This window comes from Hyperoodon ampullatus (genome assembly GCF_949752795.1).
Source record: "Hyperoodon ampullatus genome assembly, chromosome: 8".
NCBI lineage: Eukaryota > Metazoa > Chordata > Mammalia > Artiodactyla > Ziphiidae > Hyperoodon > Hyperoodon ampullatus.
Genome location: NC_136921.1, coordinates 29,521,474 through 29,593,562, shown reverse-complemented (window position 1 = coordinate 29,593,562; position 72,089 = coordinate 29,521,474). Strand labels below are relative to the sequence as shown.

Genomic DNA, 72,089 nt, shown 5'->3' with positions numbered 1-72,089 from the left:
TGAGACATTTGAAACACAGATAAGAATAGCCATTTGTTTCTCTTCTCACCCAGCATGCCCCTCTTTCCTTAGTATATACAAAGTCTTGTCTTGCGTCCTGTTTGTTTTATTTTATTTTGTTTTGCATTCTTCTCTTTTCTTAGTTCTGCCAGTCCTGTCCCTGTAAAGATATGTTTTGTTACTTTACCTAGTTTTGTTCACCTGTCTCCTAGGTTACCAATAAGAAGGGGGGGAGGGGAAGATTTATCATTCATACTTTGGTGTTAATTCCAGCAGATAAGTAGAAGACAGTATTTTACATATCCAGTGATGAAAAATTACCTTTATGTATTTAATCAATTCTTAAGGCTAGTTACATGAATCTCAACTTAACAATAGTACCCCTTGTTAAACTTTTAAATGCCTGAGTTGCTTTTTCTCAGGGTTGAGGTAAAGTAATAAAAGTTTACCATAAATGAGATGGGCTGTTTGAACAAATTCTTCCTGGCTGGATTAATCTAGACTCTGAATAGTCTATCAACAGTCAAGGTTTGGAGAGTAAGAGGTCTGAGGGATCGATGGTAAGTTTTTTCTAAAGGAGAGAAGTAAAGACATTTAGTTGGAGAAGAGAGAATTAAGTGAGAAGTTAAAATAACTAAGTAATGACCTTGGTGTCAGAGTAGAGGGTGGGTCTGAGAGTTTATTTATACCAATGGTAATAGAAAATGTCTTTCCCAAAGATTAGTGAGTCTTCTTGGAAACTAAGATTTCTTTCTTCAATTTTAACTCTTTTCCTAATGAGCTGGTTATCTGCATGTGAGTTTCTGGTTATAATTTTATGACAGCATAGATGTAACTAAAAATGTTTATTATCTAAACAAAGCTGAATAACAATTTTGAGAGTTGTTATCCCTATTTGTGTAAGCGATTAGCAGTAGGAGGCTCAGAAATATCTTGTTTTTCCTCACTGAAGTGAAAATTATTGCTTGTTCTGAACTCTGTACTCTTAAAGGGGTATCATTTCCTTAAAAGTGTCAGTAGCAGCTTTATTGTTTGCTGTTACAGTTTTACTTCCTGCCATTTATCAATCTAGTAATTTATTCAGTGAATGTTTATTGACCATTAGCTTTTTATAGTTGGTGGAATAATCACAAGAAAATTTATTCATTTAGGTATTTTTATAGATATTAAATGAAGTATTGTTCTAGTTGCTATAAACAGTAAAGCCTGAGTATGTGGCTTTACTGCCCTCATGGAACTCACAGTATAGTGGAGGTGACAAAAGTATAAGAAAGAATGATGTATATGTGGCAGAGTATCAGTTTTCACTATCTTGAAGGACTATTGAGTTTAGAAGAGAAGGCGTTCAGTGAGGAAATGTTTTGTGAGAAAGATAGTATTCAAATTGCATATGGAAGAACTTGGAAGGTAGAAGTAAAGGAGAGTATATTGTAAGCAGTGGCATGGACAACAAAAATGAAGACATGGGAGTAGAGTGAACTTGATATGTTCACAGGCTGGTGAGGTGGAGAAAGTGTCACGTTAACTATAAATCCACACTACGAGAAACCCTGAGTGTGAGGCAGGAAGCTTTAAGTTATTCATGTAAGAGGAGGAACGACATAAACAGAGGAATGGTGTGATATTTGGGGCTAAAATGTAGATATCCTGACTCTTAATCCTTTCTCCTTCATGATAGATTATTTTGCAGTTTAAAAATTGGACATCATGGGCTTACCTGGTGGCTCAATGGTTGAGAGTCCGCCTGCCGATGCTAGGGGGCACGGATTCGTGCCCCGGTCCGGGAAGATCCCACATGCCGCGGAGCGGCTGGGCCTGTGAGCCATGGCCGCTGAGCCTGCGCGTCTGGAGCCTGTGCTCCGCAACGGGAGAGGCCACAACAGTGAGAGGCCCGCGTACAGCAAAAAAAAAAAAAAAAAAAAAAAAAAAAATTGGACATCATTGATTCATTTTTAGCAGCATTGTTGAACTACAATTGACGTACCATACAATCTACCCATTTCCAGTGTACAGTTCTATAGTTATTTAGCATGTTCACAAGGTTGTGCATCTGTCACCACAGTCAGTTTTAGGACATTTTTGTTACCCAAAAAAGAAACTCTGCATCCCTTAACCATGACGCCTCAATCTCTCCATACCCCGAGCCCTAGGCAACTACTAATGCACTTTCTGTCTCTAGATTTGCCTATTCTGAACATTGCATATCAGTGGACTCTATTGTGATGAGCTTCTTTTATTTAGCATCATAATACTTTCAGGGTTCATCCATGTTGAATCTGTCAGGACTTCATTCCTTTTTATTGCTAAATAATACTCCATTTTATGGATATGCAGTATTTTATTCATGAATTCATGGATATTTGGACTTTTGGGCTATTGTGAATAATGCTGCCATGAACATTCATTTATTGCACATGTTTTCATTTCTCTTAGGTTTATACCTAGGAGTGGAATTGCTGGATTATATAGTAACTATGTTTAACTATTTGAGGAACTGCCAGACTGTTTGCCAGACCTATGGTTGTATCTTTTTACATTCTCACCAGCAATATATAAGGGTTCTGATTTCGCTGTATCCTCACCAAGACTTGTTTTTATTTTTCATTGTAGCCATTTAGTGGGTGTGAAGTAGTATCTCATTGTGGTTTAGATTTGCATTTGCCTAATGACTAATGCTGTCTGGCATCTTTTTGTGTACTTATTGGCCATTTATGTATCTTGGAAGAAGTGTCTGTTCAGATCCTTTGCTCATTTTTAAATTGGGTTATTTGTCTTATTGAGTTGTAATAGTTCTTTATTCTAGATACAAGCTTCTTACCAGATATATGATTTATAAAATTTTCTTTCATTCTGTGGATTGTCTTCAATTTCTTGGCACGAAAGTTTTTAATTTTGACAATTTCCAGTTCTGTTTTTTTTTCTTTCGTTGCTTGTGCTTTTTGGTGTCATATCTTGGACATCATAAATTCTTATTTAATTATAACAGACATTTTCTAAATATCTCTGAAAGCCCAGGCAAACACCACTATTTAATGAAAAATAACTAAATCTACTAATGCATATTTGGAGTTACACCCCACCTGCTCTGGTCTTCTCTTTTATCCTGTGTCCAGATCCCTTAGTTGAGTGACTGAGCAAAAGAAGCAAAGATAAAAATCAAGAAATAACAACTTTGGGCTTCCCTGGTGGCGCAGTGGTTGAGAGTCCGCCTGCCGATGCAGGGGACACGTGTTCGTGTCCTGGTCCGGGAAGATCCCACATGCCGCGGGGTGGCTAGGCCCGTGAGCTATGGCCGCTGAGCCTGCATGGCTGGAGCCTGTGCTCCGCAACGGGAGAGACCACAACAGTGAGAGGCCCGGGTACTGCAAAAAAAAAAAAAAAAAAAAAAAGAACAACTTTGAGTGAAACATTTTAATTCAATATACTATATTTTGCATATTATTTGTTATGAGAGAATTTATTACGTTTGTGTGGGTGTAGTATATTACTCATAAATTCTGCTATTTTGGGGGGAATTCACACTTAGCAAACTTACCATGCAGGCAGTAGTAACTCCTTCATTTTTTGCAGATGACTAAACTGAGCTATGGAGAATTTAAATTTACATACTGGTAGAGCCTTTCCCCTGGGCAAGAAATAACAGTAAAGCATAGTCTTCATCACTCTGAATATTAACAGCATTATCTCTTTGTGGAGAAAGTTTCCAAGGTCCTAGCTTTATTGATGATTACTAGAAATTTTTGTTCCTCAACAATAGTTAAGTTTTGGTTTATAAAAGTTCACTTGAAGGAAGTATTGTAGTCAAGGTCTTGAAAAAATATATTGATTTCATTATCTTATTAATTAGGTCAGCATCAACAGAAAGATTACCATAAATAGCCAGCTCTTGCTTTCCTTTTTTCCATAATTCATTGTTTTCCTATCATTTCAAAACAGAAGTTTATGGTTTAAAGTCATTGTTAACTAAATACTTGTTTGGAGGGACTTTATAGGTAAACTGATGGTAGGGATTAGTTTATACTTGCCTAGCTCTTTTATGTGTATATAATACTTATTTCGTCTCTTACTATTAGCTTGTGAGCTCTTTGAGAGAAAGGTTCTTGTCTGCTTTAAACTATAGTCCTCATAGTTTTTGGCAGAACACTTATTATGTAATGTGCACAGAAAACTTATTTATAATGAATGAGTCCCTCTTGGAGGGTCACAGATTTAAAAGGCAAGATTAAAACCAATCCCCTTTTAGATTTGCACAGGTTAAAGGAAGCAGACAGAAATGCTTATTAGACAATTAAAACAGTGAAATTACAGATTTATTTTTTAAAAGCCAAGGAAATTAGTTTTGTTTTTCATAGCTTAAAAAGAAAGTTTTCTCCTTTGAGTTTTAGTTAATTCTGATGCTTTACTAATACTTCCCACCTCTGAAACATGAAAAATAGCATGAGATTGTATTAAAGTGATTACCAGAAATCACTGCCTGATTGGTAAACAAGTACATTTACCTGGAATGCTGGACTTGATTCAGCATTGATTCTTTCAGGATTAGAGATAAAGATACCTAAACCTGAAGTGAGTCTTTATCAAAACTGTACGTAAAGTCTTTGCTCTTGTCTGCATGTCATTTTTCAACTTTGTAGATTAACCATGGCTAATTTTTAAGATATAGTTCAATATACCCTTGGTGCTTTGAGTGCTTGGGATTTTTCTGGTAAGCAAGACATAATTAAAATGATTAGCATGTTGCTTAATAGTTCATGCAGTTTGCTGTCAAATATTTGTTCACTTTTTATAGTATTCGAGGCTAGGTGGTATAGCCCTAAACAGACTTGTGAAGTTCTTACAAATCTCTTAACATCTTTAGTTCTCCATCTGTGAAGTCACAGCTAAAACCAGAATTCCTGTCTTATGACTCCCACCATATAACATGTGCTGTCTCACTTCAGGAAAACTGATTTTCACTCTTTGATGTCTAATTTGTAAATAATTCACCAAGAACAGCATTTTAAAATTTAGCTCAAAACAGAACTGTTAAAATAATAAACGTTAACTTTATAAACTTATTTTTGAAAACACTAATTAGACATTCATTTTCCATTTCAATGTAAGTGATTTTCACATAGTCCCTGGGGTTTTATTGAGTAAATGGAATAGTAGGCTATAAATTTTTAACTTCAAGGCATAACTTTTGTAGGTCCTTACAGTATTAGCCTTGAGCTGGTTTATGAAGCAGAACTTAAAATTTGAAGACAGTTTCACTCTTTAGTCAACACGGAAATTGCTTTTCTAAAAGTAACTGTATGTAGGAGGTGCATAATGCCTTTTTCCTTTTAAAAAAAAAATCAGCTTCAAAAATCTATTTAGTAGAACTTCATATATAGAAATTTATATAGGGTCACTTCTTTGAAAGGCTCAAGGTGTGAAAATGGTATCAGATGTGTGTTTGCAAAGAAAGGAGAATAGGAAGAGTTGGGATAAAATGTTATTATCTAAAATAATGCATAGTCATAGTTGCTGCTTTGCTAAGCAACACTGTTTGTCTCTTGGTGACCAGATACGTGAAGGCTTGTTTCAGAGCCATGAGTAGTCTTACCTGAAGGAAAACAAGGCAAATACATTTTGCCAGTACTTAAAAAAATAAGTAACTTTGATTTGAGAAATCAGTAAAGCTTTCTTACTGAAAGATACTGTAGAATTAGTCGCACTAGGATATGAGGATGGCTATATCATAAATCATGCAATACATTTCTATAAATCAGATAATACATTCCTAATTCACTTCTGTTAAGTACTTCCTTTGAGGACAGTATCTTTCTTGTAGAGCATGCTACACATTTTAAAATAACTTATTAAAAATAGCATTTAAATGCTCTGGTAATCACAAAACTGCAATAAATCATAACATACAAATGTTGAACTTAATTAAAGCAGCTTCTCTGAGTTCAGTCCAATAAACAAATCAGGGAAATAGTTTTATTAAATAACATTGAAAAGATTCCCCATTGTTGTATGCCTTCTTTTTAGGTAGTGGTAGTTGAGTACTGGCATTTACTATTAATACAAAGAATTTATTAAAACATACAAATTTTCAAGCTTTTATTTTTGTCTCATAAATGATTAAATCTCACCAAATTCAGGTCACACAGAATTAATTTCATATACAACTTACCTTGCCTTCCTCTAATATCTAGACTGTAGGCTAAAGTATGGATTTGTATTCCAGTTAAGGGAGAAAGACCTTAGTAGGAGCACAGAGGAAACTGTTTCCGAAAATTATGTCAGAATTTACTTAGCTTGATAAAGATACCAGTTTATTTTAGTTTATCACATTGGCTGTTCTCTTCCCCTAAAAATGTATGTATATAACCTTATTTTGCTAGGGTGTGATCAGTCTAATCTAATAAGGTTCTTATAGTTGAAGTTGATAATGTGTGTTGAGAGGGGAGTGTGAATGTGTACATATATACGTACCTACACACATGTATATGCACACATGCAGCATTTGAATATGCTATTTTTCTAGCTGGTTTCAGTGAAAGTATGGTGTATTTAATAGCAAAAGACTATTATTAGCATCAGAAACCTGGACCATTAAATTTCCAGTATTGATTGCGTGCATCTCAGTTCTGCTAGGTAGGACATACGAGATAAAGATAAATGAAGTATTTCAAGATTAACAACCAAAAAACATACAGGGGAAAAAAAAGTAGAGGAAAAGAGGCAGTGCAACATAGTCATTGAGTCCTGGAAAGCTAGAGTCCTTTATGTAGCAGCTGAACATTTTGCCAACTCTCTTTAGTAAATTAATCATAACACTTGTAGAATATTAATCAAGACATGTTGAAGGTGCAAGAATGTGCTAGCAAGGCTTTCAAGCAGTTGTAAAATACTAAAAACAGGTAAAAAAATAACTGTAGAAAGTATTGTACATCACCCCTAGATGCTTTTAGGTATACTTCTGCAAAATGTTTTTAGTAGTATATCTGCCTATGACAACATACTAGTCATTTAGTTTTAAAATCGTGTGCCCAAATGTGACTTTTGCTGTGATTACCCTGGAGACGTTAGACTTCTGCTTATGTGATTTCCTTAAATCCCTGGACTTCCAGATTGACGAAAGAGTTCAGGAGGAGTCGCCCACTTGCTAGGTGCAGGGGAAGTTTTTCTTCTCACTTATAATTAAGGTCATTTGCATTTTAAAAACCACAGCATACGTTCATATGTTCTATTAATTATGAATATATTATTTCTTCTTCACAGTCAAAATTCACAGTTCATTTCTCTGAATACTTACCTCATCCTAAACTGGATTAAATTTGTCATAGATTTAAGGGATTAAAAAGTAAACTAAGTTGTAAGGGAGATGGATTTATTTTTCATAAACTGAAGTAGAATGTTTAGGATCATAAGGACTTGGGCACTTCTTAAAGGTCAAAATATTTTAGGAAAAAGAACAAAGTGAAGATTTACAGCATTCTTTCCTTTTGCTTAATGGTTGTTAGCAAAAGTGATGATATGGGCTTTGCTTTCTTTTTTGATGAACTTCAGTTGACTTGACTTGATAGAGGCAGAAAATACAGAATTAGTGCTGCCAGCAATTTATCCCTGATTTGGTATAGTTCTGTACAGGTGCTGGGTAAGTGAATTTAAATGCTACCTTATCAATGAGGGCTTTACTGGTCTGCTTTTATAATACTGAAAATCCCTCCAATATCCTTCCCAGCTTTATTTTTTACCCAACACTTCTTACCTTCTGATTTGTTACACATTTTATTTGTTTACTTTCTCTCTGCTATTTCCACACATTAGAATATAAACTCCACAATGACAAAGTTCTTTAAAAATTTATTTCTTCATCCCCAGTAACTTGAACAGTTCCTGACATATACATGCTCAGATATGATACTGTAATACAAGTATAATGTATATAATATAAATTGTTAAAATTGAAGATAGTGTTGGTTTTGGAAAAGTGAGTTATTCACTTGTGGTGAATTACCTCAGGATATATTGCTATACAAAGTAGAAGTAAAATACATTGCAACATAAAAATTCTAAACCCAATGACTTACTTTAAGAGACATCATTCTCATATTCTCATTTTGCCCTAGTGGTTGCTGATTGGCTTGGAATGACCATTCTTTCTTTATCTTTTATCCTTGCTTCTATGCAAGATCAGGCACCAGCCACTGACTCACCCATTTCTCTAAAGGCCTACTATAATTTAAGCCTTTGCTTATACCACTTTTCTTATCAGAAAATAAATCCCCAAATTTATCAATACTGTATTTGTCTCTAGTGTTTCTTTGGCATTCCAGCACTCTCGACTATTGCAGCATACCCTCCTTTTAAATATCATGGAAGCAGTCATTTGACACTTTATTGGGATGTTTATCTAAACTATATTTTAAACTTTTAAATATCTTTTTAACTTTTAAATATTTTTAAACTTTTAAACATCTAAATGTTAGCTAATGGTACCTTTATAAAGGTACAAAAGTGATACAGTCTTAGATAAATTCCTTGAAGCTTTCTAGGATGGAAAGAAAAAGCTGCTTTATCCTCTTTGAAAATTAAGAAAAGGGACTATTAAACTGTTTGATAAATTTTATATATTGTAATATATGTGAATAGTAATTTTTTTTATATTTGCCCAAGATTGAGAGGCTAGGTGACCTATTCTTAGTCTGTTTTCTTTACTATGAACCATGTACTAAAAGGAAATAATATATTATTTTATTAATTGGTCTGCATAATTATGTGTGTGTGTGCATACATCTTGTGTTGTCAGTTCCTAAGATCAGAGCACTTAAAATTGGGAGAGATCTTTTAATTCATCTCTCTTGTTTTCAGATGAGGAAACTGGAACACAAAAAGCTTAACTTGTCCAAAGACCACTTGGTGACAGATCCAGCTTTCCACCAAATGTTAGGCTCTTTCCCAACTACTTAGAACAGCATTCTTTGTTTTGCTCAAGATTGGGCGCATAATGCTGCAGGATCACTCCCTTTTTATTTTTCGTGTTATGAGTAACTCTGAAGACCATTGTAGCAAAATGGCATGTATCTTTTTTTTTGGCTGCTGTTGGGTCTTCGTTGCTGTGCATGCTTTCTCTAGTTTCAGCGAGCAGGGGCTCCTCTTCGTTGTGGTGCACGGGCTTCTCACGCGGTGGCTTCTCTTTGTTGCAGAGCATGGGCTCTCGGTGCACAGGCTTCAGTAGTTGTGACACATGGGCTCAGTAGTTGTGGCTTGCGCGCTCTAGAGCGCAGGCTCAATAGTTGTGGCGCATGGGCTTAGCTGCTCCACAGCATGTGGGATCTTCCCGGACCAGGGTTCAAACCCATGTCACCTGCATTAGCAGGCAGATTCTTAACCACTGTGCCACCAGGGAAGTCCCAAAATGGCATATGTCTTTGTGAATTTATTTTTTAAATTTTGTTTTTTTTAGGAGTGACACTATTTTGAAATTTGCTTTAAGTTCATAGTTTTCAAAGAATTATGTAAATTTTTAGGGACAAATTCATGAAAATACCTAAATCTTAAATATCAATCCCAAATACATTTTAGAATTCAGAATTATTGGAAGAACTCTTAAGAATTCTTGACAAAACTGTCAAGACTAGATTTTTCATGATTTCTAAGATTCATTGTTTCTAATGTTCCAGGTCCAATATTTGTACAACATTCCCTCTGAGTTCATATGTACCTGGTCTTTTTTAAATTTTACAGTAGTATTCAGTCTTTCTTTGTTTTTGCACTCTCAGAAAGCATTCATTTGTGTAATGAATTAGGAATCTCCTTTCTTGAGTAATTTTGGAAACCTACATATTGGGTCTAGTAACTAATCCTGTGTCTGAAATACTGCTCTGCTGGCTAAGACTGCTCCTGGGTTAATAGAAAAATTGAAGACTGTACACATCATACCATAGCATCTCTTCTCTCTCCACCTGAAGATACAAACAAAAAAAGAGTACAAGCTTTCAAAGTCATAATTAATGTGCTCGCGTTAAATGCTAGTTTAGTTGGAGACTGCTATTTCAGTACCCTCAAGGTGAAAACCAAAAGAATAGTTTCTGTTTTAGTTGAGTCGTTTGAATTTCTTACCTAAAACAAATTGTTTTTCTGTAAGTAATTCTCACCTGTACTTTGAGGAAGGCCTGAATTATCTGATGAAAGACAGTAATTGTACTGTTGCCCAAGTGGTTGATACCTACTCAAACCAATTAAGAAGGCCGTCCCCCACCTTGAAAAAGGATTGGTAGTCTACCTGAATGAAATGATAATAAAACACTGGCAGTTTATTTACATGGGGGATGCTAACCATCGGAAATACCACACTTTGTTTTTAGAAGAAAGTCAAAAATCAGTAAAAAGAATATTATCTAGTTGGGGAGGGAAGAAGGATGCAAATCACATTCCTATTTTGAATGTGTCCTTGTAGCTGTAATTACTTATGTTAGCTAATGGTTTTATTGTTTTATTATTATAGAGTCATAAATATTTTATTTTTTGAAACAAAAAGATGTAATGATACCCTATACCTTATATGTCAAAAAAAAAAAAAAAAGAATTAAGTAGCCCTGACATACTGAAAAGCAAACAAAAACAAAAGAAACACGATCTGTGCTTTGGATTACTTTCAATCAAATGGTGGAGTGAAACTATATGGATGACAGCGTAGGTTAAAAAAAAATGTGGCTTCGACTAAAGTCTTTCAAAAATGGTTGCATATCCTCTCTCTACAAAGGAAGTATTATGATGATAAATTTGTATTTATCTTCTCATTATCATTAAATTGATGACTTAGGGAGAAGATAGAGAAAAGTTTGCAGGTTTCTGCTCTTATTTAGCTTGACTCAGTACTGTCCTCAAATGGATTCATTTACTTATTTTATTGTTACTAAGATTAGGTTTTTTGCTTTTATGTGCCATTTTCTTCCAGAGCAAAAGTATGGACAGTATTTAGTATACATAAACTATTTTGCTGTTGATGTTGCTTTCTGTTATTTTTGATGTCTTTCTTAAATTTTTTAGTTTAAAAGAGCACAGGTTTTAAGTGTACAATTCAATGAATTGTCACAGAGGGTAATAAAGTTATTTGATAAATTTTTTAAATAGTTATTTTTACTCTTTGGAAATGTAGGGTAAACAGTTTAGGTGAATCTTAAACAAAAATACTAATTTCGTATAAAAAGTATCAGATTAAAAAAATTTTAGCAGATATCTCAAAATCATGACTGAAGTAAAGCTTTTGGTTCAGAGTTTCAAAATGTTATCCGTCATTTCTAGTATTAAAATTTCTTTAATCATGCAAGTAATCCTGAATCCATGCTTATGGAAAGAAAGAAAAATAAAAGTAAAGTACTAAAATATGTAAAAAGTAAAAGGTGAAAATCATCCTATACCATTCTATCAAATCTCTCTTCAGAGCTACCACTTATTATGATTCAGTTATAAATTCCCATACCTTTTTCATGCATACACCTTTACAACAATTTGTTTTACTTGTTTTTAACATAAATGGGCTTCTACTTTATAGTATATTCATAACTTGCCATTTCACTCAGTCTGTCTTGGAAAGCTTTATGTGTCATTACATTATAGATTTCATTATTTTTTATTGCTTTAATTTTTTAATGGTCCTCCTTAATGATGGATACTTGTTTCCAGTTTTCTGCTATTATAAAAAAAATTCCATCCTTGAAAAAACATATATCTTTGTGAACTAGCCAATAATAAGAGTTTCGTACTGAATTAGTAGTTTCTCTGTATTCTAGATGTTATTGTGTTGATTTTGTAGCAGATATTTTATGTAGCAGATATTTTCTCCTTGTGTACTTGTCTTGGTGGCTTTTGTCATATTAATGTTTTAAATAATTATGTAGTCAAGTCTGCTGATCTTTTCCTTTGTCATCTGTTTTGTGGCTTCTGTATCTCTACATTATTTATATTCATTTCTACAGAGAGATTTTCATTTTTAACTGTCACTTGTAAAAACACTTTCTTTTTATAGAATCCTGTGAATGATGGCAAAATGTTAGCATGTGATACATTCTGATGGCATGTAATAATCACATAAGGATCAGTGACTATTTTGATGTCAGAGTTATGAAATAAATGTAATAAATTCTGGAAAATCATTGGAGTTCTTGTGTTGTTTATGGAATCACCATAGGTAGTCCTCACTATTAAATTTATTTTTGACAGGTAATATGCTAGGCACTGAATAATAACAGTAGTACACAAATAAGAAGTAATCCCTTTTATTGTGACTCCTTTAGACACAGTTGCTTTCCCAGTTATATCTGCTATATATAATCAATTTCCCTAACCTCAAGGTAGCAGCTACTGCTGCTAGGAATTTCTCTTCACTTTTGCTGTCATCCAGTGCCAGATCTAAGAAATATAGTAAACTCTTAGCAAAGCAGGTTCCAAAAAGTAAGAAAGATCAGCCTTGATTAACTTATCCAGAATTTTGCAGTTAAAATTGTAAAAGGTGTTTTATTGTGTGTGTGTGTGTGTGTGCATACATATGTGTAATGTTGCACCTATATATAGGGTAAGGAGTCAGAACACAAAGTAACCTTTTCAGTGTTTGAGGTCTGACTCTGTGTCTCTTAATCCCACCTTTCTACCTTGATACCCCATAACTTGGGCTGTTGAAACTTGGGCTATTTTGTCCTACCACCAATAATTTCCCGAGGAAGTAGCTTATAATTCTTCTGTTTCTTCCCTATAATAGGAGGGAATACCCATATAGGCGGTACCTTGAAGCCAGTATCTCATAGACCCTGTCATCAACTCACTTCTACTCTCTACCCTCCCTCCTTACCTCATTGATACATTTTTGAAAAAATTATAATTTTGCCGCTGCCCTTCCTCCCCTTGTTAGTTGGGAAGATTCACGGAAGAGAGGAATCCCGTCTTCTATAGTAGATGGAGTAATTGGGAAGAAATGGCAAAGGAAAAAGTTTTTTCTTTTTTGCAAAGACTAGAACTTTTATAGCTCAGCATATTTGGACAAGTCTGACAATAATTCAACTACATTATAGTTTAACTAGATTTCTGAGTGCATCTGCTAACCTAACCACCACATATACTTATTTACAACTTGAAAATTGCCTTTAAAACCACAAAAGCACAAAGCACTGTAGTGCTTGTAACACTCTTCCATATTATTGTAGGTAACTAAATGACCATGGAATCTGGAGCAGAGAACCAGCAGAGTGGAGATGCAGCTGTAACAGAAGCTGAAAGCCAGCAAATGACAGTTCAAGCCCAGCCACAGATTGCCACATTAGCCCAGGTATAAAATACATGGAGAGATTCCAAGTCGTCTCTTCTAAGAGGAATATGTTTTAAACAAGAGAACTTAGTTTCTATTACAGAGATATACATAAAATGAGCAGAAACATTCTTAGAATATCAAAATTCCTATTTATTTAGTATTAGCCTAATTTTAGAAATGGTAGTATTGATTCAGTAACATAACAGAAAAATGTATTGTTAAACACTAACACACTATTTGTAGTGACATGATTCAGAAATAATTATATTTAAACTGATGGGTAGATTGTCTCTTAAACAAAGGAAGAAAACCTAGTATGATAACTGCTTTTTTTCATGTCATACAGATTTATTTGGGAGCATGGGAATGCAGATAATCTGAAAGGCTAAATTTACCATGTGCTTAAACTAAAAAATAGGATAAGCAAATAAATTGACACATAAGTAAATTTCAAGGATGATAGTAGTTTTTGTCCCTGTATATTTTAAATATGATTCATGATTCTTTCATTTTGTCTTTGTCTTAAGCATTCTAAGGTTATATTCTCATTTTTGTTCTTGTGCATTTTTTCTCAGATGTTTTATTAACAATTGTTGGCATACATATGAGTGAGAAAGGTGGTTAATATAAAAACCAAATAGCAAACAATAACCTGCTAGGTAAGAAAATGTGATATTGCCTCTTTCAGATGAAAGCTCCCAAAAGAAAATAATCCTAGCCAAGGCTCTGGTATGTTGAGCTTCAGCTTCCCAAAGAGTTTAAAACCTCTCCTAGAGGAGTCATGAGCAAGAATGGGTCTTGGGATACAGAGGGCTAACCACAGGTGGTTACCACACTGAGCTAAAATATGGGCCAAATACTAGACCTCCAGCAGGAAAGTAGTCAGAAGCGGTGGGCTGCTTTGTGTTTTCTCCTAAGATCACCTGGACCCACCTCCAGCCCTCAGGTATAAGGCAAAGCAGAATACATTTAGGGATGAAGTAAAAGTACTTAAGATGAAGCAGGTGCAGGAATAAAGGTAAGAGCATCAGGACTTCATTAGCACATGGTCAAGGCAAATGTGCACAGATAAGAATCTGGGCTCATCCAAACATTCAGCCCTCTGGTAAAAAGAAGATATAATACCAGCAGGGATCTTGGTGGTGACAACCTTCAACATATCTATCTCTTGGGACATCATTTTCTGGTCTGGTTATCCTCCACGTCCACTATATAATGTCATCCTGGAAATTCCTTTCTTCCTACTGTCTTTCTCTTGTGGAGTTTTTGTTTCCAGTGGTCCCTTGAGCAAGTCTGACTAGGTAAAGAAATCATTTTTCTTTCAAATTTTGAAGGCATTGATCCACAGTCAACTTCTAGTGTTGCTGTTTGAAAAGACTAAATCCATTTCTTACTTTGTATCTCTGTTATCTTGTAAAAATCTCTGCAGTGCTTCAGTATTTCATCATCAAGGCCTTGGTTTGTATCAGTTTTCATCCATTGTGCAGTTGTATTCAGTGGGCTTTTTTTTTTTAGTGGAATCTCGGGTCTTCAGTTCTGGGCAATTTCTTTATTTGGTTGATGCTTTTTTTTTCTTCTTTTTTCTCTCTAGGATTCTTTTGATCCAGATATTATACCTATAGGACTGTTTCTCTGATTTTCTCATCTTTTCTCTCCTGTTTTCTGTCTCTTTGTCTTTCTGGGAGATTTTCTCAACTTCACATTTCAACCCATCTGTCAGATTTTTTTTATTTCTGCTGTCATGTTTCCAAGAGTTCCCTTTGTTTCTGAATAGTCCTTTTGTGTTTTAATAGCATGCTCTTTATGTTTCACAAAGGCAGTATTTTCTCTTACCTCTGATAATATTAAGTTTTAAGTTTTCTTCTCTCCACGTAGATTTTCTTCTATGTACCTTTTCTCCCTTCTATCTGTTTTGGTCACCATCTTTCCTATCAGAAGATTTCCTTGAATATTTCATAACTCGAGGTTTTCTGCCTACATTTAAAAGTAGGGAACCAAAAACCTGTATTGGAAGTTCTGTGGATCTGTTTGGGGCCTAACATCTATGAGTTGTGAGCTTCACGGTAAGATGATTGTGGCATCCTACTGTCATTATCTCTTAAGTCTTTTCTTCTCCCTTCAGTGTTGGTCAGGTTGGCAGAGAAAAGGTTTACTAACCTGCTTATAGGTAAAGACCTTTGAGCCAGACGAGGGAAGAGGACTGGGACTTAGTACCCCACCTCAGCAGTGCCTGGTGTCAGGCAGTCAAGAAACCTTCTATCCAGAAAATAAACCTCCATTTTTCTGTCAGCATAGGGTATAGATTAGTTATTCTTCCACAGAGAGTTGAAGAGAGGATCCAATTGCTTTTCAAAGACCTTCAATCAGCCTTCCTTATTTTCAGCCTCTCCTTTCACTCTACCTTCTGGGCTGCCTTAGATCCTGAGCCTCTTAAGGACTTTGTGGCAGAAATCAGTCTGTCCCTGCCTCCACCTCATGAGTTGGCCTTCTGAGGTTTTCCAAATTCATTACCATTCATCCATTTCCAGCCTCCAAAACTCTTACTGTTATCTCCTTTCCCATTCTTCTCTGCTGGTGTGATTATGCCTATAAAAACAAAAGCAGTGTCATGAAGCTTAATTGGAAATTCAAGAAAGAACAAAATTATATGCACATGTTCAATTTGCATATAATCACTGATAAGTGGAATGACATGATATTTGAGTTTTAGGAAAGCTAGTGTCTGTTCCCATTTATATTTTTTGTTGTTGTTCTTTTTAATAACTAATTACAGAGTGTTTTGCACTTGCTCATCCAAGTTCTTAACACATATATTATACATTTTTGACATTATTTCTCGCAATTCTGATACCAGTTATTTTTTGGATGTCAGTCTTTAATACTAGAAATATATAATAAAATTGTCAAGTCCAAGACCATTGTGATTTGATCAATGAACAGTAAAAAACAAATTCAGCCTAACTAGTAAAGGAAGAAAATCAACCTAAAACAATAATGAAATGCCTCATTTTACGTTTAGAATTTACAGATTTTTTTTTTAAGTGGAAAAAAAACAATGTTGGTTTTGAGTATGGGAATGTTAACTTTTATGGATGGTTTTAAGTAAAGAGTTGGGTAAAAGGATGATCGTTGCAATTTTGTTGTAAAATAACTTTCTTGTAATAGGCAAATTTGAAAACCTAAATATTCAATAATAATTTTTGTATATTCAATAATTTAATATTAAGTTAATGATTTGATTATTGTTTAATCAATTATTACTAATAATTTAATTCCAATAATTTGTTGGGATTTATTAAACAGATTATGTAATTTTTACCATTATACCATTCTTTACCATTAAAGACTACTATTAATTGTATGAAGAGATATTTAGAATGGATTTGAAAGATAAAGTAGATTCTGTGATAGTGTTAATGAAAATTGAGTGTATATATGCATCTTTTAAAACACCTATATCTACAGCAAAAATATTAAGTGATTAGCTCTGAGTGGTAAGAATATAAGCAATTTTTCCTTTTTTGGTGTATCTGTATTTTATAAACTTACAATGAGAGTAGCCATTATGTAGAATAATTAGGGTAGAAAAGGGCTTATTTGTTGAGTGAGCTTGTTATATTTACCCTAGAGAATACTCAGAGAAGAGGACGTACTAATTGCTTCAAATATTAGAAGAGCTTTCCATGAGATGGGATACTCTAAATAAATTATGGTTTTGGTTCTCAAACTTTGGCGAAGGTGAAAGTGTCCTTGGGTTCATCAAGATTCTGACTTTATAAACAGGTACCCTATGTAACTCTAATGGAGGTCGTCCATGGACCACATTTTGAGAACGAGGTAAAACTCAGTAAGATGTATAGTAGCCAGAAAAACGATTGATAAGGAAGGCCTTCCTAACTGTCCAAAGGAGAAGCTCATGGTTTTAGCCTCTACCTTCAGTAGGTATCTCCTCAAAGCTTCATAGTCAAATATTTAACTGCCTGCTAAACATCTCTACAAATTCAGATATCATATCAATTCCATCATCTTCCACCACTGCCCCAACCACCCATAAGCTTCTTGTGTTCTCTCTCTTTATGGCATAGTCTACTAATTCTCACCCAAACATGAAATGTGTGGGTCGTCTTTGATTTCTGTCTCACCTCCTTCAATCAGTCATTCATAAAGCCCTTTCTGGTTTGCCTCCTGAATTTTCATTAAATCACTTCTCTCATTCCCATCCCTACCACAACTTACGCCTAATTTCTGGCTTTTATCATCTCACCCTTACTACTATATATAGACTTTCTCAGTTGGTCTCACCTCCACTTTTTTTTTCCTCTGAGATAAGTGTCTTTCACACTGCCACTAAAGTAAAGTGACCTGTCTGAAATGCAAGCCTCACCATGATATTCAGGAGTTCAGAAGCCCTTCAGTGCTTTTCCCAATCTCACGGTAAAATGCAAGTTCTTTAGCATAACATATGTAAGATTTTTCATGACTAGCCCATCTGGCCTCTGCCTACCTCTGTTATTCCATCTTTCCACACTTCCTACATCATATAGTAACACACTTATGTGCTCCAGTAGTACTGGCTGCTGGTCATCCCTCTTTGCCATTTACAGACACTGCTGTTTCTCTTTGCTTTTGCCGTTGCTACCCTCTGCCTGGAATTCTGTGCCTCCCCCTGCAAATCATAATAATGTGCCTTACTTGTATTCTTTATTTCAAATTCACATGCTTCCCTGGTAGCCTCCCCTCCTCTTGGGTGGGGCAGGGTAGCTTTCCTCAGTGTGTCCATTCTTCTCTTTGCAAACCTCACTACTTCACTGAATTATATTTATTTGTGTTCTTTTCCCCATTCCTTCATACACATGCCTTAATAATTTCTTTAAGGGCAGGGACCTATGTCTTTCTCATTTCTGTAGTTTCAGTTCTAACATTGTTTCTGACACACATATCCCCAATAACTGTTTACCAAATGAACAAATAAAATTGCTACCCCCAAACGCATTCAAGCACAGGAACAGTAAATACCATCTGATAGACATGTATGACTTAAGAACCCTTTTAACCTGGGTATTGAGTCATTAAATTTGCCTTCTTTGTGCCTCAGGAGAAAACTGGTTTCTCATATTTTCAGTTCTGCTCCCTTATTTCTTCAAGAGGAAAATAAATCCTTGAAATATCAATTATTATCAGTTCAGTGGGTGGGGTGGGGATAGAAATTTTCAGTTTATAATATCTATTAACACTTTCTCATTAATGAAAGGCATACTTGTAATTAGTTTACAAGAGAAAAATATGCTGTATACTGTAAGATACGTATTTGTCCTAGATTTAGTAGCTAAGTTTTGCCCAAGTTTCGGAACAATTATGTTTTAGAACATGGGTTATTTAACACATGATAGTCGAAGACTTACGTTTCTTCAAAGCTAGCATATCTCTTGACCTTGGGTAAGTGACTTAATCTCTTTGAGCACTTCATATTTCTGTCTCTAAAATGGAGATAACCCTTATTCTAACCAGTCTGATTTCTTCGAAGGGCAAAATGAGAAACTGAATATGAAAGCAGGTGGGAAAATGTAAGGCACTATACAAATAAAGTGGTATTTAGTGTTCAAAGGAAGTCTGTGTTATATATTTTGATATTACATTAAAATAGTTTTTTGGGTTTTGTCATTTGGGAGGAGTTTAAAAGTAGGGGGCATGGGAAGCATTTGTAGTCTTCAAAAAGAATATTAAGTTTAATGATTAGTTTCTTTCACACCAATGGAATACTTAACCTAGCAGGAGGGTCATCCTTTTGCTGCCAAAAAGTTGTTTCTTACTAAACATGAGTACTCCCCAGGAGGTATCTGTGATGGTAATTTTTTTCCATGTTCAACACCATAGGTATCTATGCCAGCAGCTCATGCAACATCATCTGCTCCCACCGTAACTTTAGTACAGCTACCCAATGGGCAGACAGTTCAAGTCCATGGAGTTATTCAGGCGGCCCAGCCATCAGTTATTCAGTCTCCACAAGTCCAGACAGTTCAGGTATGTGTATAAAAAGTTCTGCATCTACTTTCATAACTGTTGTTTATAGTCATATCTCTCTCCTTTCATTATGAAAATAGGAACATATCTAGTTCAGAGTTTATTTTACTTTACAGTAATTATGGAATATGCTGCATCTGTATAATCACCTTAAGTATAGGAACATATATACACAAGAACAGACATATAAGAAAAAACTTTTTCTTAAACTAAGAAAGGAAAAGAATTGAATGGGAAAAATCATAAAGTATATGGGATAAAGTGGAAATGTTGGGAGAGACTGTAAGGCTGATGTACCTCAGGGAAAATTAAGATACAAAAATAATAACTTTGTAATTATTTTCTAAACATGCAATTGGAAAAAATAACCCTTGTCAAAAATTAATAACCTTACCTAAGATATTATTTGAATGTAGAGAAAACCAGCTATGTTTAGGATTCTAAGTTAGAGTATATAACTTTTAAATGATATATTCAGAAAGTGCACTTTAAGAATCAGGGATTTTTTTCCATGCATGTTATCTTATTCTTTGGAAAGATTGTTCCTTTGGTTTGGATCCAAAGGGAATAAAGGCGTGTAAACCTCTACTTAACTGTAGGGAATCTAGGGCAGTATACATCTTTTCGATGAGCTTGTTGGGGAAAAAAAAAGACTTGAACGTTCATTCAAGTAGGCCATAACCCCAGCCTCCCATTTCATATTTTTTGCTTCACAGTCTTCCTGTAAGGACTTAAAAAGACTTTTCTCCGGAACTCAGGTGAGTCCTAGGTCCTAGATTTGGAGAGAACTATTTTTAGAAAGGAAGGTGAGAAATTATTCTTTATATCTTTGTCCCTCTCTATAAACATAGAACTCAAGGTTTGAATAAAAATTTTAAGAGATCTTCTAGGTCTAGGCCAAACTTGTTACCTACCCAGCCCTTAGTCTGCGGCTTAATTTCCCTATATAATATCCTCCTCTCCTCCTCCAAATGGCAGTCCAGCTTTACTTGAACACTTTCAGAGAAAGGAAGCTCTATCTCCAGAGGTAACTGATTTATAATTGGGGGTAATTGCTAAAATACTCTTCCCTGTGGTGAACCAGAATATCTTTCTAAAACTACCTAGTGGTCCGAATTCTATTCTCAGAAACTAGTTAAACAAATTTAACTCCTTTTTCTATTGGGCTGCTTCCTTTTCCCCATCTTCTACATCCTTCCCATTTAAAAAAAAAATGTTCAGACTAAGTAAATGCCTGTTTTTCTTCAGCCATTTATATATGACATAGCTTTGATTCCTCTTCACCATCCTTGTTGTCTTCTTGTGGGTGAGAACTGTTGTGTTTTCCTTGAGTTTAGTAGCCAGATTGATTGATACTTGGAGAGGGGAGAAGTCCAGATTTTGTCAGCCATATCATACTATTGAGTCATTGAGCCACTGTTACCCCACCTCTGCTCCATTCTGTCCCTGTGCCTTTGGTTTGCTTGGACATTTAAGGCAGGGCGGTGGGGAGGGGGGTGGAGAAAGAAATAAAGAATATTTTGGTAAAAAATCATCAAGTTCTCTGCATTTCCATACTGAAAGATATTGGGAATGGAATTTGTTGTTACTGAGTAGGAGACAGTATAGTCCAGGTAAAGACTGAAGAATTTGATTTTTCTATGGAACCACACTGACTGAACAATAGTCTCCTATCCTGTGCCTCAGTTTTTATTTCATTGAATGCTTCCTAACTGTTGTTCATACTATGTATGCCATTACTAATTCCCTGCTCTTGTCTTCCTCTTGATAATAGTGGAAAGAACCTGACCTGCTAGTCAGGAGACCTAGATTCCAGACCTCACATTAACCTTTACTTTTTCTTTTTCACTTACAGTGGGAGGTCTTTCTATAAAGAACACACAAAAATTTTCACAAAATTTGCTAAGATTACAAACATTGGTTTTAATATATGATGCTTAATTGTTGATTATATTCTTAATTTTAGTCTTTACTTTGTGGTAAGAATAATAATAATAATTTGGACCTGGGGTTATATGACCATTAACTTTATAGAAATGTGTATTCATCTTTTCAAAAATACATTTTTCCATCAAAGTGAGCTGTGCTTATAATTAAAAGCCTGAATTCTACAAACAGAAACATAAACAGTATTTTTTTCTTTAGAGGCCCTAAACCATAGAGAAGCTATTAAACTTTAATGGTAATGTCAGCTGGTTAACAGTGATTAGCATTAATAAGTAGGAAGTGGTTTATATCAGAAGAGGTGATCAAACAAGGAGAGAGGTGATTCCTCAAACTTCTCGATGGGAGAATATTAGTATTCTAGAACAGCATTTCCAAAATATACAAGGTACATTTCTCTTGATGTGAGAATAAGACTTCTGTTTATCTTTTTTCATCTCAGAGTATTAGAAACTAAACTGTACTAATATTTCATGTATGGCTTGACATTGGTGCCCTAACGTTATCCTTATGTATATGTATACATCAAATCTCACAGATTATGTAAGAATTCCCACAAAAATAATGGGACTAGCACAAATGTATAGAAGTTAACAGTGGCATCCTCACTTTTCATTTGTCAGTTTTGGATGCATTTTTAATACATTCATTTCTTCAGTAAGTTTTTATTGATCACATGCTATGTGCCAGTCACTGTTCTAGGTGCTATGAAAGACAGCAGTGAACAAATAATACTTCTCTATTCTCTTGAAGACCACATTTGAGGGAAGAGAGACAATGAAAAAATAAAATGGGTCAGGTGAGGATTAAGTGCTGGGAAGATGATTAAAGCAGGAGAAAGGGATAGAGAATGATGTGGAGGGAAGGGTGTTTTATTTTATGTAGGGTGGTCAGGGAACACGATGAGCAGTGAAACTATAAACTAGTGAAGGAGGCTAAGCCATACAAATAATGAAAGCAAGTCCAAAGGCTCAGAAGTGAGAGTATGCTTTATGTACCAAAGAATAGCAAGAAGAAGTGGCCTGAATAGAGTGAGCAAGAGGGATAGCGGTTGGAGATGAACTTTCTGATACAGTCTTTACAGTACTTCATGATGTGATGGGAACAACAATAAAAATCTTTTGTGCAAGATAGAGATTCAGTGGTTATCATATAGCAAAGTACTTGAGTTGCTTAACATAAGGATGAGTTACTTGTTTGCTTTTTACATAAGACAAGTATTCCAAAGTTTCCGATCTTTTTAACAATGGCAAGCAAGGGATGACTTGCAAGGGATATGTTACCTAACATATTTTTGAAAAAAACAAATTCCTTTAAACTATCCTTTCTGAGAGAAAGTGGCATTTTAACAATGCATGAGAGAATAACTGCATTTTGAAAGAAACTTGTGCTGTGGACAGAGTATTTTGAATATAGAAGTTTGGAAATGTTCCCATACTTTTTTTTTTTTTTAACCTGCAAACAGTAAATTTGTCACCTAAAAACTCAAATCTATACACTTCAAAACTCTGGAAATAGAGTTTCTAAACTATTCAGAAGTCTTCTAGAGTTTCAGTAGGTGTTGAACTTATTTGTTAAAATATAAAACCTTTTATTAGCGTATAATAACTGACCAAGAGCCAGGGAGATGAAAATATACTAGTAAATCTCATCAAAAGTTTGTGTAATTGACAGATGAAAATGAAAAATGATTGTTTTAAACAATAGCAGATGTTAAATCACATTTCAGAAAGTCCAAGCTTAGAATCAGATTTTTGAGTCACTGTTATAAAATATTAAATGATTTTTAATTAATCATATTAAAGCACATCATTCTCACTGTTATGAAATATTAAATGATTTATCTTTAAGAAATTTACAGATGTATTTTAATATTTACACTTATCCTAACTCTTGTAAAAATTAATTTGTTTTATGATATAGGTAACACTTAAAACTTGCAAATAAATATATATGCTTATATAAAATTTTCTTATTTATAAGGGAGATCTGCAGATCAAAAGAGTTTGGAGATTATTGCTTTAGACTTTTATTAAACTTCTTGATCTAGTGAGTAAAAAACTGTACCTAAACCTGAGTCTGAACTCTACCCAAGAAAAGTGCTTAAGTTTCCAGGGGATCATGTATAGTTTGAGAAAACATCTAATACAACCATTTTTAAAATTTTGTTCTAGTCACTGTATATTTTATTTTGAAATTTCAAATAGCATCAAAATAGGACTTTGGGGCTTCCCTGGTGGCGCAGTGGTTGAGGGTCCGCCTGCCGATGCAGGGGACACGGGTTCGTGCCCTGGTCCGGGAGGATCCCACATGCCGCGGAGTGGCTGGGCCCGTGAGCCATGGCTGCTGAGCCTGCGCGTCCGGAGCCTGTGCTCCGCAGCGGGAGAGGCCACAGCAGTGAGAGGCCCGCGTACCGCAAAAAAAAAAAGGACTTTTTTCCCCCCCTTATAAACAGGAGATATGGGTTTTTAACAAACTAAGAGAAAGTAGAGAAATACAGGTCTAAAACTTTACATGTACAGGTGGTGGTTTGGCTTTTTGAAAATTTCTTAACATATAAGTGGCCATGGTTAAAGACCTATTTAAGGAGCTCAGGAAGGGGTTAATAAGAGGTGACAGGAGGTGAGGACCAGAGGAAGGGGCTCTATTGTTGAAATGTGATGGTAGACTGTGATACTTACGATTGGGATATAATTTTTCATGTGGTTATTTTTAATAACCTAGTAAATATATATTAAGCTATTATTTATTATCAAAGGATTTTTGACATGATTTTTAATGGTCTTAGAAATGTGGGTTCAGTGGTTTTGGAGTTTTCTTGTTTTTTCATTTGTTTTTGGTTTTGGGGGTGTGGGGTTGGGGTTTTTTTAGCTTTTTGGTAGATAGTCCATAAGAGTTGACTTCCTAATTCTAAGTTCTCTCTGGATAGTATTCCCCCAAAGAGGAAATGTTACATTCATTATGTAGTATTGAATAGTTCTGAATTCCCTTTACATTTAAAAAGGTGCAGTACATATCACTGATATGTGGAATCTTAATAATACAAGAAACTAGTGAATATAACAAAAAAGAAAAAGACTCACAGATACAGAGAACAAACTGGTGGTTACCTGTGGGAAGGGGCAATATAGGAGTAGGGGACTAAGAGGTACAAACTATTATGTATAAAATAAGCTACAAGAATATATTGTTCAACACAGGGAATATAGCCAATATTTTATAATAACTAAGTGGAATATAGCCTTTAAAAATTGAGACTCACTGTACTGTACACCTGTAACATAATATTGTACAACAATCATACTTCAATTTTTTTTAAGTTGCAGTCACGACAGAGTGATAAGTTAATTCCTTTTGTATGAATTGACAAATTCTTTCAGATCAGAGGAATGGGGGGCTTTTTGTTCTACTGGGAGCAACAGATCCATTGAGTTTGGGGGAAAAATTAAGGGCCATATATTTAATAAGCAATGATAATTTATTTCATTTTAAAATTGTCCTATGGGTGGTTTATGTAGAGTGTTTTAAAATTGTTGTTTTAATGCTTTCAACTTGGGAAAGTGTGCCTAAGTCATTATGTATCCTTAAAAGAAGGTTGTAAGAATGAGGGTTAAGCAAAAAAAAGGCAGAGAGAACAATAGAGAAACTAAGGTTCTGAGAAGCATTAATGAGGGTAAACACTTGTCAGGATACTGTCCACTTTGAGTTCAGTCTTCTTGTTATTCCTCGAAATTCTGACTCTCTGCTAAGGCTGTTTCACAACTCATCACTCTACATCTATGAGAAAGTCTGTGCAGAGACTATGCTGAGTGGGCTAGTTAACAGCAGCTACAGATTAGTAGGAAATTGTTCTGGGTGCTCCTTTGGCAGTAACTATAGCATTATTACCCTGTAGAGAATCACAGACTAAATTCAGCATTGTCCATCTTTTTATCTGTCATTTCTGGATTCATTCAGTGTTACCTGTTAATTTTTAGGTCTATAAGACTATACCGCTTATACTTTAAAGTGTTTGGAGGGGCACATACATTACTTTATTATAGACATATTTTGTAAAGCATTACTAGATTTAGCAAATTTCATTTTAAAGTGAGTGTCTATCACAAAGCTCTGTGAAAATGAGTACCTGCTGTCCAGAACCCTTAGGCTCAGACCACATACTTGATTTCTCAAGTTCCTCTAAACGTGTTCATTCTTATTGCCATTGCCATAAATTTTGTTGGGGGAGCTAACCTACACTGACCCTTTTGCCTTGGCTAAATCTAGTTCTCACTCTGACAGCATCATGCTCACCTAGTTCAGGAAAGAGCAGGAGGCTCCTGCTAATTAGACTAGAGAAACTTGGCAGTATAAATTTGACAGACAAGCTTGCCTAGATGAGTGAACTTCTAGTCTAAAAATGGTCTAAAGACGTTCCTGGGTTGCTGCTTCTGACAAAACTGGTTTGAGATTGGAACCAACAGGATTTTGATGCTGGTAAGGATGTCTAGAACTGAGATGTCAAGTGTGACAGTGACTCCACTACTTCGTAGCTTTGTGACTTGGGTGAGTTACTTAAACTCTTTGTGCCTCAGTTCTTCCATCTGTAAAGTGGACATAATAATTGTACTTATCTAGCATGTAATGTTCCTGTAAGTATTAGTGAGTACTAAGTAATGTAATATATGTATATGCTTTAGCATAGCACCTGGCACATAGTAAATTCTCAATAAATGCTAGTTGCTCTTATTATCCCATGTAAAATCTGTATTCAACTTACCTTTATTACTTCTCGATCCAAGGATACTTTTCCAGAAATGCACAGGTCTTTACCTTGAAGTTTTGCTTAATAAAAATTGTAGAATGCCAACTTTGAAACGTGTCTATATGTAGCAGAGGGCTTCTTCCAAAATTGCTAGGAACAACCATCTGGAACATAGTTGAAGGACCACCGATCTTACTTGTACAATTGTAAATATATTCAAAACTATTTACCCAGTAGTTAAAGGAAAATATTTGTATAGTCACTAGACTTAATGGCCAATTATTTAGTTGTTTATTCTTTCTTTCATGTCGGAAACTTTATTTTACTTGGTAGTTTTGTTCTAACAACTGTAAGAAAACAACTGACAAGTAATATTGATACATCAGGGTTGATTACAAGAAGTCCTGAAAGAGATTAGGCTGGTTTTGACAAAAAAATTTTCTCAAAAGTTTGGTTTTGACAAAAAAATTTTAGGTCCTCTGACTTCTGTAGGATGAGTAAAGGGGAGAGGAAAGGGATGGTATGGTTGTCTCCCATAAAAACTGATTTTTTTTCTACTGAAGCATATATAAGGTTTATATATGTCCTTTTGTATTTCACTTTTTCTTAAAATTCATAAAAGTTTTATGAGAACTAAATTTGATTATCAAGATAAAGTTCTTCTTTATTTTCAGATTTCAACTATTGCAGAAAGTGAAGATTCACAGGAGTCAGTGGATAGTGTAACCGATTCCCAAAAACGAAGAGAAATTCTTTCAAGGAGGCCTTCATACAGGTATGGAAAATTAATAGTTAAAAGAACTTAGAATCAAAAGTATAAAGGTACCCTTATGTAGTTGCAGATGAAGAGATATCGGAAGGCCAATGAGCTGCTGGATTCAGGACCATACAGAGTACTTCTCTTCATCTTGAGTTGCTTCTCTCAAATAAGTAGAAGCTAACTGTACACAATAAGAGCACTTCTTACTCTGAACAGTCCTGGATAAACACTGATTTTTCTTTTTTTCTTCTGTTTTTGTAGACTTTGCTGGCTGCTGCTTTTCTGTTAAAAAGATTGGAATACATTTGATAAGGTTATAGCATTTTCTAGCTATATGTCAATTCTGAGGCTACACTACCTACTTCACAACACATTTCTTATGCCATGGTACTTAGCATGATAGCTGCTTGTTGATTTAATAGTTGTTCAGGGTGATATTTTGCTGATGTTCCCTAATTTTAGGGGCACCTTACTATAGTTTTGTGTTCAGCTACAAAAGTTGTGTAAATCCATGCCTTGCCTCCAAGATAGACCAAAACTGTTTCTAATAGTATGTAGAAATTGGCTCCATATTAAATATCTCCAGGAAGAGCAATTCCACAAATCTTCATAAGCTTACTTCAGAGTTTAATAAACTTCAAACTTATTCTTCCCTGCTTTAGCCTGAATTATTTCTATTTATATATATTTCTGTTTTTCAAAGGGATGTTGAAATTTTTTTTCCCACTTTCTTGGCTGCTAAGCTAGCCCTTTTCTCTATCCTTACAAATAAAGGACCCTAAATAAATACCAATAAATTGACTTTGAGGTCTTAAGAAATTCTGTGTTACCAAGTATGTGTTACCTTTATTTATACTCATAATTTTTTCAAAATATAGCTAGTTTTATCTTTTAACTTCGAAATATATCTCATGTTAGTATATAAGACATTTGATCCTGAAGCAGATTCAACCTGGTACTAAGAAACAAGCTACATGGCTTCTCTATATATAAACTCTAGGCAGATCTTAGCTGTAGACCTCATATGAGTTTTATGTTGAAAAAAAATCTTTTATTTGCCTTAATTGGCTTATAGTGTATGTCCCAGCAAAAATCATTATATAGCACTTCAGTTACGAATCAAATAAAAGATGCCTGAGACCACACATGTGTAGAGAAAGCGTTACTTTTATGAAAGATGATATCTTCCCTTATAATCAAACGTCCATAGTGGAGTATACCATTATTTTGCTTTTGGTTTATGAACTCTTGAAACCTAGCCTCTATGTCTTGATTATAACAAGATCTTTAACAAAATTCTTAGGATGTTTTTGTGAAGTTGGAGAAATGGGAATTAAATAATACACACTGGTTTTTATTGGAACAGCCCAGCTTTTATAGTGATCAGTTTTTACCCAGAGGAAATCCTTGAAGGGTTCTCACTTGCTCTCATGTGGCTTGGTATTTTTACCAGCAATTTAGCTAAAAACATAGAGGCCATGCTTACCAGATTTGCAAATGATAGAAACTAAAGGGCTAAGTACCCTCATAGGTGGTAGAATAAGAACCTTGAAAGATCATAGCAGCCAAGGGAAATAGATTGAAACAAATAGGATGAAATGTTGGTGATAACTGTAAAATTTCTGAGCTTGAGTTTAAAACAAAATCGATTATTCAAGTATAGGATTCTGGATTAAGAATTCATCTAAAAAATATAATTGTGCTCTTTAAATTACCATTGATTAGATGTGGTTGCCAAAAAAGCCAATACACTGTAAGGCTACATTGGTTTTAAAAAAAAAAACCTAGTGTCTAGATTAAGGGAGGGAATTAGAATTAATCCCACTGCTCAGACCACATTTGGAATACACTTTAAGAGAAAGTGAACTTTCTTAAGTGGAGAATGTCCAAGATGGTCTGGAGCAACAATTTGGAAAACTGGAAAAAAAGACTGAGAATGATCGCTGGCTTCGTGCAGAAGAGAAGTAGATTTATTTGTAGGTCTAGAAAAGTAGCTTTTAAACTTCTTTTAAACCACAATAAGGAATATATCTTTACAGTTCTCTCTTTCTTCATTATATATAGGTATATGTACACACACGTATATACCTATATATAGGGATCTGAAGCAAAAATTAATACAGAGCAATACTCATCCTTATCATGTGTGATGCTTAGCTGTTTTTTATTGTTTATGTTGGTTGTAACACGCTTAATTGTTTTCATGGCCCACATAGGGGTTATGACTTGAGTTTGGAAAACATTGCTCTAAAGACCAGTACTACTCAAGATATGGTCCACAGCCCAGACTGGTAAATCAGCATCTGGTTAGAAATGCAAATTTTCAGGCCCTTACCCCATACCTAATGAATTAGAATCTCTAGGGAGGGGACCCAGGAATCTATCTGTGTTTTAACATGCTCTTCAAGAGCTTCTTTTGTACACTGAAGTTTGAAAAACAAGTGTTCTAGAACAGTGATACCCAAATCATGATCTATTGACCAGCTGTCAGTTCCCAAGCTGTTTAAAATAGTTTTGTGTCTTGTTTGCAAAGAGAGAAGAGAAAAACATCCTTACAGTAAAAATAGAAGTTTACTAAATAAGAACAGGCAGATGTGGAAAAGAATGAGTAAGAAATTTTACAAATGAGAAATACAATCAGGGGAATTCTTTTTTTAAAAAAACAACTGTAAGAATGTTTCCGACAGTACCAATAAAGGTCATTACATACATAAATATATAAAAGCCAGTATTATTATAGTTTTACTTTGTAACTCCTCTTTTTCTCCCATGATTTGAAAGGCAAATGCATAAAACAATAATTATAAATCTGTTAATGAACGCACAAGGCATGAAGATGTAATTTGTTACAATAAGGGGGAAATTTTTGGTAGATGGTTAAGGCTAAGTTTCAAACTGGTTTGTTAGAAATTTAAGATTTCAAAAATAACTTGGGTTAGTATTTTTTCCCCTCTTCTGTGATTACGTTATTCATTTGAAATGTGGTAAGATTCATTTGTTTTTGTTTTCCATTTTAGAATTCTTCCCCCATCCTTGTTGATAATTAATTTCTTTCTTTGAATATGTAAAACATTAACATGGTTCCAAAAGTCAGAACTGTACATACACACACACACATACTCAGAAGTGTCCCTCCACCCATCCTTTTTCACTTCTTTCCCACCCACCCCCAGTAGATAACTAATCAAATTGAACTCCATCTAGTTTATCCTTTCTGACTTTTTTTCTTGAGCAGATGAACAGATACACAAATATTTTCTTATTTCACCTTCATTCGTATACAAAAGGTACCATGCTATATCCATTATGTGGATGAGCCATAGTTTATTCAACCATTCCCCTATATGTGAGCGTGGAGATTGTTTCTAGTCTTTTGCAGTTGCAGTCGATGCTGCCATGATTAATCCTATGCACATTTATTTTAAACTGTTGGAAGTATATTTTAAGGGTAAATTCCTGGAAGTAAGATTGCTGTGTAAACACATTTGGTTTCCCAAATTCCCTCCATAAGGGTTGTGCCAGTTTTATACTTCTAACAGCAATGTACAAGAGCATGTATTTTCTCACAGCTTTGCTAACAGAATATATTGTTATACTTTTTTTTTATTTTTACCAATCTGAGAGTTGAGAAGTTAAAAATCAGGTTTTTGGTCTTTTTTTTCCCTCAGTTTTCAAGAGTTATTTGTATGTTAGGGATATTGGACCTTTATCTGTAATATATGTGAGCATTTTCTCCTAGTATGTTTGATCATCTTTGACTTTATTTTTGGTGTTCTTTGCCATAAAAAAGGGTTTTTTTCCTGTAGTCAATTTTATTAATCTCTTCTTTAATTGCACCTGGATTTTGAATCATAGTCTTTCTTTATGTTCATTTTAAAGAGAAATGCATCTGTGTTTTTTCTAGTCCTCATATGGTTTTGACATGTGCATCCCTGATCCATTTTTAGTTTATTGTTTATTGTTGCAAATTTTATTGTTTATTATTGTAAATTTTTAAACTGTAAAATTTTTAAATTCTCTCTTAAGCACTCTCAGCTTTCTGCCAGTTTTCTGATCTTTTCCTCTTTGTATTTAGCCAGTAAATGTTACTTATATTTTAATTGATATAGTTCTCTATTTTTCTAGGAAAATTTTGAATGACTTATCTTCTGATGCACCAGGAGTGCCAAGGATTGAAGAAGAGAAGTCTGAAGAGGAGACTTCAGCACCTGCCATCACCACTGTAACGGTGCCAACTCCGATTTACCAAACTAGCAGTGGACAGTATAGTGAGTAATAGATATTTCTGTTTTGGAAAGTGCGATGAAAAACTAATGACTGCATTTTCCTTAAAGTAATCGTATAAGCGCCAGCTCTTTTCTAAACCTTGGTTGTCATTATTATATTTCCTTTACTTATATTATATGCAAAGTTTTGTAACAGAAGTATTTTCTTTCCTTCAGGGTTTAGTTAGGATTGCTCAGGTATGTAAGACCTTTAAATGGCCCTTTGTTTTGTGCAGATGCATGGAGAGTCTTACAAGTTTTTCAAACCACTGCTTGAAACTCTATATTTCAGTCCTCATATAGCATATGATGTTAATAGAAAACATGAGTTTTTCAGATAATCATTCTTTGATTATGTTTAAGGCCAAAAATGGTCTCATTATTTACCTATTTTAATAATTCATCTTTCTTTCTAAAAGTAGCATTTTTAAATCATATTGATGTTTCACGGTGGGGTGGAGAGGCTTGTTTGCAGTCTACCAGCACATTTAATTATTATTCCTTTTAAGATAAAAGGTAGTGTAGTGAATTGTAATAATGTGAGCATAAGGACTGCTGAAATTAAGAGGGCACTTTGCTTTTTGTCGCACAGAAAGCAAAGATTTCTTTTGCAAAGTTATCAAAGTTTCCATTTCTCTGATGTCTCTGACACTTAGGTCTCTCTTCTTATCTTTCACCTAAATCTGTTATAAAGAACTTTTGAGTTCTGCTTTTGTTTGATCAAAGGCATTTGTGTGAATGGTACCTTTTTCCTCTCTTTTCCCAATATCTTCTGGCCTCCCAAAGTGCCTCACACATTGATGTCTTCATTTTGATTTGTTCATTAAATCCAGTGCTACCCATTATATAGTTTTCCTCCCTCTCTTCCGTAATTACAAATTAAATGTGCACATTGAAACTCTTGCTGCATTGGTTTTCTAATGCCCTGGGGTAGTCTGTGTCAGAAATATGTATAAAAGTTTGACTCCCAAGTTCATAGTTTTCCAGTTACAGCTCAGCCTTGGTTTGTATAACTAATTGCATTCCAACTGAATTAAAAACAAGTAGCAGACTTTTTAGCTCAACCAAAGCTGAAACTTTCAATAGTAAGTAGAAGGCAGGCATTCCTGACTAAGCTTCTTGTCCATTCTGTAAGCTCATTAGAGTTCACTCATTCTTTTCTTTCTTAAGTTCTTTGTTGGCAGAAATAGATACTCTCTATATATGTGTATGTGTGTATTTTTTAGACTTATATCCAGATAATTTGAGTTATTCAAGGTGTGTGTTCTAAGACCTTGATACATGAACTTTTTTTTCTCCAACTTCAGCACGCTTGAGGGATACAGCACACTCCTGTTAGTAACAGAGATTCACTCACCACAGCAATTCTCACTTGAACTAGAAATAGAAAGCATGCTCTTTAGGAAAGAGGCATATCAAAATCTCAAATAGGAAAGAAAAGTTGAGGGAGGTGAAGCTGAGAAAAATAGATGTTTAATTTGGCAACTGACAGTTGCTAGTTTTAAAGGTTAATACTTTGAGATTTTAAAAGCCTTATACATTATCTTTATCCCTTATTCTCTCTGTATGTGCACATACGACCTTGATGGAACTGATTTAACATTATGTTCTTGATTGTCATTAAGAATCAGTATATCGGGCTTCCCTGGTAGCGCAGTGGTTGAGAGTCCGCCTGCTGATGCAGGGGACACGGGTTCGTGCCCCGGTCCGGGAAGATCCCACATGCTGTGGAGCGGCTGGGCTCGTGAGCCATGGCCGCTGAGCCTGTGCGTCCGGAGCCTGTGCTCCACAACGGGAGAGGCCACAACAGTGAGAGGCCCGCGTACCGCACAAAAAAAAATCAGTATAATGACCACTTACATATACAATATTTATATGTTTCTTAACTTACAAAAGAAATATATGGTTGTAAAAATTCAAATGGTAGAGGTTTATAGTATTAATAAAAAGTAAAAACCCTTTCCATCCCTCCCCATTAGAGTTTGGTATATATCCTTCCATTCTTTTTTATTCTGTTTATACATACACGTGTCATGTATTTTTATACAAGTGAGACCTACATTATTTATATACAATAGACAAATATATGCATATATAGTTATGTATGTAGTTTCTTTTAATAGCTACATTGTGTTTCACTGTATAAATATAACATTTATTTAAAAATCACACACACTGATGAATATTTAGGACATTTCTACTGTTTCAAACAATGCTACCTGAACATTCTTTTATATATATAGTATCCTGTCCTGTCAGTGGGGATAGCATCTAAAGACTGGAATTGTTGAAGCCAAGCCAGCCTGCCCAATTACCCTTCCCAGTGGCTACACCAATTTGTACTCCTTCAATAAATTGGTTTTTTTTTAAACTAATACTATTATTAGTTTTGTCCATTACTTGGTTCACAGTCCCTGATAATAAAGTCTTATTTGAGAGATATTTATTCTTAGTTAGAAAAACATGTTTTATTTCACTAACTGAAACTGTTTTCATTGTGGCTTCTCAGAATCTAAGCTGAGTTTGTTTAATTATACTCTTTTCCTTCTTCTAGATTTTGTGGTAGAATCATTATATATACCTAAAGATACATCAGTTGCTTGATTTCTATCTTTTTCTTGTTTTAATGAATTTAGTTTTATTGAAAGCTATCTTAAGTCCTTTTGGAATATGAAGTATATAAATAAATATTAAGAGAAAAGAAGTGTTTGATAGGCTCAGACTTCAGTTTTTCACTTTCATATATACATGATTTCATTTGATTTTTATAACAATTGTACTTAGTGGCTAGAACCAGATATTTTTATTTTTACAGAAGAGATAACAGATTCAAATAACAGTTTAGTGATGGAACTTGGACTAGAACCCAGATCTCCTGATTTCTAGTTTCCTTCTTTCCTCCCACCTTGAGTTCATTGGTATGTAGTCAAGAAGAAAGTTGTGTGCATTGAATACAGTGGAATTTGCTTATTAACTCTATTTGAGAAATTGTGGTTTGATTCTGTTAACCTGATTCTTTCAAGTTATCCTGAAGTATCCATCTCAGAATAGTTTTTACATATTCCTTTTTTCTCCTTGTCTAAGATAAGTAAAATTTATGGGATTAGCTAAAGTGGGTAGATTGTATATGCCAGTATCTTAATTTCCACAGGTATTATTTACTAAACCAAATCACAGCCATTAACTGTTATTATTTCTTGATTGAACAGTAAGTAATCCAGTTTTTCATACATAGATGACTCAGGATGTTAGTTACCCAGAGCTAGCTGACAGTTGATCCCAAACTAATTTCCTTCTAACAGACAAAAAGTAACATGCTCAAATCAGACATGTTGACTTAGTTAAAATCCATTATGCAATTTTATATGTAATATTGTGATTTTTAGTCCTTCTCTTTCTGGAAAACTTTAACAGGGAAAGTATCTTATTAACTTTTTCCATGTACTGTAGCATAAAGGTTAATTGAGGTTTTTTATAAAGTGAAATGTCTACTAGTATGAGCCAAATTTGATTCCTTTGTAACAGATAAATGACAAGTATGATTAATTCGTGAATAATCAACAGATCCTACATGAGAATGCTTGAATAGGTAACTTAGAAATAGCAGTAAAATATTTTTTTCTAAATGATGATCTTGGGCTCTAATTTTAAACTCCATGAGAGGTCTGTGATAATTAAGTTCCATAGGACGTTTCCGTTGTTTCATTGAGTGGACTTTTGTTATACTTTATGCATTGCTAACCAAGTTAGAGAACAGAATGCACTACTGAACTGCTTTATTAATCATGAATTAAATAATCATTTATTGGGTGCCTGTTACATGCCCATATCTGTGCTAATAAGTACATGAACGTAGAGAAGGAAAATATTATGTAGTTAATGCCAGAATAAAGGAAGTGTGGATTACAGAGTGGTACTTCTTCTGAACCAAGTAACTTCAAGTGGAATTTAACATTTTATCATTTTTTATTTGTTAACTGACATTACTATAAATTATAATGTGGTTCATAGAGTACGTTTGTATTCTTGAAATTGGATATAGGTTTCCTGAGCAGAAAGTTACTTGAGTATACAAAATCCTTCTTGGTGATGTTATTTGCTGTAATAATTTCTCCTAGATTATGTCTTGCAAATTATTCTGCTTTGAATTTAGTGTGTGTATAAGACTTACATGGTATTAATTAAACTTGTAACAATAAAATCCATTGGGTTTTAGTTGCCATTACCCAGGGAGGAGCAATACAGCTGGCTAACAATGGTACCGATGGGGTACAAGGCCTGCAGACATTAACCATGACCAATGCAGCTGCCACTCAGCCGGGTACTACCATCCTACAGTATGCACAGACCACTGATGGACAGCAGATCTTAGTGCCCAGCAACCAAGTTGTTGTTCAAGGTAAGAGAATTCAGAATTCACAGGTGTGTTAAATTCTTTGAAAAGTTAAAATTTTATAGACTCAGAAAAAGTAAGTATGATACTGCAAAGCACTATTAAAATATAGTTTATTTTTCTTCATTATAGATACTGTTTTCCATGAACTCTTCTTCCATTATTCCAATTGGACCAAATGTCATGGCATAAAAACAACTATTTTCAGTTTTAAAAATATAACATCTATCTTTAACACCTTTAACATTTGGATATAGGAGAAATGAGGTAGGTTAGAGGGAAAGACAATAAAATTAGGAGTTAAGAAAAGCTAGATTCTAAATCTAAATATATATAGATTCACTTTGTGACCTTGAGTAAGACCCAGCCTCCCTGGGCCTCATTTTTTTTCATGTGTCAAATGAAAAGTTGTACTAAATCACTGATAAGAATCTTTGGAGGTTCAAAATTCTGTTCCTCTGCTTTAAGTCAAAAGAAATTTACATCTTCATTTCTAAGATCATCATTTTTTATTTCAAAGGATAGCATTATATTCTGAAAAATCTTATACCAGTGTGCAAGTCTCCTGGTCTATGAGCAAAGGTAGTTAAATACATGGTGAATTACAGAAATAGCTTTTTTCTTTTTTTTTTTTTTTTTTTTTTTTTGCGGTACGCGGGCCTCTCAGTGTTGTGGCCTCTCCCGTTGCGGAGCACAGGCTCCGGACGCGCAGGCTCAGCGGCCATGGCTCACGGGCCCAGCCACTCCACGGCATGTGGGATCTTCCCGGACTGGGGCAGGAACCCGCATCGCCTGCATCGGCAGGCGGACTCTCAACCACTGCACCACCAGGGAAGCCCAGAAATAGCTTCTTTCTGTTTTGTTTTGTTTTGTTTTCTTCCTATTTGTTTCAGAAATCTTTATGGATGGGAGTTGACCATTTTTCTTTGAATTCACTTGAATATTTTAAGAATATGATTTATGCCACATTTAAAATTTGCATAAGGAAATAATAATAAATCTGTTTCTAAAAATATTTTTATTAAAAATGTTTTGCCTCTGTTAGGTAATGACAGATGTGCCCCTTCACCATGGATGATTAATTTTGAATAATTCTAAAACACCAACTAGAGAGTCATAATTTATTTAAAGGGCCCTAATGTATTTACAGAATATTTTCTGTTACTAAACAAATAATATTTGAAGAAGATAATATTTTGCTTATTAATGGGAGTAAAACACCTTTTCACTTTACATGCAGGTACTCAAAAATTGTAAAGCAGGATGTCAGTGAATTTGAATTCTGAACGTCAGTTTGAAGATGGTAACATGTTTAGTATATAAATCTTTTCCACTCAAACTACACATTTTAATTGATATTAATAACAAATATGGATGATTTTATAAAGAGCTTCAAATTCTCTCAGATAATGTTAGGTTTCTTATTCCTAGGAGGGCATATTATTAAGCTGTTTTTAGAAGCGATTTGACAAATAGAGACTGTTTTTCTTTTTACAAATGATGGATCATTTAGTTAGAAAAATAAAACTTCAATTTGTTTAGCCGTTATCATTTACATTAAAACAATGCTTACAAGTAATATAATTGGCATCAAACGGTACACTTTTTCATACTTTGTTTTGTTACAATTAGGAATTTATAATAGTTGACCATTATGCTTTATTTTCTTTTCCATTTTGCTATTTTATGAAAAATCATGGTCGTTTTTATGTCGTGGCAAGAGTCTACTTGAAATTTTTTAATATGAATTTACCAATATCAAAGGAAGACATTGAGGACTATACTCTATCTAGGAAGATCATCCAAGCTGTGCCCCACTTACCTTTTAGACTTAAGGTTGGTAAGCATGTTAACAACAGAATAGAACTACATTCCAGTGAAAGATAAATATAAGACCCAGCAGACATAAGTCAAGACCTCTTTCATCCAAGTGACTATACTAATAAATACATTAAATTGGGAATTAATTTCTGAATAATGTCCCAAAGAGTGCTGATTCTTTCAACATTTTAGTCAGAATCATCTGTTCCTTTTTTTCCTTTTAATCCAAAATATATGTTTAGATTGATGATTGACACGTAGTTTACCAAGTCACAGTGCTTCAGCGTCTTACACCATGCTCACTATTTTTCTTTTCAGCTGCCTCTGGAGATGTACAAACATACCAGATTCGCACAGCACCCACTAGCACCATTGCCCCTGGAGTTGTTATGGCGTCCTCCCCAGCACTTCCTACACAGCCTGCTGAAGAAGCAGCACGAAAGAGAGAGGTTCGCCTCATGAAGAACAGGTACGTACATTGCTTTTACTTACATTGTCATAGGTCAGGCATATCTTCAGATTCTGCCAGATGTGTGTCTTTAGCATCTGCTGACAATAGGATCTTTGCATTGAGGTATTTTTCTGGTAAAATTGATGGATCTTGCTAAAACTTCTTTATTTAGCTTCTCATAAGCTGCACTTATGAGATGGCTAATGGGATTATGGGTCCATCTTTGATGATAGAGTAGTTTTCTTTCGTGCAATTTCCCCATGGGAGATTTAACGCACAACTTTGCTATGTTTTCACTATTGCTTCAACCAACTAACTAGGTTATTTAAAAATTGTTTCTTTTCATGAGTAGTATTGTTAAGATTAAGAGTTTCATGTATATATATATTAAAATTAAGTGTTGTTTTATTTATATTAAATGTATTTGTAATAAGGTAAATGTATGATGGCCAATCTAAGTTTTAATGCATATTATCTTTACTCAAAATAATAACAATTTAACACCTAAATATTCTTCAAAAATAGATTAATGCCGAGAATATCTTATTATTCTTGACAAAAATCTTAAAATAGAACTAGTCTTCAACAATGAAAATGCTACATATCGAAAATTTATTAAATGTGGGAAAGTTATTCCCATAAAGTAAATTCATAGCTGTAAATGGCTTTGTCATCAAAAAAAAGTAATAAAAATTTTTATTTACTTATATTTACCTTAGTATTTTTATTTATTTAGCTTAGGATTTAAATATTTAGCTTAAGATATAGAAATGACCTAAGACAAACCAAAGTAAATGAAAATAAAGATATTAAAAGTTTGAAACAGTGAAAATATTCCACTGCTTTTCACCTCAAGATTCTTCAAATGCTATGATAAAGTGAAAGAAACATAGAGGTTGAACTTAGAGGATGTGGATTCAAGTCCTAGATCTACCCCTTTTGCTGTGACTTTAGAAGAACATAACCTTCTAAATCTCAGTTTTCTCCTTTGTAAAACAGGATCCCACTACCCACCCAGAGGGTTGCTCTGTGGGTCAAATATGTGGGTCAAGTAAGATAATTCCTTTGAAAGCACTTTGTAACTGCAGTGCTCTGTTGAAGTGTCTGTTTTTGTGCAATTTCATGTTCCAGCTTAGATCAACCTCTTTCATTCCTAAAATATTCCTAGCTGTTACAGAATGTTGGTGAATTACACCTAGGCAGAAACGGCACAGTTTTTTCCGGATTATTAGGAAAAGAGTTGGAAACAAGCTGAGGAACTTATTTCATTTGTGCTCCATCAATCTGTGATTTTAAGTATTTAAGCTACAATAATAAACAGAAGCATAAAAGTTGTGTTCATATTTAAATGTATTTTAAAATATAAATTAAACTGTGTTTAAACTTTTTTAATGTTTGTAAGGAAATGTATAAGTAACCCTTTTGAAAATCAGAAGCAAGTCTGATTTAGAAAGTCTCAAGTAAAGGCTAGGTTATAAAGTTTAAGACAACAGCATTTACTAAAGAAACCAGTTCTCAGCAGACACAACAGAGCAGTCAGGTAAAAAATACATCTCTTGATTATGAAAGCAACAAAGGACTTCAGATCATGTCTGTGTAGTTTGGCTCTATGGAACAAACATTTCCCCTTACACAGAAATCACTTAAGAAGCAGCTTAATTGTAGTGGGTGAGGAGGCAGCACTACAGCTTCTTGTCTGCTCTGATGTATAGAGGGTTGCCCATTTATGAAAGCACATTAATTTGACAGGCATACCAAATTCTCCTCTTCCTCTATTCGTGCGATTTATGATTCCCACCCCCACCCCCACACACACACACCAGGCACGTACACACCAAGCTGGGGACAGGGAACACATAGCTACAGTTCTTAACAACCTCTGCTTGCCTGAGATATTCAGGGAAGCCACCTGACTTACTGTGAACTCTTTAATAAAATACTTTGGCTTGGATTTAATTTCACTATAAGGAAACTTCCCATTGACTCTGGTATAGTTCCTTTTCCCTTTATTCCCAGATATCTGCTGCTTCTACTTTTTCAACTTCCATTCACTAGAATCTGGCTTCTGTGCCCACCATACCACTCCAGTGTCTATAAAAAGGTACAGATACCTTCCCATTTGGCAAATCTAGTATTCTCTTTTCATTTCATTTTACCTTTACTGGGAGTATTTGACACTTTTGACTGCTCATTTCTCTAAACTCTTCTTTGGCTTACTCACCTGGTTTTCTGACTACTTTTCAAATTTTCCCTTGAAACTTTCATCCATACCTATGTATTTCAGGCATCACCTATATGTTGATACCACCTAACTATATATATTCCGGCTTTGACCTTTCCCTTGAGATATTATTTATTTAGGTCCTGGTATGTGCTGGACACGATACCTCATTTCTTTACATATTTTATTAGTTCTGCCCACAATGAGAGAGAAGCTTATGTCCACTTTACAGAGGAGATATGGTTCAGAAAGAAGGTAAATATTTTGCCAAAGGTCACACCTTTTAAAAAAAATGGGTAGAACTCAGATATGAGCCTTGCTCTGGCACCAAAGCCTGTGCACCTGCTACCTGTCAGATTCAACCATCATCTCCTGCTCTGCCACTCAGACCAGAACACATGGCAGTGTGCTGGAGGTACGTAGCACCAAGAGGGAAATGTGGAATGCTTTCCTTGAATATTTATTTGGCTCAAAAATTTGAGAGAAAAAACATTTTTAAGGTAAACTTAAAGATATAATTCACACCAGCAGCAGTTGCTATGGACTGTGCTCTCATATTTAGTTTCCTCTGCCATTATGGTTACTTAGGTGGAAAAGTTAGAGGAGCACTCTCCTCCTGAACGTATTCACTAGGATAAATGTCCCTATGTGCCTCAAACACAGCCTGTCTTCTAAACTTGATAAGAAAAAGTTGTGGGCTTCCCTGGTGGCGCAGTGGTTGAGAATCTGCCTGCTAATGCAGGGGACACAGGTTCGAGCCCTGGTCTGGGAGGATCCCACATGCCGCGGAGCAACTAGGCCCATGAGCCACAACTACTGAGCCTGCGCGTCTGGAGCCTGTGCTCTGCAACAAGGGAGGCTGCGATAGTGAGAGGCCCGCGCCCCACGATGAAGAGTGGCCCCCGCTTGCCACAACTAGAGAAAGCCCTCGCACAGAAACAAAGACGCAACACAGCAAAAATAAATAAATTAATTAAAAGTTAGGACTTCAACATATTCATTAAAAAAAAGAAAAGAAAAAGTTGTGATTCCCCAAATTCTATAACATTCAAATTGCCATTTACTCAAAAATGAAGATAGGGCTTCCCTGGTGGTGCAGTGGTTGAGAGTCCGCCTGCCAATGCAGGGGACACGGGTTCGTGCCCCAGTCTGGGAAGATCCCACATGCCGCGGAGCCTGTGCATCCTCCGGAGCCTGTGCTCCACAATGGGAGAGGCCACAACAGTGAGAGGCCTGCATACCGCAAAAAAAAAAAAAAAAAAAAAGAAATGAAGATAAGTGGTAAATGTTCTAAAAGAAAGTATAGATGGTTACATTAATTTGTGTTGCTGCAGTAACAAAAAATAATAAAATCTCAGTGTCTTAGAACAACAGGGACTTCCCTGGTGGCTCAGTGGTTAAGAATCCACCTGCCAATGCAAGGGACATGGGTTTGATCCCTGGTCCGGGAAGATCCCACGTGCCGCGGAGCAACTAAGCCCATGTGCCACAGCTACTGAGCCCACGTGCCACAACTACTGAAGCCCGCCCGCCTGGAGCCCGTGCTGTGCAACAAGAGAAGCCACCGCAATGAGAAGCCCGCACACCTCAACGAAGAGTAGCCCCTGCTCGCCGCAACTAGAGAAAGCCCGCACGCAGCAACGAAGACCCAATGCAGCCATAAATAAATAAATTTATTTATTTTTTTTTAAAAAAAAAAACCAACAACAACAGAAATTTCTTCCTCACTTATGTTACATTTTGGCAGCTGCAAGTCATGCTATGGCTCTCCTCCACATGCTCCCAGCCAAAGGAGGAACACCTCTTTGAGTCCTGCCATTATTGTAGCAAAGGGAAAGGGGAAATGCTTTTTGAAGCACCTGCTTGATTGTGGTGAACATCATGTCCACTCGGGTACCATAGGCCAAAGCACAGGCTAGGACAAGCCCAACATCAGTGAAATGGGAATGGTGCGCTCTTCCCACAGGGAGGGCGGAGTAAAAAATTACGGAAGCAATACAACCCAGCACCTCTGTCTTACAATTTTAGAGTGCAGGAAGAATTTAATAGGTTTCCTAAGAGCAGAAGTAATAAAGGAAAAGGTTAAGTAGGTTTGACCATCTAAAAATATGAAACCTCTGATTAGCCAAGGAAAAGGTAAAGTAGCAAAGCAAACAATAAGCTAGAAACATTTTAACAAAGTCAGGAGACTGATAAGGATATAAATAAGTAGATTTAAAGAAAATGAATTAGAAATGGGGTAAAAAAACTGAAAATTCAAACCAGTTAAAGTGTATGCTATATAAATTAAGGTACATCCTTTCAACTGTATAAAACCAACTGTTAATAATGAAGATGTGTTTTTATTGAGATGGGAAGATGTTCATAGTGGAAAAGAGCAGGTTACCAAAGAATATGTATTATGATCCCATTTTTATTTATTTTTTTTACAGAAGTAAAACATGCTCATTATAAGCACATTAGAAAACATAAGCTAAAATATTTACTCACCACTAATTGTGCCACCCAAAATGTTAACATTCTGGAGTATAATTTTTTCCCCTAATATATATGTGCAAAGATAAATAATACATTTTTAGTACACAGTTTTTAATTTTTAATTTTGAAATAATTTTAGCTTATGGGAACAGTTATAAAAATAGTACAGAGTTCCAGATACTCTCTATCCACCTTTCTATAAGTTTAGCATATTACATAACCAGGCTGTGTTTATCAAAACTAAAGAAATTAACATTCTGTCATGTACTATGTATAGTAATTAACATAGTATTTTTTATAGTGGTATAATAATATTAACTGCACTGTCCATTTTATTTGAATTTCCTCAGTTATTCCACTTCTCTTCCTTTTCTCTTCCAGAATCCAGTCCAGGGTACCACATTGCATTTAGTCATCATGGCTCCTCATCTCCTCCAATCTGTGACAGTTCTTTCCTTGTCTTTCATGGGCTTACCGAGTAGTAGTTAAGTTTCTTTCAGAATATCCCTCACTTTGGGCCTGTGTGATGTTTTTATTATGATTAGATGAAGGTAATGAATTTGGGGGAAGAATACCACAGAGATGTAGTCTGCCCTTCTTGTCACTTCATATCAGGGAGCACATACCAGCATGACTCATTACTGGCAATGTTAACTTTGATCACTTGGTTAAAGTGCTGTCCAAGTGTTCCCGCTGCAGTTATCATTTTTCTCTTTTTACACACTATTCCTTAGAAGCAAATCACGGATTTAGAAAGGGAGAATTAAACTCCACCTCCTGGAGAGTATCAAAGAAATTGTGGTCATAGGTGAAAACCAACATGGTAATTGGTGTTACTTTCGCAGAGTTGCTTGGAGACTATGCAAATACTTTATTTCTCTTTCAAGTTTTCCCCACTAATTTTTGTATTCACAGGGGAATCTTTCCTGCAGTAATTATTACTGTGATATTCTAATGAGGATTTTCTATTTCCCCATCCCTTCTACATTTATATCAGTACGGTCTTATAGATACTTACCTTATTCTTTGGGCTATAATTCAATATTATTTAATTATGATAAGATTATTCCAGTTTTGGCAATCGGGAGCTCTTACACGTTGGTTCCTGTGTCCTTTAGATGGCGTCTTATTTTTCTTCAAGCACATCTTTACTTTCTGGCCCTACAAGATCATCTGGGCTCAACTTCTCATCTTGTGTTTTCCCTGCTTTAGCCTTGAAATCAGCCATTTATTCAGTGAGTCCTAGTTTCTTTCATTGGAAAATGGTATTTAGAAATCAGTTAGGCAGTAGTTGTGCTCTTTGCTACTGAGGTTTCACAGGCTCTCTCAAAGGACAGAGCTAGGAAATATACACGTGTGTGTGTGTGTGTGTACACTGGCCCATGTATGCACACAACTGTATTTCTGTACGTGTACGTTACTATAATAAATATGTTTGTACTGATCCCTCTGACTCTAATCTGTAACCGCAGGGCTTATTTTAGCCTTCCCTTCCCCCCTTTGCTTATTTGAACTTCGTTCTCTGACAGAAACTTGGCTTCCCACTAAAGATGGTTTATTTATGTATTTGTTAAACTCTAGTATCATATAAAATAGTTTCATAATTGCTAACTTGTACCCCTATGAGAAACAAATTTACAATATAGCATTTATGTACCGTTCTTTCTGTTTTTAGCCTTAAAGTACCAGTGAAAGCACTGTTTTCAAAGTTACTTAGCTCTGCTGCTTTTTCCTCCACCCTCTTATGTCATATACATACCTTTATAGTAAAGTTAGATTTCTCAACATCTTCATTCAATTCTGGGATTCCCCGATATGCTGTTTTTTATTTTAAATTGTCATTACTTTACTTTTCGTGCTGTATATTTCTGTGGGGTTTAACAGACATAAAATGCTATGTGTCTGCCACCGCAGTGCCATACAGAACATTCACACCACTCTACAAAGAATCCCTTGTGATACCTCCTGGTGGTCAGCCTCTACCCCCTCCCCCAGCCCCTGGAAACCACTGAACTGTTTTCCATCTTTTTGTTTTGTATTTTCCAGAATCTCATATAAATATAGTATGTAACCTTTTGGATCTGGCTTCTTTCACTTAGCACAGTGCATTTAAGATTCATTGATGGTGTTGCATGAATCAGTAATTAGTTTTATCCCTGGTATTGTATGGATGTGGTTTATTTATCCATTCACCTTGAAGTTCATCTTAGTTCACAGTTTTGGAGGATTATGAATAAATTTACTATAAATACTTACATACAGGTTTTTATATGAACTTTCAATTCACTTGAGTAAATATCTAGGAGTGGCCTGGATGGATGGAGTGGTAAGTGTATATTTAACTTTATAAGAAACTGCCAAACTGTTTTCCAGAGTGGCTGTACCATTTTGCATTTCTACCAGCAATGTATGAAAGTTCCAGTTGCTCTATATCAAATGTTATAATTTTATGTTTTACATTTAGGTCTGTGATCCCTTTTGAATTAACTTTTTTATAAGGTGTGAAATGTGTAAAATGTTCACTTTTCTGTATGAACACCTGTTTGTTCCAGCACCATTTGTTAAAAAGACTATCCTTGGGCTTCCCTGGTGGCGCAGTGGTTGAGAGTCCGCCTGCCGATGCAGGGGACACGGGTTCGTGCCCCGGTTCGGGAAGATCCCACGTGCCGCGGAGTGGCTGGGCCCGTGAGCCATGGCCGCTAACCTGCACGTCCGGAGCCTGTGCTCCGCAATGGGAGAGGCCACAACAGTGAGAGGCCCGCGTACCGCAAAAAAAAAAAAAAAAAAAAAAAAAAAAAGACTATCCTTTCTCTGTGGAATTGCCCTTGTACTTTTGTCAAAATTTAATTGACTGTATTTGTATAGGTTTGTTTCTGGGGTGTCTAGCATGTTCCTTGTTCTGTGTATCTGTCCTTTCGCCCATACAATCCACTAGGAGAATCTTTTCATTCTATCTAAAAATATTTAGATCGAAATTTTTGAGAAGCTTTAAGAGGCACTCTCCAAGCTAAAGAGTTCTTTTTGTTTTTTATTTGAAGCTCATTTCAATGTTGTATTCTACTCCAAGGTATAGTAATTCTTAATTGAGTATGAAAATGCTTGCCACCCTTGTGCCCCATCAATTAAAATGGGTGCTTTGAATGGTTTTTTTAATCAACTTTCTATGGTATGTTAAAATTTTACATTAGACAATTTCCAAGTCATTCTGTTTATTTTTCTCAAATGCCTGATCTATAATATATTAAAACGTTTGTTGCTTTGAGCTAAATCTTTTTTTTAATGTAGTATCTAACGCAAAATAAATGATACAGAAATGTTGCATAATTTTTCCTGTCCTTTTTTGCTTGTAGGGAAGCAGCACGAGAATGTCGTAGAAAGAAGAAAGAATATGTGAAATGTCTAGAAAACAGAGTGGCAGTGCTTGAAAACCAAAACAAGACACTGATTGAGGAGCTAAAAGCACTTAAGGACCTTTACTGCCACAAATCAGATTAATTTGGGATTTAAATTTTCACCTATTATGGTGGAAAAAGGACTGGCTTGGCCATAACCAGAAAGACGAAATAAACATTTATTTTCTAAACATTTCTTTTTTTCTATGCGCAAAACTGCCTGAAAGCAACTACAGAATTTTCATTCATTTGTGCTTTTGCATTAAACTGTGAATGCTCCAACACCTGCCTCCACTTCTCCCCTCAAGAAATTTTCAGCTCCACGAATCATGAAGAGACTTGTGCTTTTTATCCCCCGCCCTCTTCAAGAAGTAATAATTTGTTTACTTGTAAATTGATGGGGGAAATGAGGAAAAGAAAATCTTTTTTTAAATGATTTCAAGGTTTGTGCTGAGCTCCTTGATTGCCTTAGGGACAGAATTACCCCAGCCTCTTGAGCTGAAGTAATGTGTGGGCCGCATGCATAAAGTAAGTAGGTGCAATGAAGACGTGTTGATTGCCAAATTGACGTGTTTTCACATTTTCATTGTGAATTATGTAAGATTGTTAAGAGACATACCCTCTAAAAGAATTTTAGGATGGTGTTGAAGAAATTAAGAATGAATTTGGAGTGCTTTCTATGTACATTCTCTTCAATACTGAAAACTTGTCCTTGGTTCTTAAAAATATTCTGTATTAACTACAGCTCTTCCATAGGGCAGTTGTTGCTTCTTAATTCAGTTCTGTATGTGTTCAACATTTTGAATACATTAAAAGAAGTAACCAACTGAATGAAAAAGCATGGTATTTGATTTTAAATTAAATCAAAGTAAGTAAAAGTACAAAGCTTGTTTTAGTTTAGTACTAAATTCTTAGTAAAAAGATGCTCATTAGTAAACCAATCCCTTGAGTTATATAACAAGGTTTTTAAATAAATGTTCTTGTCACCACCTTCAAAAATATTTATATTGTCACTCATTTACTTTAAAAGGTTTTTCTAATTAAACTGTTCCCCTTTGCACTTATATTATACCACCAACAGGAAAGCCTTCAAGATGTTAAAGCAAAGTGCTGTATTTGTTTATAAAATGTTATGTGTTGTAGAAAAATACTGATTTTAAATCTTTTCCATATTAACATACTTTAACAGAGTAGTGAATTTTTTAATGAAAGAAGTTATAAGGATATAGTTCTTTTAAAGTACAGTATTAGATATGCACAAGGAAGATAATTTTCTTCAGACATATTTGAATGACTGCTGTACTACAATATTTGGATTGTCACTCTTGCAAAACATATCTTTGTTGTTTTCTTCTATTGATAAAAAGGATAGCTATGCTTTAGCTTTCCAATATGCTATATATCCTTTGTTACTCTGTAAAGGAGCTACCTGTTTTAATTCCTTACCTATAACAGTCTGTATTTGTATGTATCACACATTGTTTCCAGTACTGCTTTTAATTATCAATACTCATTTTATTCACTAAGCTTGATAAATTTAAAAGTTACCCTTTAAAAAAAAATAAGACTGAGGTGGATTTGAAAAATTGGAGATTGACATAATGTTAGATTATAATTTCTCATTTGAGAAGGTATTCCTTTTTTAAAAGAGAGTCTAGAATTTAATGTTTTATATTTAGTCATGGGTTGTTTTTAAAAGTTAAGTTTGTTAATGTGTTAACAAAATATGCAGATATGGGTGTTAATTATTGAGTCCATTTTGAAAAGTAAGATTTTTAATTAATATTTGTAAATGGTATATTTTTATTTGTAACAAACCGTTGTCTTTTTTCAAGGATGAACAGAGTTTATGAAGGAGCACCATTCTAAGAATTGAGTGATGTAGTCATGTATCTGGACAGTTCACCAGGTTCTCAAGAAGGCTTTCAAACGACTGTAAATTTTGTTGTTTATCCTGCTGAGCTAATGGGGAAAGTTATAGTGTAAAAATTATTTGTATACCTGCATAGATGTGTCATTTTCCAAAACTGGTTTAATAGAAACCAAGCAAAATCACAAATCTATTCACAAACCAGAAGTCTTTCTTAATGAGTCAAAATGTCAGACCTGAACATTTTAAAAGTCATAAGCTTTATAAATGAAAATTGCCTAGTATTTAGCAAGTTAAATGTTTTCAAAAGTTGAGGCTTTCTATTTAATAATTAGAAAGTTGGTGGTCCTCTTAGTCCCTGATAAATCAAGGCAAGTCACATCCATATTAGCTGGCTGAATTTGTAAGTTATAGAAGACTGATTGCACTGGTTTGAAGTCAGTTACTTAATGGTGAGGTAAGAAATGTATTCTGTTGCTAAATCTGTTTAGACCCTTGGAGAGATTTGAAGATTTCAGTTTATACAGATAGAAATTAAGCATATTCTGAGCAAACTTTTTTTTAAGAGAATTGGGAAAAAGGTGTTTGTTTTTAAGCATGCAACTTTGAGAATCTTTGTTAAGAAAACAGCATAATTTTTAAAAATCTTATAGCCAATAACATGTGGCCACATTATAAATGTTTTTTCTCTTCATTGGCCAAAAGGGAATAAAAATGTCATCATAGGAATCTGTACATATGCTACTGATTTGCCTAGAAAATAGCAAGTTTGGTATTGCTCACTTTGCAAATATAGGGCCATGTGGCACTTTTATCTATAGGACAGATTAACTCTAATAAAAATGAAGTGGGAGGGGTTTATTTTTTATATATTGCTCTTACGACTTTTCAAGCTTTGATAGTGTTTAACTGAAAAGTGGTTTAGAAAGGGCTAGATCCAATGTGTTCACATTATTAAAAAAATTGATATCAGATGTAATTTTTAAGTTCATTTTTCAAACTCAAGTACCATATTGGCAACCATAATATTGTCATAGGTGCTCTGTTCATTTAGATATTCCTGGCGGGGGGGAATGGCGTTTGTATAATATATGTGTACATATATATATATATACATACAGTATATAATCTGAAGCTCTGAGAGCTCTTAAGTCAGGAATGCTGAGTATTATAGTATACTGAGGTCAGATGAAATTTTACATTTTTGTGTATTTTATTGCATCACTTTTGGTAGTTTCTTGGACTGAATTACCCCAGCACTCATGATTGATGTTTTTTAATCTCCTGATTTTCTTCTAAGTGTTTTTTTTTAATTGTCAGTTTTCTTTGGCTTGATACTTTTAAATATGTTACTAGTCACTTGAACCACCACCACCACCACCCCCACAAAAAAGTATTTGGTTTTTGTGCTTTGTCTCTGGCAGCTATAACAGTGGTAAGAACATTTTGAAGATAGCTTCTAAAAGGTACCACTGATTTTTCAAAAATCATCCTGGGGGAGAATTTTTGGTGTTTTCATTTGAGCAGGGATTTTTGTCAGAAAATGTATCTTGATGGTAAGTCAGCAGCAGTGCTAGTATCTGAAAGCACAATACCAGTCAGGCAGGCTGTCCGATCAGAAGTCATCTGGCTGAAGTTTATCTCTGTCTCTCAGGCCTAATCCCTGATCCTTTTGACCATTTGGGGTGACATGTGGAATCATACAAAGGCTTAGGAAGAAACAAGTCTGTTTAAACCAGGATGCTTTTACTTACTTTAAGTGACTTCAATCTAGATTTCATTTTTAATATTTTTAGTTCTGTGATCAACTGTAGTCAGCTATCAGCATATATTGGTCTCTTTATTTTGAAGATCAGAAGGCTGCTTCATTTTGCAGGATTAAAATAAGGCTAATATCTTAAAGTTAAGATTTTGAATTAAAGTGGGCTTTAGAGACAACTGTTAACACACCTTTTCAGTTTTTCCAAGAGGCTTTATTTGTTGCCTTTGTAACCCTGAAAACTGTTGGTATATTGTTTCCCATTGACTTAATACAAAAGTTGTATATTTATTTGGATTATTTTTACATTATATTCTTTGTAAATGTTTGGTGTAACTTGCACTTTTAAAAATGACCCTGTTTGGGTATTAGCAAACTTGAGAAATTCCCTCATCAATTAATTGTCATCTGACTTTTTATGTCTTTCTCCTCTCTTCAAATCATGTGGCTTTTTTTATGGCAGCTTTTTTCATTGATTAAAATGTTTTAACACCTAAAGGCTAGCCTTATAAATGCTGTAAAAGAAAAATATCAGGAAATTAGATTAGACTAGCCCAATTAATTAAAAGATGGGTTCAAACCCTATCTTATTATCTTTCTTCATGGATAAAGATAGAAGGAAAAGCAACAAGTGAATAAATATTTATTTCCAATTTTAAGTAAGACTGTCCTCACCCCAACATTAATACTGTTTATAGGATCCCAAGATATCCTTGAATTTGTCTAGAACAGTAAAAGACTTCTCAAGGCAATTAATCATTATTATCATGGAGAACACATGTATTAATTTGATTAAATTTTTTCACTTTAAATTGTCTTTGTTAACATCACATTTGACTGATTTCAGGTGAGGAGGGGAAAGTGAGGTATGCTTAAGTAAGCCTGTAGGTGAAGAATTGTATAAATTTGTTCACTCAGTTGTACAAAGCACAACTAGAACTTTTTGTTGGATGGCTTACATACATCTTGAATACTTTTAATGTTGGTATGTTGACTTTTTTAAGTTGACTGCACAGTCACTGTATGTACTAGGAACTGGTTTCCTTGACTTTCTAGAATCAACGGCTAAGAGAGGCACTAATCCCTGAGGGGTCGAACATATCATGAAGCTGAGTCAGTATGGAAGAATTTCAAATAAATCAAACAGGGTGCTGAAGTTCCATCTGTCTCATCTGCTTATGATAAGTTCTTATTGATTAGTGAATGTAGCTTAAGCCTTTGTATGTGTCCTCAGGGGGCAGACTTTAAGAGGGACCAGATAACGTTTGAATGGAGGGATTATATTTCAGGTGTTTTAGCTTGAAATTTATTTTTTAAAAAAATTAAAATAGGAAAAAAAATAGAACAAAGCCTGTGAAGCAATTTGATATTATAAACAGGCTGAGTTGTTTAGCACAGAGAGAAAATATTGACCTGTCTGCATTCTGGTACTGTGCATACAGGTCCTAGCTGGGTAAAACACGATACATTTTGAGTTATTCTCGCCAGCAAGTAAAAGGAAAATGAACAGTCTTCAGGAAATGTCTTTGAAAGGGTCATACAGTAGGAAATTCAAATTTTACCTACTTTATAGAGGCATTATTTAATACTTGCCTACAGAAGTATGGCATTTCTAAGCTTGTGTCTGAGGAGCATCTCAGAGATGTGAGAGTAAATCTAAAGTAGTTTAAAAATTGGTAGGGAAGGAAGACAATCCCTGCAGATAATGATCTTAACGTTAGTTGGCTAAGTGAAATGATCTATCATTGTGTTTGGGAGGTTTTATTTTCTTATTTTTTTAAAATTGAATTGGTATATGCTTTATAGACATTGTATTTTTATCCAGGTGCCACTCCAATTTGTGTATGTAATAAAATTATTTATATTAAAAGTGGGAAATAATTCGTCAACATTTTTCTGTGAGTATAGGTTAGGATGGCAAAGAAGAGTGCTAGTTTGCCGTTTTCCATGTAAAGTCCCCGACTGATTTGTCACGTCAGTTGTCATCCCCCCCAAGAAGAGGAATTATTTCTGACCTAGCTGTATCACTTGAAACTTTAGAAACAAAATAATCAGGGAAGTTTCTAGAGAGAAAGGTGTTTGTTTGGGTTTTTGGTTTTGTGGGTGGTTTTTGTTTTTATTTTAATTTTTTGGTTTTTGCTTGAGGATTGGGGTAAAGAATACCTCCCCCCAAAACTATCAGCACAAAACAGGGTATTGATTTTTAACTCTGATGTTGCTATTGGAGTTGAATACTAAATAAGTAACTATAGTGAGGGAAATACATTTCTAATAAAATTCCCTACATTCTAGAAACATCCCTGTTTTAATTTTTTTACCTAAATCTTTTTGTGCTTTATCTGTGTAAAAAGAAAAAATGTACTGAGCTATAATGGATTTTATTAACACTATGTACATATTAGCTGCTTTGTGTTCAGAATGGTAGCAATTGCTTTGTATATTAAAGTGATCCTTGTGAATTTGTGAAATATTGTCATAAAGTGCTTTTTCTTACTGTAATCTTTGTGGTATCAACTGTCATAATACCCTTTTTACACAAACATTTATGTGCAGTCACATAAACATGCTTTTAAAAACTCCATAAGTCTCTTTTTTGGGATGGGATCTCTACATTGTGGTTTTCGCTAGTTGTGTCAAGCTATGTTTTGTGGACTTGGTTTATTACTTTTGTTAAAGGTCAGAAGTTATGCTAGAATATATCACAAGCTTGTGGTGCACAGCAACAGAAAACTAACTCAAGCAACAAGAACACATCTTTAGTTACTTAATTTCACTGTATTCCTAGTTTTTAGCACAAGATTTCTTCTTTCAGTAAGATTAAACAGTGCCTATTTGAAGATCTGGAGATGTTACTCCCCTGTTGAGACAACCAATGGGAGGAGACATATGGCCAGCTGTCTGTAATGTCATAAAACGCATCTTTGCGTTGGAAGAACTGATAAGGACAGATGACTTCCTGGCTCCCCTTGTAATTCTCAAGTTCTGTGACCATAAAGTGGAAGGAAAGGGGAGGAGATGTGGTTAATCTGCTCTTTGCTTAAAGCACAAGAATAAAAGATTCTCTCCTGTACTATTGATTCAATTTCTGAAAATAAGCAGTTGCGTTCTAAAGGAATTTTTTTAATTGCGATGTTTATTAAGCCTGTTAGGTCTGCCATTGTATTGAAGGAATTACATGAATTGTATTCCTTTTTTTTTCTTCTACGAAGAGTAACATGTAATTTATTGTACAAATAGACATTTTTGAGAGTGAAAGGGTGAGGTGTAAACCAGGATTGTGTTGAGCAAATTGGGACCTACGTTGACCCTCCTTGCAAATCGTGTTCAGGTGCTTGGACCGCCAGTAAAAGCAAACAGTGCCTATCTTCTCTCCATCCATATCTTTGCTGTCACTTGCTCATTTCACAAATACGTACCTGTTGAGAACATACTTCTGGGCACAGAAGTTCCTGTCCTCAAGACGCTCTAAGACACACAGCCAAGGAAACAATTCTAACACATTTATACAATTTTAGCCCTGAATTCCAGACTCATATTTGTCATCTCTGATTGCAAAACAATAGGTCCAAACTGCACTTTTAATTACTCCTGTAAATCTCTTCTTCCTTTGGCTAGTTCTCTGTCTTGCTGCCATTATCCACTAAACTGGCAAAAACCCAGAAAAGCCCTGCCTTAATCAGTATTATCCTTCCCCTCACTGCGTTTTAACTTCTCGACAACTTTCTTAAGCATATTGACCAAACTGGGGTTTAGGATTCTAATGAGCGCCTAACAAGTGAAGAAGAAAGGTAATTTCCAGGAGTTTGAATGTAATTTTTATGATTGAGGTGCAATTCACGTAACAAAATTTATGATTTTAAAGTGAACAATTAGTGAGTGGCGTTTAGTGCATTCATAATGTATTATCACCACCTATATCTAGTTCCAAAACATTTTCATCACTCCAAAATGAAACGCTGTACTCAGTAAAGAGTAACTCTCAATTTTCTCCTCCAGCCCTTGGCAACCACCAATCTTTCTGTAGGCTCACCAATTCTGGATATTACACATAATCGTGACATTTTGCATCTGGCTTCTTTTAGTTAGCACACTGTTTTTGAGGGTCCTCCACATTGTAGCATTTATCAGTACTTCATTCCTTTTTATGTCTGAGTAGTATTCCAGTGTAGGTATATGCCACAATTTATCTGTTCATCTGTTGTACGTTGCAGTTATTTCCACTTTTGGACTACTGTAAATAATGCTTCCATGAACATTCATGTGCAAGTTTTTTGTTCTGGGTCCCTGTTTTCAATTCTTTGGGGTATACATCTAGGAGTGGAATAGCTGGGTCATAAATTCTGTTTAACTTTTTGAGGAACTGCCAAACTGCCTCACTGGCTGCACCATTTTACATTCCCACCAGTGATGTATGAGTGTTCCAATTTCTCTACATCCTGGCCAACACATGTTATTTTGCTTTTTTAAAGAAAAATAGTAAAGCCATCCTCATGGATGTGAAGTGGTATCTCACTGGGGTTTTGATTTGTAATTCCTTAATGACTAACGATATTGAGCATCTTTTCATGTGTTTGTTGGCAATTTGTATACTTCTTTGGAGAAATGTCCAAGTTCACTGCTCTGTTTTTAATTTTTTGTTGTTGAGTCTTATGAGTTCCACACATACTCTGCATATTAGACCCTTATCAGATAATATGATTTGCAAATATTCTCTCCCATCCTGTAAGTTTTCTTTTCACTTTATTTTTATTTTTATTTTTATTTTATTTTATTTTATTTTTTATTTTTTTGCAGTATGCGGGCCTCTTATTGCTGTGGCCTCTCCCGTTGCGGAGCACAGGCTCCGGACGCGCAGGCTCAGCGGCCATGGCTCATGGGACCAGCCGCTCCGCGGCACGTGGGATCTTCCCAGACCGGGGCACGAACCCGTGTCCCCTGCATTGGCAGGCGGACTCTCAACCACTACGCCACCAGGGAAGCCCTCACTTTCTTGATAATGTCCTCATTCTTATTTTTTAACTTAGTTTTTCAAAGTAATATGTATATTTGGAAAAAACTAAACAGTACAAATGGGTGAGTTTGTGTATCCTTTTAGTGACAATCTGTGCATATACACACAAATGTAAATGTCTTTTCTCTCCTCCCTCTCCCTTTTTTATATAAATGGTGCTTTTTTTCACTGAATGTGTCTTGGCAATAGTTGTATTTCAGTATATGTATATCTACCTCAGTTTAACAGGTGTGAAGTATTCCATTGTATAGATACAGCATAGTTTATTTAACCAGTACCCTCTTTTGTGGACATTCAGGTTGCTTGAAACTGCTGACTGTTAAGATATATACAAGTTAGTATAGATATATACAAGTTTGTATATCTCCAGGATAGATACTGAAAAGTGGAAACTTATTAAGTATGGTTTTCTTCATATTTGGAGGTGGTTTCCTAAGCAGTATTAATCTGCTAAATTAATAAAAATGTCATGTTGGTTAGTATTTTTTATGTCAAACTTCACAGTCTCTCTCTTCATATATATATTATATGAAAAAAATTAGAAGTAGCAGAACCAGCCTTACACAAAGTTATAAAAAAGAAAGCTGGCCCTTCCTTTTCTCAACTCTGTTATACTGTTTTCCCTTCTAATCTCCCTGAGAAACAGTTGTTCCCATCTAGGAAACAATTTTCCAGTATGCCATCTTTTCTAGTGTTCAATTTTAACCCTTCTCTGGTTGTACAAAGAAAAGCATAACATGATTTTTCTAGCAGAAGGAAACTTCTGAGCTAACAAATCCTCAGTTTTTAAAGTGCAAAAAAAAAAGACCCTGAGGACTGCTCTGCTTTTTCTGAAGTTCACGTCAGTGCTAAGAGAACCCAAGTCTCCAGTTTCCCACAACAGGGAAATAATACTCACTGTAGTGTCTCACCTCATTCTTGTGAAAGAACTTGAAAATGCTACTTCTGTCTTGGTAGAGGTTCTGGGGAGCAGTAAAATTACGACGTTCTCTGACACTAAAATAAATCACACGTCTGTTTCACCAACTACGTCTAGGACCTCTAACCAATACTGGTACATGAAAAAGTGATTTTTAAAAGTATCTTAAATTGTTGGAATTCCCCGGCGGTCCAGTGGTTTAAGACTGCACTTTCATTGCTGAGGGCGCGGGTTCGATTCCTGGTCAGGGAACCAAGATCCCACAAGCCAAGTGGTGCAGCCAAAAAAATAAAAAAATAGAGTGCTTGAATTTTTTTAAAGGTATCTTAAACTGTTATTTTTGTTTCTTGATTTCAAAAATGACTGAAAATGCTTCTATCAACCACTATAAAAGCATAGAGATTAAACAGAAATGATGTTGGAAGTGAATCTTTTATATAAGTTCATAACAATTTTGTTACTCAGAATACGCTTTACATTTTGATATCCCTGACAATAGGCAATTTAATAAGGTAACTGATCTGTAAAGGAATCTGTATTTTTCATGAGTATATGTTTATTGAACTCCGTTTATGAAGAGGTCACTTAACACTTGAAATATAAATATGAGGTATGGTCCTTGTCTTATTGGAGCATAACTATTTGGTAAGATGAAACATTTCAGACAATGTTACTCTGCCCTCAGTTTTCAATCTAGTGTTCAGTTCACTTAGATAAAGTATTTTGATTGATTATAATTCTGATCCTTTAGTATAAAAGAATAAATATACTGCTAGAAACTATCTGAAGATGGTACCATGGATTCAGATGGTTCTATCATGAACTAAAGCAAGATACCCTTAAGAGGTAACTACTTAGAAAACAACAGCGTACTTTGTAGTTTTAGTTCTAAGAATCTGATGTATATATTTTTTTTTTTAACTTTTTTTTTTTTTTTTTTTTTTGCGGTACGCGGGCCTCTCCCTGTTGGGGCCTCTCCCGTTGTGGGGCACAGGCTCCGGACACGCAGGCTCAGCGGCCGTGGCTCATGGGCCCAGCCGCTCCGTGGCATGTGGGATCTTCCCGGACCGAGGCACGAACCCGTGTCCCCTGCATTGGCAGGCGGACTCTCAACCACTGCGCGCCACCAGGGAAGCCCTGATGTATATTTTAACTTAGCATCTTGGCCATGGTATTTGATTTTAACTGGGAAGAAAGTTACTGATACCCACTGGCTAAGTTAACTGCATAACAGTTTGAAGAAACTGAGCAATGTGAGGATCAAGGCTTAGTACAGTAGGTCCAGAGACTAGATTTCTAACCTTAACTTGAAGACAAAACAAGCACACTTAAAATTCACGTTTATGGGATAAATTAATCCTTTTCTCCTAAGTAAAAAATGTCACAACTTCGTTGACATCTATAGTGGACAATGCGCTACAATATCCAGATATAGTCTCATGTCCCCATCCCCACACACACATCCCTGAAGCACTCATTTCCCAGCTTCTGGGAATGTTCATGGCTGATGGCTCTCAGCTGAGTCTCTCAGGTGTTGTCTTCACCCCGAGGTTCAGCTCCTTGCATCCAATGACTGACGACACAAGGATGTAAGTCCCACCCCCCTGCCTCAATACCCAGCTTCCAGCCACCTCAGCTCTGAATTCCGCTGAGGACTTTCCTGACTGCATCCCAACCCAATTTCTTCCTCTTTCCCAGTCCTGCTACTTTTACTCCATCAGAGGTGTCGCTCTCGAAAGCATTCTCATTTAAATGTTCTGCACCTTAACCTTCACCTGAGTCTATTTCCCTAGGGAACTGGACCTGTGGCCACATTTTGAACTCAAAGCCAGAAAAAATCATTTGATTTTCACTTAGACAACCAAGGTATTCCTGCTGAATTTTTCTCACCTCTTCTATTTGTAGGCCAAGGGGAAAGAATTACCTTCAACCTTTTCTGAGTCTTACTGGTTTTTATGAAAATGTAAAAGAAGCCGATCACTGCTTCTTTCACTTGGTAGAGCATCCAGGCTCCCCGCCCACCCCATGGACACCCCAAGACATTCTAATACCTCTCTCCAAAGTTAGGGATGTTAAAGGAAAGCAGCTGAACTCCAATTAGTATCTTCATTTCTAATATCATACCTAGATGGGATTAGTCTTTCATTATAGTGTTGTTGATATTGCAGGGCTTTTATTTTACTTTTTTTAAAAGACCTTCCATGCCTATGGTGCAGTACTGGCATTTTATGGGTTCAGTAAGCTGTGGATATTTCAATTTCATGTGCATTTATCAGAATTGTGTTGAACCGGTACATCACAATCTCAGAATTTTAAATTCACCTTTATTAAAGCCAAACCTCTATTTAAAATATGTGTAGAAAACAAAGTATTTGGTGTTTCCACCTCCAAAATATTCACTAAAAGGTTAAGAGGGAGGAGGTCTTGTTTCTAAGGGTTTACGGAGGAAATCTATCTCTAGTACCAAATACCATACTGAGATTATAATATTCTTTGGATCTCAATCTGCTTAAGCTGTTGTTTAAGCTTTTACATTGTGAAAAAAGGGCAGGGTATGTGTGTGACTTCACAAAGTCTATCAAAGATAATCATAAAACAATTTAGCAACCAATTAACCCAGAGATCAATACAGTCTAAATGTAATGTATCTTTTTCAATCAACAAATATTTGGTTATGATATACTAGATACTGGGGAGGCTATAATGAAAGGGGCAGAAGCATTCCTGGCCCTCAAGAAGCTCACAGTCTTCTGGGGAGCACAGACATTGAGTAAGCAATTACCAGTACAATACAGATGGAGCTTATACTTGGGGAGCTAACCTCCCATGGTGGGATGAGGTTTAAAACTTTTTTTCATTGTCATCCTATGCAGTGTAAGGAGGCAGGGAAAGCCTAGGAAAAAAATACAAAAACAACATTTGACAAAGGGTAAAGCTGAAGGGAGAAACTATAGCTTTTGATTTGAAGATAACCTATTCCCAGCACATAGAGGTAAAAGATTTTAGGTGCTATCAAAAAGTAACTAAAATTTTACTTTGACTTACGCCTTTGTTTATATACCTAAATCCGAAATTACGCCAGAAAGCATGTGAGACCTTAGAAAACTCACATCCTAATCTTAAACAACCAAAAGTATTTAAGACCTAAATGCAGTAGACAAAAGATTTCAAGAGTATTAACAGCTCAGGGAATGTCCATTAAACCTCTTGGGTTTTTTTTGTTTTTGCGGTACGAGGGCCTCTCACTGTTGTGGCCTCTCCCGTTGCGGAGCACAGCCTCCGGACGCGCAGGCTCAGCGGCCATGGCTCATGGGCCTAGCCGCTTCGCGGCATGTGGGATCCTCCCGGACCGGGGCACGAACCTGTGTCCCCTGCGTCGGCAGGTGGACTCTCAACCACTGCGCCACCAGGGAAGCCCAAACCTCTTGTTTTATACTCAGAAAATTAGAAAACTGGGCTAAACGTATGTCTTAGAATGTGTTTTAAATGATTTGCAGGATCTAGCCTCACCAAAACAAGCTCACTGCTTTGAAGATGCCTTTATACCAACCCTTCATCACAGGATTGTTTATTGAGGAAGCAGTATGGGATACAGAAACAACGTAAACCAACATCGCACACTTTCCTTTAATGTTAATTGAATTTCAGAGTGAGTAAAACATAACTAAGAAGTCACAGCAATGGGACAAAGTGCTTTGTTTTAAAACTGCACATTTGCTTTGTCTTTTGAGAACCTTTGGTTAGACTTTTTGTACAGTAAGCCATTTCATTACATACGGTTATATTCCCAGTCTAAGACCTTAATTGACACAGTGACAACATTCTCATAAATTATAGCCAACTACAACTCCTCCCTCAGGCTTCTCTTCTGTGCTTTGTAAATATGTACATCTTTTTCAGGATCATAGTGAACCTTACTCACAGTAAATTGCCTCTCAAGCATCGCTAAGAAGTTGTGATCCCGTTCATAGCGAATTCGGCAAGCTAAAAGAATCACAGAGTGGTTGCTACAGAGATGTTCCAATGTTTGAAGAAGATCTGTGAATGTTTCTTCTAAATATATGATATCAGCTCCAAGTATCAGGTCAAATTCTCCAGGTGAAAAACTCCCCAAATTCTGTCCCCAGGTCAGCTCCTTAACAACAGCTCTGGGCAGGATATGGGGAGGTAAGTTGGCTTGAACGTTTGATTTAAGAAACTCTAATGCTACTTTTCGATCCGTGATAGTCACATGAGCACCTAGAACATGGGACAGAAAGTAATGCACACATCAGTACAACTAATAGGTAGAGGGGTCAAGTTAAAGAGCAGGGTGAGTGTCTCTAAATATTCCACCTGACAGACACAATATGATGCCTTCGTGGAGAGCTGTGACATGTCAGAACCATGGCCAGCTGCTCCTTCCCTACTGCCTGTAGGTAAAAGTGAAACTTTGGTTTGCCTCTATGACACACTTGCTGTTTGCTGAAGTTATGCCTATTAAATACAGGTGACAAGCTAGCTGATGCTTCTGAATTGTGCAGACAGAAGTGGCCCACCCTTCACAGGTATCTACCATTATACTTCATTCATTAGGTCACCATCTTCAAGTCAGTAGGCCTCAAGGTAAAATGGAGTCCCAAGATGAAAAATCTGGGAGCAAACGATTATGAGGATGACAAGATACCATAAACCGGGAAAGGTTCCCTTCTGGGGCTAAAGCTTTAAAAAGAATCAAGGAAAAGATTTACTGGCTACTAAGAAATCTCAGTCTTCCTCTCCTTACGCTGTCATGAAGCAGACAATCTGTATGTATTCATGCAATTCATACATAATTATTGAAAAATAGTAGAGTTAGAAATTACTAGATTGTATTAAAGTACCGTAGGTTAAAATGTGAGGTAATGTTCTCTATGTACTAAGTTTCTACATGCAATGTGTAAAATGAATGAGGCAATATTTTATTAATCTGTTTCTTGAGGGTTGTTTACCATGAACTAAGAGATCCAACTTTTTGAACTAATATGACCGAGAGAAGTCTGAACTGGTAGGTATCCTTCAGGAGAAGCAACCACACAAGGTCAGCCCTGAAATACCTCATCTACATTGTGTTAACACTATAGTACATGTAATCCTGCTTGGTTTTGACCCCATAAATTCTGAAACTTAAAAATTATGTTTCATTCTTTCCTAAAATTATTTCTCATCTGCATCCGTCAGTCTGCAATCTTCATGGGTAATCCCCAAGAGGATCCCAGGCCATTTCAGTGGCAGCTTATACTGAATGTTTCTTATCTTGACATGTAACATTAGGACAGTATGTAATTCAGTTTGACATCTGACTCAGTCCTGAGTGTGACACTATGAAAATGTGCGAGTCGTTAGATGCATGCACCTACCATTTTGACCATTTGCTGCTAGACAGAGTGCTGCCTGATGAGCAAAATTCAGTGATACTCTTCATCTCTCCTGATAACAGAAATCACAGACAGCCTTTTCCTGGTTTCACTTAGAACTTTACCTCTGGATTTCCTAACGGTCTACCGAGCACTCTGCTGGGAATACTGGAGTGACCTGGTCTTCTGCATGTCACCTCAGTGTTCCTGTTAACAGCTCTTAGATGGAGACCTCCTCTAACTCCTGTCTCAGGGATTTCTGAGGCTACTTCTAACCTGCCAGGTGTTCCAGGAGTTTCAGTCAGATCTTAATGTCAGCTGACCATTCCCCATAATGTCCATCAATTCTACAAACATCCAAGTGTCTACCAACAGCATGGGAGAAAAACCCCTACCCTCACAGAACTTACGTTCAAGTGAGGAGATAGGCAGCAAGACGTGTTTTTAAAAGTAGGAAATCTATGGGGCTTCCCTGGTGGTGCAGTGGTTGAGAGTCTGCCTGCCGATGCAGGGGACACGGGTTCGTGCCCCGGTCCGGGAAGATCCCACATGCCACGGAGCGGCTGGGCCCGTGAGCCATGGCCGCTGAGCCTGCACGCCTGGAGCCTGTGCTCCGCAACGGGAGAGGCCACAACAGTGAGAGGCCCGCGTAACGGAAAAACAAAACAAAACAAAACATCAGGAAGTAAGAGAGTTGGGTAGAAAGGGAAGGCCTCACTGAGAAGGTGACTTAGGTGAGGGAATAACCGAATGCATATCAGGGGGAAGAAGATTCCTAGCAAGTAGAAGAGCAAGTGCAAAGGCCTACAGGGGCAGGCAAGGAGGAGGCTAGAGGGGCTGGAAGGAGGGATAAAGCAGGAGGAGACAAAGTGAGAGAAGCAACAGGTTAAAGAAGTAACCGAAGGGAGGCAGAGCAGCTGGGGCTTCACAGGTTAAGTTCCAAAAAGGCTCTGGCTTTTTCTGAGTGAGATGGGAAGCCACTGGAGAGTGCTGAGCAGAAGTACTAGTGATCTGACTTAGGTTTTAACAGAATTCCTAGCAGTGGGGCAAGGCCAGAAGCAAGAAGACCTGTGAGGAGGTGGCCACAGCAATGCAGGTGGGCGAGCTGCAGGCTCCCTTCTTGTTGTCACGGCTCCCAGACTCCCACCACAGGCCAAGTCCCAAACACAGGCCACCCAGCAGTAACCACTCTCCTGACTCTGGCAATCACTCCCGCAACTAGTTACTCGATTTTTTTTTCTTTTTTTTTGGCGGTACGCGGGCCTCTCACTGTTGTGGCCTCTCCCGCTGCGGAGCACAGGCTCTGGACGCGCAGGCTCAGCGGCCATGGCTCACGGGCCCAGCTGCTCCGTGGCATGTGGGATCCTCCCGGACCGGGGCACGAACCCGTGTCCCCTGCATCGGCAGGTGGCCTCTCAACCACTGCACCACAAGGGAAGCCCTAGTTACTCGATTTTTATCACCCAAATATTCAGCTCACAGAATATTATCATCTTGCCTCTGGTTTTGTTTTGGGAGCTTTTGTTTGTTTATTTGGGTGAAGGGTATGCAGGATGTCTTAAGTTTCTTTTAATCTATCAGTTTCCTGTATTTATTTATTTATTTATTTATTTTTTCTCCTGCAATTTAGGGAAGAAACAAATCATCTGTCCTGTAGTTTCCCACAATCTAGATTTGGCTGATTATGCCATTTGTATAGTTTGACATGTTCCTCTGTGCTCTGTATCCCCTGTAAATTTGTTTGATTTGAGTCTGATTTTTTTAACAAGAGTGTTTCGGAGGTGGTGGTGGTGTTTTTCATCAAGAGGATGTAATATCTGGTAGGCTCTATTTTTGTGATGTGAGCAACCACAAATACTCAATGCTCAGATCCTTAATTTATTAGATTCGTTTTGCATTTATTTGTTGAGTAAGCTTCTTTCAATTACTACTTGGCTATTCATTTTGTAGAGGAATTGTGTGAATAGGAATTGTTTGAATAGGCAGGATAAATTTTGCTCTCTCCCCTTTTATAAACCAGATTTCAAAGAGTTGGTTTCTAAGTATCCTCCAAAGATGGCAGATTGGGTTTACTTTGGCGTTGTTGTATCATGAACTCATGCATTAAACATAACTGATGTATTTAAACCCATGCCACCATCATTATCGATGTTCAAATCGTCTATCTTCTGCCAATGGACTTTTGACACAAACCCAATCATGCTCGATAGCTTCCTTGCTACCTGGTACAACAAGATATTCCAGGGTCAACTTATACATTTCCTGCTACAGAACTATAATCAGCCACTTATTAAGTTTTATTTTTTACTTTTTGGATGGGAGGAATAACCGCAAGTTTGTATGCTGATTAGAATGATCAGGTAGAAAGAGGGAAAAGTGATAATGCAGGAAAGAGAACCACTGGAACACCACCCTTGAACAGGCAAGAGAGGGCTGGCCCCGGGGAGGAGCCACAGTGCACCCACATACAGCATCAGGAACAAAGGCAGACCGTGGATGCAGACGCAGGGGGTGGTTAGAGACAGTGCCGGGACCTTATAGAAGTTCTCTTGATTGCTTCAATCTTCTCAGTAAAATAAGGAGAAATGTCATCAGCTGAGAGTGAAAGTGGAGAAAGGAAGACTGGAGGTCAGCAGAGGGGGAGGAGAGCTGGACTCCTCAGCAGCACGAAGAGCCCCCCAGAGGGTCCTGGCCAGGAATTTAAAATGAGACCCAGAAGTAGTCTGTTTCCTCCAGCCACACTCAGCTGCCTGGGTGCAGGCCTGGAACAAGTGCAGAGCTGCACGTAACCTTGTTTTGAGCCCAGTGAAGAGGATGAAGCAAGGAAGTGCAGGGTATTGATGGTACGTGAAGATGGTAATAAAATGACTGCCCGTGAGATTTATGCTGGGTAAGGAGGGTGATGAGACCATATTTAGTTCATGAAAAACTAATGGAAACTGACCCAAGAAGACAATATAGCCTGCTGTCACTCACTTGGTAATGGAAAAAGAATATGTAAACATTTGTCACTACTTTTAGTTTTTAGTTTTGTAAGCAACGCCTTGATTTATTCAAGCGTTGGAGCACAGAGTGTGCGCTAAAGATACAGAGATGGGTAAGAAAGGCCTTGCCCTCTAGGAACTGAGAGTCTCATGAGAGAGACACACATAAACGTAATCTGATGCAGGGTAGGGAGTAAAATATAGGAAATTATGTGGTCACAAAGGAAAAATTCTTCGAGAGGAGCAGAGGTCGAAGAAAGATTTCGGAAGGAAAGGAAACCTGAGCTTACACTTGGAAGATGTGGCATTAACCAGAGGAGAGAGGTGAAGAGGGGAATTCAAGGCAGAAGGGACAGGCCAGAGGCAGTGTGTGTGTCACTGAAACGTCACTCAGTGCACCTGTGCTGAAAACGTCAGCAAAGTGAGATGACAGAGCCTCACTAAGAAGCCTGGGATTTGGCCTGCAGGCAATGGGAAGGCACAGGGTCACCCCATCACTTCTGCATTTTACATGGGCCACACTGACAGCTATTGGGAAAAGTGGGTTTGATAAGACAGAGGTAGAAAGGTCAGGTGGGAATGTGGATAGAATCTTGCAGGAGACAAATGATGAGCACTCCAGCCAGACAGTGGGAATGGAAAGAGAGAAATGGAATCAAGAAATAGTTAAAAGACCCAGCAGGGCTCAAGGGCCGGGGTGGGGCCAGCGGGGAGGGCAGTCAAGGAGTTAGCCTGAGTGACTACTTGGATAGTGATGCTAACTCAGAACAAAAGAGAAAGGACAAGGTTGGAAAGGGAATTAGAGTTCAAGTTTAAACACGTGCTGACAAATAGCCACGTAGAGACATCAACAGCTTTCATTTAAATGTACAAGTTGAAAGTTCAGTGGAGACTTGCACTGGAATTACAGAAAACTAAAAGACGATTTTTTTTTTTTTTTTTTTTTTTGTGGTATGCGGGCCTCTCACTGTTGTGGCCTCTCCCGTTGCGGAGCACAGGCTCTGGACGCACAGGCTCAGCAGCCATGGCTCACGAGCCCAGCCGCTCCGCGGCATGTGGGATCTTCCCGGACCGGGGCACGAACCCGTGTCCCCTGCTTCGGCAGGCGGACTCTCAACCACCGCGCCACCAGGGAAGCCCCTAAAAGACAATTTCTTGCTGAGCATTATATTTAAGACAGTGGTCCTTAGATTTGGTTGGGCATCAAATCGCCTGGGAAGCTTTTAAAATCCAGATTCCTAACCCCAACCCAACTTACAGAACCCTGTCTTTAAGATGTGATTTTTTTCCCTAAGAATAGTTTTCAAGTAGTATAAAGGCTGAAGAGGTTTTCAAATGAAGAACCAGGATTTGAGAGTCAGAATTGGATTCAAATTCTAACTCCCCAATCCATTAGCTTTTGACCTTGGGCAAGTTACTTGACATCTATTAAGCCTCCATTTCGCCACTTTGAAAAGAGCTCCAAGTAGACCTACTATGCCGGGTTGTGGTGAGGATGAAGGCCATAAAGACACAGCACCCAGAACACAGGAACTGCCCAGGAATTAGCAGCTGTTTTTTCTTTTAACAAGAAAATCTCATCACCCTAGATTAACATTCTGCATATCATTGACCATTTGGGGGGGAGGCTTTTTAATGTAATTTGTCTTTTCCCCCCTCTCGTCCCAGTTAGAGTTAGAATGGATGCTTCCTGAGAGCAGTGACCTGCTGCTCTAGAACCATGACAGGCACGTGGTGGGTGTTCCCCAGAGTCGGGAATCAATGAGTTAGGTTACAAAAAATGAAAATAGTTTAAAAAGGGGAACAATCAACCTCTTTCTGACATTTCCAAAGCACTACCTATTCTAGTTCTGTTTCCATTTTAAAGAGATTAACTTTTTCTTACTCTTAGGTTTCAGCAGCAAAATTTCTCCAGCCTAATACTTTGTAGCCACAAATAATGAGCATGAAAAGCATGCCATAGCACAGAGAAATGTGCATGACATGTTAAATGAAACATCATATATGTCTGAAAATATACATGCACACACATAGGCACACGTATGGAATCACGATTATAACTATGATTAAAATACGGATGGAGAAAAGGAATAGGAGGAAATACACCAAAATGCTAATGGTAATTACACTGCAAAGTCATGAATAAGCAGAATCTTTGGTGGGTTTTTCTTTTTTAGACTGCTTCCAGGGCTATTTTTGTAATAGAGTTATATCATTTTTATAACAGAAACAGTAATTTTCATGATTTTCTAGTTCATCTCTTATTCCAGAGCTATTTGGGTATCTACTGTGTGCCAGCTGCTGTACTAGGGCCAAGGACACACAGAACGAGACACGGCCCCATTCCTCAGGAGCCTCAGCCTGCCAGGAGAGACAGACACATGAAACAACTGCCTACAGTGAAATGTGACAGAGCTGGGGCGGAGAACACCGAGCGCTGTGGGGAAGAGAAAAAAGGGAGCAATTAATTCTGCTTCGGGGCAACCACAAGAACACCGTCTGCCATTCTGCTGTTCTCGCCCCTCCCAGAGTCCCCATCTTTTGTGGCAACAACTAACTAGTCCTTCGCTCTGTGATAGTCTTTGAAGAACCTTATGCTGGCTTTCCCAAGCCCACAGATCCAGATTTCTAGATCAGAAACGAAGATGCAGAGAACACTTGTCGAGCATTTACTTTGTGCCCGTCAGCGAGCTAACAGATTTCTATGCCTGCTCTCATTTGATCCTCGCTGGCCAGTCAACATGGTTATTATCCCCAGTTTATTGGGAAACTGAAGTTTAGAGATTCAGCAACTTGCCCAAGGTGACATAGCTAGTAAGAATTAAAGGTGGTCAGAGCCCGTGGAGAGTGGACTTGTGGTTGGGGGATTTGAGGGCGTGGTGGTGGGGAAGGAAGTACTGGGAGTTTGGGATTGGCAGATGCCAAACTATTGTATGTGGAATGGATGGACAGCAGAGTCCTACTGTGTAGCACAAGGAACTAACTGTATTCAGCCTCCTGTGATGGACCATAACGGAAAATGTGTGTATGCGTGGCTGGGTCGCCTTCCTGTACAGCAGATGTGGGCACGGCACCGTGAATCAACTATGCTTTGATAAAATTAAATTGAAACAAAAAAAGGTCAGAGCCAAGTGGGCCTCTAACCCTTTGCAGGTCACCACGCTCTGCTGTGTCGACAGCAGTGAAGAGGCCCTGTTCTCAGGAGGAGACAGAAGAAACCTCATTTCCCCTTCCAGGTAAGTCCTCTCAAACATCACAGAGACGGGAGTTAGTGCCATGGAAAGAAAAGAACCTGGGCCTCTGTGTCTGACAAGCCTGGTTTGAGTCTCGGGTCACCACTGACCAGGACTTCAGAAAGTGGCTTAATCTCCCGGAATCCCAGCTTCACTGGAAAAATGAAAATTAAAAATATACCTAACATACACGGGGACGATATAAGGTTAACCTGAGGAGATCAAAAGGTGGTGTATCGGCTAGGGCCTCCTCAGTGGCTGACAGTGCTGTGGTGTCAGACAGATGGACCTACATCAGTTTCTATGTTCACACTTCCACCCACCACTCCTGCCCGTGCTCCCCATCAAATCCTGGGAGGCAAAATCTAAACAGAGAAAGGAATACTGAAAAAGATATGTTACCAGAAAAAGGACAGGACAAAAGTGGGGCTTTAGTGGGTGCTCAAGTACCTGTACACACTTGATGGAACTCTAGATCCTGACCACCCAAGTGTGGTCTGAGGACCAGCAGTTACGGCATCATCATCATCATCACCTGGGAGCTTGTTAGAAATGCAGGCTCTCAGGCCCCACCCCAGACCTACAGAAGCAGAAACTGCATTTTAACAAGAGCTCCAGGTGACAACACTGAAGTGGGGAATATTATACATTGTATCTCAGAGGCTGGTCTATCCAATCAAGGCACAGCTTGAAATGTATGAGCAGGAAGTTGTAGAAAAGAGTCAACAATGAATTATACAATAGAAATGAAGCTTAAAAATACTCCAGGCCTAAACTAATGTCTGTATGCCAAGCAAAAACCGACAAACCTTGGTATCATTTCAGAACTGCACACTGTTTAATAGATGTCAGTACAAACTTCAGGGGGGGCCAGCCCTCCCTAAAAGAAAAAAACCAGCAAAGCTTCCTCAGCAATGAAGTAAGAGACTATCTGCTCTCCCGACCTCCTAGGGTTAAATCCGAGAGTACAGAGACAGCACCTAAAGAGTAAAAAGCTATGTACACAAATAAGATAATTCTCTTTGAACTCAGTTGCCTTAAGATCATATTATGGGCATCACAGAAGTGAAGTGGGCAAAGCAATCTCCCGTGAGAAGTATAAATAATAGGATGAGATAGAGAGAAGGAATTAGCCTTCCTGGAGTTGAGAGCACTGCAGTTGGCCTGTGACTCATAAGAAGTACAGGGGGAAAAAAGTAACCCAATAAGAGGGAAACTAACAATGAGCTCTGCGTCAGGAAAAGGTGCCCCTCCATGAGTTCCACTCACACAGGAGTGAGCCATGCATCACACTCACCCAGCAGGGCAGCCACCATGCCCACCAGCCCCGTGCCAGCACCCAGCTCCACGGCAGAGCAGCCCCTGAGCTCCACAGCTCCCATCTCCAGATACGTGGCCAGAATGACAGCCTGAGTCAAAACACAGCATGACAATTTAGGTCAACAAGCGCTTTAGGGCCTGAAGGGTTTCAAGCAGGCTACATGCTCCAAGAAGACATCACGTACCCCCCTCCCACCGCAAGGTTCAATTCCCAGTGTAACAGCTCACACAGGAACTCAGCTGCTGCTGGGAGGTCACCTGGAGCAAGCACAGACACCGAGCTCCGCAGCACAGCTGCCCCAGGCCCCACCAGAGGCTCTTACGGGGGACAGCAGTGGTCAGAGAAACTGCCCACCCAGGATAGGGTCCTGCTGAATCTGGGAAGGCTAATTTCTTACTGTGTCACAGCATTTTTACATTCGAGGTTTATAAAATCACTCTGGTAGAGCTGACATGAACAGTCTCTGTGATTCTGCTTAAAGGAAAGTCCAGTTCCTAAACCAAGTTCAAATCAGCAAGGCCACAACCAAAGGGAAAAAGCAGAGCAGCACCAAGGCTCCTGGAGTTTCCTCCCTCTCTCCTCCTCTCCTGCGTCCCTAACGCTCATCACCCCAGAGGAGCTGGGCATCAAAAGGTAAGTTTTGGCCAAAGGTTTGGACTTGATGTGTGAGTTAGCATTTGCCTATAACTCTATAAATCACTGTATACTGTTAACGTGATTTCAAAATATAATTTGTTCTTCATGGCCACATACTATTAGCATATAACGTAATTTTAAAATATAATTTGTTCTTTATGGCCACATACTATTAGCGTACTTAGCAATTCCTCTTCTTGGTGAGAATGTAGGAGATTCGCCCATTCCTCACTGTTATGTATCTTTATTACTCTTTCTGAGAAAACTTTTCTTGTAGTTACCCTGGACTAGATTCCTAGAAGTGGTATTACTGGGTTACGATATATCAAGACTTTTATTCCTAAGTGTTTCTCTAACACCCCTGACACAATATTAAGATTGTAAAATTGTATCTACACCAATCATTTATCCAACATTCACTGAGCTCCCACCGAATCCCAGGTGTGGCTAGATGCTTAGGACAAGTCTCTGTCACAAGCAGCTGAAAGAACAGTGCTGGGAGAGAAAAAAGTAAAGCAGCAATTATAGTATAATTTTTGATCATTACAACTATGGAAAACTTAAAGAAAAGACATGATCTTCATTTTTGGCTTTGTCAGTTTACAATATTCTTTGTGCAATGTTAAACTTAAAAACTAACTGAATAATTGTCCAAAGCAGCTAGGGGCCCCAGCTTTCCTTCCAGTCCTCCCTCTTCCCTGCTGGGTAAATTACTGGTAAGTCAGTTAATTTCTTTCAGTTTTCTTTATTCACCCTTAAAATGTAATCTATTTGGTGGGGAGGGAGCAGGGAAGTGATTCTAATGGGTAGGACTTATTTTTTTTTGGAACGGGTGGAGGGATGCAATGTTTTAAAATTGAGCAGTAGTGATAGTTGCACCACTCTGTGAACTTACTTAAAAACACACACACACACACACACACACACTTTAAATAGGTGAAATGTACGGTATGTGAATTACAACGCAATAAAGCTGTTACTTTTTAAAAATAAAGACCAGTCTTATAATCAATTGCTGATGCTCAGAGGCCCTGGGGCTAACTTACCGCGTCCCAAACCACCGCTGCGACTCCCAGTTGCTTCCAGTCCTGCCGGATCTGTATCGTGTGGTTTGCCAAGGAGAAGGTGGCAACAGGCTTGTGAAATCTCTGTAGCCCCATTTCCGCGGTCTCTTCATAGGGCACCAGGGCCATCTCGCCCGCGCCCAGCTCTCTGCTCGCTCAAAGCTGTGAGGCAAAAGAATCCTGAGTGAGGTTCTAGCCAGAAAATGCATTCTCTCTCTAGCAGCTCCATATGCTTCTTAAGGCCGTTTTACAAGTTCAAAAGAAGAAACGGGGTTGCGGGAAGCCTTTGTCTAATTCCTTTTGCCTGGCTCTCCTGGGAAGTGAGATTGCGCTGGGAATTCACGCCAAAGGTGCGGGATGGCTATGCACTCAGCTGTAACCACTCAGTGAATTTGCAGCGGGGTAAGAGTGAGCGAAGCGGAGGTGACAACCCGGGGCCGCGGAGAAAGTACCGCTTCCTAAACTGCCCGGGCCCGCGTGGACTGCGGCTGCAAGCCGCGCAGGGTCTGCAGGGCATTTTTTCGTGTTTTGCTCTTCCCTCACTCCCTCTAAATCGGTGCGTTCAATTGCGACCACCACGGCCTCGAACCTAAACTTAACCTGGGGGTTAACGATATGATTATCCTGCTTTACGACACCAGCTGGAGATACACGGTCGACGCAGTTCCACTTCCTGGAGACTGAAAGTGAAAGACACTCGTAGATTCCGAGTCGCTCGCGGGTAGCGAGACCCCGGGTCCGCGTGGACTCGGGCACCCGCGGCTCGGAGGCCTCCCCAGAGTCGCCCAACCTGCCCCCGCCCGCCCCACTGAAGGGCCGACAAGTACGCACTTCCTTTCCGCGGGCCCCGGAGCTGCGGGAACAGGCGAGGTAGGGCCGGGACCTTGGAGAGGGGGGTCCCCCCTCCAGAGGCGCTGGCCCGCCACACGCTAGGGTCCGCGGCTCCGCCTCGCCTCCACTTACGGCTCCGGAGGCGGCCCCCGCCTGGTGCGCGCGACGCTTTCCCCGCCCCCAGGTCGACGGCGGAAACATCCGCCTTAAAGGGCCATAGAGCCGGTAGACCGGCGTGCGTGCGTGCGGGCGGCCTGCGGCGGGGCGCGTTTCCGGTTCCCAGCCTTCCCCGGACAAGTGCTCCCCGAGCGCCGGTGGCGCGGAGTGGCGGGTGTGGGGCAGGGTCCCTCCGCATGGGTCCCCAAGGTATTTGGGCCCCCCAGTCAGTTTCTCGGGCTGCCGAGGGCAGTGCTGGCCGGGAGAGCTAGGTGCGGAAGCGCGGGGCGTGGGGGGTTCGCGGAGGCCGTGGATGCCATGGCGACCGGGAACCCGGAAGCCACCCGCCTGGCGCTGGACAGGCGCTGGGTCCACTTGAATGTGTGCTCGTTCTCGCGCGCGCGCCTTTTTTGTGTGTGTTTTTCAAGGTGTGTGCTTGTCACACCCATCCGTATTCGTGTCACTAAAGTGAAGTCCGAATTGGTGTAATCGCGCGCTTCGCGCCGATAGAGTGGAAAACGTGACCAAGCCCTTCGCGGAGCCCGCACGTGGCTCCCGGGACTGGATTGTTACATGGGGCGGGGCGCGCTGTCGGCCCCAGTCACGGACTCGGTCTCCCTCCTCCCGGGGCAGAAGGTGAGCGCACCTGCCCTCGGGACACCTGTTCTTGAGGTGAGAGCTGCTGAGAGTGTGGCATCTGGCCGCAGGCCCCTGGGAAGCGTGCGGCTGGAGTGAACATCCAGGAATGTGACCGCGCTGGGGGACGGGGTGGGGGGCGCATCCTTCTCCCGGGAAGGTTTCTTTTTCTTCTCGGACCTTGACCCGCGACCCCGCCGGCCGCCGCTCTCTCATGGCGATTCTCATTTCTGCCTACACGTTAGGATGAACTGGAGCGCTTTTCAACTCCGCAGAGCTGGACGCTGCCACCGGAAAGGCTCAGCTGGTGCGCTGTGGGGCCCGAGCATTCCTGTTTTTCAGAGCTTCCCGGGTGATTCCTGCCGCCAGCCACCGGTAAGAGGCTCAGGCCAGGCCTAGACCACCCCCTCTCCTCGCCTCTCACATCCCGCTGGGGGCGTTCCCCGCTCTCTGTCCAGGTCTTAGAAGGCTGGGACCTGGGGCTGCAAAGATGGCTTGAAGTGAATTTTGAAGGTCACCAGT

The 72,089-nt window shown here is 37.6% G+C and overlaps 2 protein-coding genes across 4 annotated transcripts; one reads left to right on the top strand and one right to left on the bottom strand.

Annotated features, from left to right (window-relative positions):
• Positions 1-13,186: 13,186 nt before the first annotated feature.
• On the top strand, positions 13,187-45,963 carry CREB1 (cAMP responsive element binding protein 1; the record flags this gene model as incomplete). Of its 2 annotated transcripts, XM_079710307.1 has the most annotated exons (8): positions 13,187-13,300; positions 19,157-19,303; positions 20,020-20,061; positions 26,666-26,766; positions 30,877-31,019; positions 35,233-35,415; positions 37,549-37,699; positions 45,731-45,963. In XM_079710307.1, the coding sequence occupies 8 exons, from the start codon at positions 13,187-13,189 to the stop codon at positions 45,873-45,875; spliced, it is 1,026 nt and encodes a 341-aa protein (XP_079566433.1). In that variant the 3' UTR covers positions 45,876-45,963. The 2 variants fall into 2 exon arrangements, with proteins under 2 accessions (XP_079566433.1, XP_079566434.1); XM_079710308.1 differs by lacking the exon at positions 20,020-20,061.
• On the bottom strand, positions 26,869-70,807 carry METTL21A (methyltransferase 21A, HSPA lysine). 2 transcript variants are annotated; one of them, XM_079710309.1, is made up of 4 exons: positions 70,776-70,807; positions 69,927-70,106; positions 68,221-68,332; positions 26,869-27,033 (listed from the first exon to the last, which is right to left on the bottom strand). In XM_079710309.1, exons 2-4 carry the CDS (start codon positions 70,071-70,073, stop codon positions 26,870-26,872), a joined length of 423 nt encoding a protein of 140 aa, XP_079566435.1. In that variant the 5' UTR covers positions 70,074-70,106; positions 70,776-70,807; the 3' UTR covers position 26,869. The 2 variants fall into 2 exon arrangements, with proteins under 2 accessions (XP_079566435.1, XP_079566436.1); XM_079710310.1 differs by lacking the exon at positions 26,869-27,033 and adding an exon at positions 58,871-59,570.
• Positions 70,808-72,089: the final 1,282 nt, after the last annotated feature.

Coding starts and splice junctions, on each gene's coding strand:
- METTL21A (XM_079710310.1), bottom strand. CDS start 70,073: ATGGCCCTGGTGCCCTATGAAGAGACCGCGGAAATGGGGCTACAGAGA. Junction 68,333..69,926: donor CAGCGGTGGTTTGGGACGCG/GTAAGTTAGCCC, acceptor GTTTTGACTCAG/GCTGTCATTCTGGCCACGTA. Junction 59,571..68,220: donor CATGGTGGCTGCCCTGCTGG/GTGAGTGTGATG, acceptor CCCATGTTCTAG/GTGCTCATGTGACTATCACG.